The sequence below is a fragment of the Dendropsophus ebraccatus genome, chromosome 9 (assembly GCF_027789765.1).
Source record: "Dendropsophus ebraccatus isolate aDenEbr1 chromosome 9, aDenEbr1.pat, whole genome shotgun sequence".
NCBI classification, from domain to species: domain Eukaryota; kingdom Metazoa; phylum Chordata; class Amphibia; order Anura; family Hylidae; genus Dendropsophus; species Dendropsophus ebraccatus.
In genome coordinates this window covers 103188987-103261075 of record NC_091462.1, presented here as the reverse complement: position 1 = coordinate 103261075, position 72089 = coordinate 103188987, and the positions used below count along the sequence as shown (strand labels likewise).

Sequence of the window (72089 nt, the reverse complement as noted above, 5' to 3'; positions counted from 1 at the left end):
TGTCGGTAAGTTGTCTGAGTGCTTCGTCCATGTATAGACTCCTGTCCATGACCACAATTGATCCACCCTTGTCTGCGGGTTTAATGATCAAACTGTGGTCATGGATTAAGGAATCTAGTGCCTCTCTTTCTTCAGTGGTCATGTTAGGTACTACAATGTTGTGACAATGATGTATAACACACTGAGTGTATCATATGTAATCACATCTCATAATTTGTTCAGTATATAGAACCTTATTTATCACTATTTTATGCACCAGATTTGTATCACTCCTTATCACTTCTAATCACCTGTTAATCATGATTTGCTACACACTATAAAAGGATATGAGTTACTGTTTGTATTTGCTTGAGAAAGGTCTCGAGATGAGACTGAAACGTTGCACTTGCTTTTTGATGTACCAATAAATACCACAACTTTTTTTCACTATACGGATGTGCCGCAAAATTCTTGGATTTATTTAGTGGAGATTTTTATCCAATCTCCGTTGCTTGGCACTCCAGCACTGGAACTGGGAGTGCGCTCTATTGTGGACATTATATATATATATATATATATATATATACACTTCTCAAATGGGACCAGGGCCCAGGATATATAAACTTTACCTGTCACCAGTTCCCGGCAGCGGCGTGTCTCCTGTCATGTTTCCGGCGCAGGCAGCTTGATGCAGAGACACTGCCTGTAGCAAACCAACAAAGAAATAGGGAGACGGCACTCACCAGATCTTCATGCAATAAAGCATGAAAATTGTTATGCAGAGGCAACCTCATGGCAGGAAAGCAGGGACACCAGCACACACAAGAAAAAAGTTACAGCTGTTTCATACACCCATGTGTGCTTCTTCAGATCCACACGAGTGTGTGAAACGACTGCAACCATTTTCTTGTGGGTGCTGGTGTCCCCGCTTACCTGCCATGAAGTTGCCCGTGTGTAAGAATTAATAAAGCATGAAGATCTGGTGAGTGCCGCTCCCTATTCCTTTGTTGGTTTGCTTTTCTGTATGCTATACTATGTGTCACTATGTATAAGTTTTCTAGTTTTTATAGTGAAGTATAGAGCTCTACTATTAGTTCAGGTCCAGGCTGGTATCGCAGTTTCAAATATTGCCCTTGTATTATTTTTATTATTGTGTTTTGTTTCCTTTCGGCCCATTGTAAAGACTTTATGGTATGAGAATAATCTTTACTGTGAAGAATAGAATCTAGGTGGATCTCATTGAATTTCATGGTGTGAATATTTAATATACAGTGACACACAACACAAAATCTCCCTCTCCGATGGACTATAAATCTAGTAGTGTTAATACTTTTTATTGAGTGTCTTATAGAAGTATTTAAATGTGATTTATGGTAGTCAATTATCCAAAGGGAATGATACTGTGACGGTTCAATAGACTCTCACACTGGTTCATAAAAACACATTTGGATCAGACTCGGCTGCTCTGGGAACCGATAACAGAACTTGTGGTATCAAAGAAATCAATCAGTCCAAAAAAATTACCTGCCACCGTGACGGGGTGACATTTCACTAGGTATAATTTATATTGTTTAACACAATGGACTGTAATACTACTGTGTGAGTGTCGAAAAAAGTAAGTCCATAGAGGAATACTAATCATATCTGTGGAGCACTTGGTGTTTTCGATTGCCGTTTTGTCTTCTATTTACCACCCATGTTGTGTTCAACCTTAGCCAGGCTTCTAAAATGCCTTGAGGTTCACGTACGGAACCTCACATTACTATCATATTACCAAAAGAACCAGGCTGTCAGGATGGACAAAACACTGTGTCTCATGATATATTACAACCTTGCCGGAGGTCTTACATCTTCGTGATAGAAACACAGACAGTACTTTTGTCTCTTTTCTTATTGAGTCTCCAGGCTAATAAAATAATCTCTGACCCTGACCACAATACATTGAAATAAACATTGTTTTATCACTTCATCCTTTATCGAAAGGACACAGTTTGGATACCTGGACATCTTAATCTACTCACCGACAGAGCATCCTAAAAATGCTACCGATCTCACCCAGGTTGGTGGTTCATTCATTTCATAGGGTTGTCCTTCTTGAACACGAAGTTTCTCCCATAAGTAAGCTGATCGGCAAATGGTCAATTATTCTGCAGCGCCATCATAGGGGAAATAAAATATTACACAGTGTTCTTTAAAAAGAATGTGTTATCTTGCAGTGTACTCATTGAACTCCAAATGATGGGCCCTTCTCTTGTGAGAACCTGTGTATCTGTGTCCTCATATAGTAGATAAGCTTATTCTATGCCTTTAAATAAAACATAGGCAATCTCTGTGCCCCGTATAGTAAACAAACCCACTTAGTGCCTCCAAATAGTAGTTAAGTCCCCTCTGTGTTCCCCGTGTAGTAGTTATTCTCCTATGTGCTCCTCATATAGCCACTTTGTGCCTCCAAATAATAGTTAGGTCCCTCTGTGTTCCCTGTGTAGTAGTTATTCCCCCCTGTGCTCCTCATATAGCCACTTTGTGCCTCCAAATAATAGTTAGGTCCCTCTGTGTTCCCTGTGTAGTAGTTATTCCCCCCTGTGCTCCTCATATAGTCACTTTGTGCCTCCAAATAATAGTTAGGTCCCTCTGTGTTCCCCATATAGTAGTTATTTCCCTCTGTGCTCCTCATATAGCCACTTTGTGCCTCCAAATAGTAGTTAGGTCCCTCTGTGTTCCCCATGTAGTAGTTATTTCCCTTTGTGCTCCTCATATAGTCACTTTGTGCTTCCAAATAGTAGATAGATCCCTCTGTACTCCCCATAAAAGTAGTTATTCCCCTCTGTGCCCCTCATATAGTAGTTAGGCCGCACTGTGCCTCCATATAGTAGTTAGAGCTCACTGTGTGCCCAGCAAAAGGTAGTTAGGCCTCTCTATGCCTCCACATATTACAGGCACTCTCTGTGCTCCTGTATAGTAGTTAGGTCAACATTCTGCCCCCCCATAGTAGTTAGGTCCCTCTCTGTCCCTATATAGTCATTAGGACCCCTCTGTCTCCATATAGTTAGGCCTCTCTGTGCACCCATATAGTAGTCAGGTCCCCACAGTAGTCAGGTCCCCATATAGTCTACTATCTTTATAGTAGAAGTTTCTCCAATAATAAAGCTTGTCAAAAGGTGTCCCGATGGGCTGGCAGCAAGTGGTCAATTATCCTGCATCGCCACACACAGGATAAATGAAGTATTACACAGTGTTTTAAAAAATAAATGTACTGTCTTGTCATGTACTCATTTCATTGCAAACAATTGGCTCTCCTCTTTTCACATACTCTCTCCTATTCCGGTTAAAATTGATAGACATATGTTTTTTTTTCCAGCCCCACTAACTATATTATATGGAGTTTTAAAACAGGTTTTAAGTTCTGTGACTCTTTTTTTGCGAGTTTGATTGAATTACCCCATAAATCTTGGCATGACAAGAACCAAATGCATGGATAAGCAGAAGTTTTTTACCATCTGTTGGGAAGCAGGGCTGGATGGTAGTAAAGATAATCGCTTTTACATTTCGCTTTCAGTGGCCTTCTGGAGTGGAGCTAATTTACATACTTTTTTCCTAGGAAGCATTGTCTGGTCTATAAGGCTACCTACAACAGCTTGGTGGTCTTCCTATGGAGAATTATTCCCTCTTGGACTCAAATCGAATATTCTAACCCGTCAACCAGCACATTTCTCTGCACTGATGGGAGGGAGGAACCTCTGAAGCAGCTGTCTACAGATGGGCCCTCTTCATTTTGGAGGAGATTCTGGTTGAACGTATGACCCTTAGTCATAATTCTTTTCTGGTTGAGCAATGACTTACAGGGTGAAAAAGCAGAGTTAAAGGGGTACTCCAGCGGGGGGGGGGGCTATTTTAGGATCTGGCCGGGGAGGAGGTGGCTGAGAGAAAAGACGTCCACTCACCTCCCCGGATCCGGCTGCGGGTTCCTTATCGTGGCGCTCCGGTCCCCGGCCGCTTCCTGGTGTCTGACGCGGGCTCGAGACGTGACGTGACTTGAAACGGATCCCGCCTCTGTCACTGACTGGCTGAGCAGACTTGAGACGCCACATCTTGAGCTCGCGTCAGATACCAGGAAGCAGCCGCGAAACGGGGACTGGAGCGCCGCGATACGGGACCTGCCGCTGGATCTGGGGAGGTGAGTGGACGTCTTTTCTCTCAGCCACCTCCTCCCCGGCCAGATCCCAAAATAGCCCCCCCCGCTGGAGTACCCCTTTAACAAAGTCATGGCATGTTAGCTAGATGTGTTAACCCACCAAATCTAAATGCATAGACTTGCCTAATAGGTACAGATACAGCGCAGTAAAGATGCCTATAAACCTTCAATAACTGTCAGCCTCCCCATACACATGAACCTGCTACACGGCTGACCATTACTGTGTTACCTATGATAAGAGGAGGGGTAAGCTGAAGCCAGACTGTTCTGACACTCTCTTCACCAAAATCATCTGTTGTTGAAAACCCGGAGGTCCTCCCCATACACCCTATACTGTTGGCTGAACCTGACACCACTGGCATGTTTGGCAGACTTTAGTATATGGGCACCTTTAAAAGTCAGAGTCATGGCACATTAAATAGTTAACACGTCAAGCATGATTGTTGACTCTGTACTTTTGATCGGTAAAAGCATGGGTAGATAGAGACCCATATTTTTTTACATTAAAGACAGCCAGTTTAGAGATATTGAGCTAAATGGGCAATGTCATAAAAAAAAAAAAAAAAAACTTTAGCTATGTTCCATGTACAGGTCAAAAGTTTTGATCATTCAGGGTCTCAGATTGAGATGAATACAGGTCAGGAGAACAAGCCGTAGTAGTATACCTCACTCCCCGGCTCGCAATGATCTCCATCCAGGCAGCTCCATTATAAGTCTATGGGGCAATTGGACAGAGGTTACTAACAGCAGGGAGGTAAAGCACAAAACCGCAGCGCCACCTTGACAGCAGCGCCACCATAAAGCAGAACTGTCCCTGCCAAGGGGCCCCTAATGCGCCCGTCATAACCTTGGATGAAGGATTTCCGCCCTCACATAATAGTGACATAGTTAATGAGGTTGAGCTGAGACTTCCTGTTGTGTCTGTGGTGATAAGAAGAGGCTGCAGTAAAGTGATCTGTACAGCATTGCAACGCCATGTGACACCCGTAGATAGAGTAGACAATAGCAGCTTCCTGTGGAATGACCTCTTCACAAGTCACCAAGCACTCTCAGTAATGTTTCACATTCATCTCAAGGGGACAGAATCTGTCTATTGTCGTCTATGTCCATGAGGCTTGCTGTAAAGCATATCAAGCATTAAAACCAGCTCAGGCAAGATGGCAGCCCCCATAACAATATACAAAAGGGGAAATAAACATGACAGTTAGGAAATAAAACAGATTAGAGTAAAAAAACAAGTTTTAATATCTGACTCCAATAAATAAAAGAAAATGAAGCTGGTAGTGTATGATTCCGGGCTAATAAATAACATAGGGCTCCTATGTGAAGTGTGAAGCTGCATCTCCGTATTGAAGAGTTTGGCGAATCGGATGGTGCATAGTTTAGGATTGTACACAAGTAGTATGATATACTAAATATTCCGTGTTTGGTTTGGTCCTAAGCAGTTGCCTTCCTTGTACAAAGAACAAGATCATTTACGAGGCCGCATTTCCCAGCATGGGATCTCTTCGCAGATGGTGTTTGTACAGGCGTTTCTGAAAACTTCATATTCTATTCTTAAAGCACGCTGACCGATTCATCACCAAGAGTCCGTCCCGAGCAAGGTCAATGACGTCTTTTGTTCATGTATAAATAACAAGACTATTACATGGATTGAGCTTACTGCCAGCAGATGAATAGCAATTACTGACCTGTCCTGCCATAATAATCACCATCAGGCCTAAATTTATTAGACACACCATGTATTTAACTCTCACCGGATGCAGATCAAGGCGCTTTCTTCTTTTATTGGGATCTTTTCCGAAATTATTGGTTTCCCAAATACTTGATTAAAAAGTCTCAAAAATGCATGTGCTGTGAGATCATGGTCTGCACGTGTCCTACGGCCCATGCGCTGAGTGTCCCAACTGAGGGCATTGGCTTTAGTCCCTCAGTGTGCATGCACCGCTCCTCCGGTTTAAGGCACCTGAACAGGAAATTAAATTGTGCAACATCCCCATCCCTTCTCTAACTAGTGAGCTGCCACTTAAAGCGACTCTGTACCTTCAGATAGCTGCTTTTAATACAAGACCTGTCCTGGGGTCCGTTCGGCAGGTGATGCAGTTATTGTCATAAAAAACAACTTTTAAACTTGCAGCCCTGTGTCAAATTGGCGTGGTCCAGAGTGTGTATGCCCTAGGCTTGCAATGCCCCTCCATCCCTCCTCCCCACCCTCCTCATCATCAGGAAAGCCCCATGGCAGGATTTTTCTTATTCATCACCTGAACACTACACAGGTGCCTTAACAATCCAGCTCATGTGCAGTGTTCACACAGGTGATGAATAGTTGAATGATAAAGCGGGTGGGGAGGAGGGACGGAGAGGCAGTGCAAACCTAGGGCATAGACAATCTAGGCCACGCTAATTTGACACAGGGCTGCAATTTTAAAAGTTGTTGTTTTTTTTTTATGACAATAACTGCATCACCTGCTGAATGGACCCCAGGACAGATCTTGGATTAAAAGCAGCTATCCGAAGGTACAAGCAGTTTGTGTGTGTGTGTGGGGGGGGGGGGATAAGATTGTGGGTACAGGGATTATCCAGCATTAGAAAAACATCATAACTTTCTCCCAGAGATAGCACCACTTGTGTCTCCTGGTCAGGTGTGGTTTGCAATTAAGCTCCATTTTCATCAATGGAATTGAGTTGTAAAACCAACACCCAAACTGAAGACAAGAGCTGGTGCTGTCTCTGGGAAAGAGTTATCATGCTGGATAACCCCTTTAATGCACACTGTTGGCACTTTGGGTTGGGTCCAGGTGCTAGAATATTCCCTTTAAATATAGAGAAATAAAATGACAAGAAAAACAGTAGCAGTTGCAAAAGATATTAATGACTTATAGCAAGACTATACACAATAAGTAGAGGCTATGTGGCCCCTATACCTCTGCTTCGGGATCAACTGACAATGAAGAAATTGTGCCTGCTTCTCCAAGACATCAAAGATCACGCCCAACCTTTACCTCCATCATCTGACAGTGGAGATTTTTGAGGCCTCCATGTATCGTATACTATTGGTTAAATCCCCCAATAGCAGCAAGTTTGGCTGACTTTAGGACAAAGTATATGGGTACCTCAGGTCAACAATTTACCCACCTACCCCTTTTTTCGTAGGTGTGTGATAATGATCACTGTGCAGGTACACCAATACATCCATTTGTCTACAAAATGATTTAGGAACTGATAATTCTCTTCCTATTCAATAAATCTTACTTCAGATTTATGAAAAAATTAAATAGGTCAACCAGGCACCCTTCACTCCGAGCAGGGGGCACTTGGTAAAAGGTTGAGTCATGAACATGGTGGCATCCCGTGCTCTGGCCCGCTGGTGCTGCCGCACCCACTTTCCCCGCCAATCTAGGGGTAGCGACCTGGGGGGTCACCTGCAGCAGTAAGTCCAACCCACCTTGTGGTAGGCACGGGTGAAAACCAGCAGACCCTTAGACTCTGCTCCATCATGGACCTTAGCCATCTCTAGTGGCATTTCAGTGGATCCTCTTATGCCTGTTGTGGACACTCCCATTGATTTCAATGGGGCTTGTAACTCAAGTCAAAGAAGAGAATAATTCAGCTTTTGGCTGCAACCTTGGTAAGTAATCACTATGTACTGCCATTGACTATGGTCTTTATATCAGCCATGGTGCCTTGGGTAGTGGCCAGAAAACATCTGAAGGTAGCATACATACTTTTAAAGAGGAGCAGAGATGGTTTATAGTGTTGAGCGAACACTAGCAAGCCAAAGCATTCTGGTTTGGACAAGCATTGGTGAACCCAAATTTTCTTCATGTTCACTCAACACTAGTGGTTGACAGTAGTATTAAAACATTACTGTCACTTACATGTACATACATGTAAGAAGTTTTTCCTGATCGCTGGGGGGGTGAACTGCAGATGTGTCCATCCTAACCCTTCCCTTAGATTAGTTAAAGAGGTTATCAAGTTAGTTAAAATACATGCTGAATCATCCCTCCTTCTGGATACTAACAATTCCCTCCATACCTGTCAGTACCTTTTCTCCTTACCCCCAGTTCTCAGCTGCTGCTTTCTGCTGAAGACACAGAATACTGAGTTGCTCTCTCTGTCTCTCCTTTCTGAAATGGGGGGGGGCTCCAATCAATCAAAACTTGACAGGTACTCTTTATAGTAAACTATAGAAATAAAAAAGGATATTGCAGGACAGTTATTACCAAAACTTCAATGCACAACTAAGTAGATCTCTGGTTGCCACACAATGCATTCCTACATTATATTCTTCGCTCTGTCTTTTGCCAAGAGACAGATCTGTCTACAGCCTCCATGTTCACCAGTTTTATTCACAATATTTCAATGGAATTTTCCTTTATCCAGTAGAAATATTTGGTAAAGGTCTTTCATTAAATCTGGACAATTTCTCTAATATATCGCCATTATATGGTTGAGAAAACACCCTTAGTCCATCTGTAAATGCACTGCAGCAGAACCTGAATTATTTGCTTTACACCCTGCTGTATAACTGGATTTTGTCAGTCGAGTGAGTGAACATTTAGATTTATTTTGTGCTGTATTCAACAATTATGGCCAAATACCTCCCATACCCTGTGACTCTTAAAAGTATAATTCAGTTGCCTGTAGGAGCTGTCAGGGTTTTAAATGTAAGCTAACAATACTCGAATGAAGTGTTTTCTGTAGTTCTTCTCAATCCAAGTAAAATTAGATCTTTATATGGAACTTCACAGATATAAACAAAATACATATTTTATGGGATGAACTACATATGTGTCCATCCTTACCTTTCCCTTAGATAAAGTAAAGAGGTTATCTGGTTAGGTAAAATGCTGAATCATCTTCCCTCCTTTTCCCAGTTTTGAGCTGCTGCTTTCTGCTGAAGACATAGAACACTGTGTGTGAGCTGCTCTCTCTGCCCCCCCTCCCAATTCCAAGAAGTCTCATGTATACAGTGTCGATTAACCCTCCCAGTTTCACAGAGTGCAGAATCAGCCTTGCAGGAACATTGTTTACATGAGCCATCTCGGGAGGAAAGGGGGGAGGAGTGAACAGATCATATACAGTTTTCTGCATCTTTAGCAGAAACCAGCAGCTCAGTATTTGACCACAATCCTTTGAAATGTTATCACAACAGTCAAAAGGCTTCATCAGGTTAGCAATATCTATGTCTCCCCTCAAAGAGGGAGATTTATCAAAGTGCGCCCAAGCTTACGCCAGGAGCAGATTTTGTTGCACAAACAACCCAATTTGCACAAAAATCAGTGCCTTTTCCCTGGCATAAGCCTGATGGGTGGGCAGAGGGGATCGGCAAGCCACCCGATTCATCAGGATTTATGCAAACAGGTAAAACCCATGGCAGAAATCTATACCTGCTGCTGCCTTACCACAGATGCGGGTCCCTTTAGGTTTACTAGGTGGTGTGCGCCTCTTAGTAAATCTGGCAGAGTGTATGGGGACAGGCCTTTATTTAAGACCGGCGTACAATAGTCTTGATAAATCACCCCCCCCCCCCCCTCCATACACTTAGTGAGAGAAGGTTATTACCCAAAAGTTGGTGTGCAAAGCTGCTAAACTCACTTAGGCCTCATTCACAAGTTCAATTCCTCTATTTTTACTCTGTGAAAAGTGAAATATGGTCCATAATTGCATCTGTATTTGCATCCACATCAACAGAAATGTTGAACTTGCTCAGATTTGATCTTCATTTTTCACGGACGTCATAGAAATTACATCCAAAAACAACACAGATCCCATCGACTTCTACTAGTAATCCGTATCACAATGACAACCTGCATTTGGACATGTCCTATTCGCAATAGAACAGACTGTGTGAATAGCCCAACAGAAATCAATGGGCAATAGGTTGACAACTCTGCGGGACGTGTGAGTAAGGTCCTATTGCTTTCAGTTTAGAAATAAGATGACGGTGGACACATTCATACACTTCTCAAGCCAAGGACTTATTAGCTTGGATTTTTCATTGGTATTAGGCAATCTCTTGGGCTGCATTGATACGTCCCGTAAAATTATCTATGGTTGCGTCTCCACGACCACAGATAATTTTAGGAACCATTCAATTACAGCGGCCAATCACACGATCCATACCACGACCCCCATCGTCAAAAAAATAGGACATGTCCTAGTGTGGATTGTGGCTTGGATCCCTCCCGATGCCTGGCTGCAGAGAAGACAGGAGCGCAGAGAAGACAACTACTCGCCTACTCCCCCTGTGCCAGTGAACATGTGAGCCAGCCAGCACGGGAGGAGTAGGCGAGTATTTGTCTTCTGCGCTCCTGTTCTCTCTGCAATCTCTGCTGCCAGGCAGTGGCGGGGGGCTGCATTTTTACTGGGGGATCCGTGCCGTCATCGCGTCACGGATCATGACACGGATCATGGGAATAAGGTCTTAGAGCCATACCTGGACCTCAGTGCAAGTCTTTTACAGAGTCCCATGAGCCAAAAGCGCCGGAGCAAAGTTACGACTATTACTTCGGCACCTTCGATGGCTATACCATGAACTTTCTCTGTCTCTCTGCACAGTACTAGGAAGCTTGATTTAGTCAATACCAGATAATGTCTCATGTTACGGCCTTGCATAGCAAGTTATCGTTCTTAAATTTATGAAACATCCATGAAAGAGCTGATGGAGGTAACGCTGATCGTTGAAGCATTTCACACACCGAACCAAAGAGACTTTAATTAAATGTTACTCAAAGAATATCCCGATTTTCCAGCACTCAGCCCATAAACCTCCATTCCTTTTAGAGGAGCAGTTCAATAAAGCAGAGGGCTGATAGTATATCATGTTTAAGATTAAGATTAATGAGTCATAAGTAGGAGACGATAGCACAATGTCTTCAAAGTATTCCACAGGATATTATCTATAGAAGAGATGTGCCTGCATTTCTCATTCTGACACATAAAATGATAAGCAAAATGAAAATAATCCAAAATGGATTTAAAGGAACATTCCGGGCAATGCTTGTATGCTGCGTTATATCGAAAGCGGGGAATAAGGGGGAGGAGCTTGACACAAGAATTCGAAGAACAGGAAGGAGAGAGGCCCTGTGTTATGCTCCGCCCCTCAGGCCCTGCACTAAGGATAATGCAGATTAGAAGTTTTGTCTAGTAGGTTCCTTTATGGCAGGGATTGGGAACCTTCGGCCCTCTAGCTGTTGTAAAACTACAATTCTCACCATGCCTGGACAGCCAAAGCCAAGCTTTGGCTGTCCAGGCATGATGGGAATTGTAGCTGAAGGGCCAAAGGTTCCTTATCCGTGCTTTATGGGGTTATAGGTTAACAACATATGGTTACCCTGCTGCCGGACTCCATTGGTTCCCATCATTGTGATATTTAGTTCCTGGTGGTATGTAGATTTAAAATTAGAACTTTCTGGAGTTTTCAGATGTTTTGATAATCCATTTATCTAATTATTAATATTCTTCTAACAAAATCATTACAGTCATAGTTTAAATCAGTTGGGATGCTGATCCGACTGATTCACAAACAAAAAAAATCATTCAAATCAAATGGTATCAGAAAGAGATGTTTTCAATGGGGATTTGCTGCTGCTCTGGACAGTTCCTGACATGGAGAGAGGTGGCAGCAGAGAGCACTGTGTCACACTGGAAATAATATATCACTTCCTGCAGGATATACAACAGCTGATAAGTACTGGAAGACTTGAGAATTTTTAATACTTGCCACTTTGTGGCAACAGTTGATTTGAAAGAAATTTTTTTTGGGGGGTGAACCACCCTTTTAGCAGGCTCTTACAATCAGTCAGACTGAATACCAAGCCAGATAGTTAAAGAGGACCTGTCACCCCCCGTGCCGGGGTGACAGGCTCCCGACCCCCTGTTAGATCCCCCTATACTTACGTGATCCCGCCGGGTCCCGCTTCCTGATGCGGTTGGGTCACGAAGATTTCAGCGCCCGAAGCCCGGCGCGCGCGCTGAGAGATGAGTCCAATGCCCATAGAGAATGACGGAGCATCGGACTTCCCATTCATTCTCTATGGGAACCTGACTCTGCTGTCAGCGCGCGCGCTGGGCGCTGAAATCTTCGTGACCCGACCGGCTCGGGAAGCGGGACCCGGCGGGATCACGTAAGTATAGGGGGATCTAACAGGGGGTCGGGAGCCTGTCACCCCGTCACGGGGGGTAACAGGTGTCCTTTAAAGGGAAAACTATCACCATCTAAGAGGGATGAAGAATACAAAAATGTGCTTCCAGCACTCCAATAGAAGAATTTAAACTTAGTACGCGTAGGTTTGGAGTAGCAGCAAGTTTTTAGACTGGATTTCTAATAAAGTACTAAGGGGGAGATTTATCAAACATGGTGTAAAGTGAAACTAGCTCAGTTGCCCCTAGAAAACAATCAGATTCCACCTTTCATTTTCCAAAGAGTCTGTGAGGAATGAAAGGTGGAATCTGATTGGTTGCTAGGGGAAACTAAGCCAGTTTTACTTTACACCATGTTTTTTAAATCTCCCCCTAGTTTAAATTTTTCCATTGGAGTTCTGGAACCACATTTTTGTATTTTTCGTCCCTATGGAATGATGGATAGCCACCGTCGAGACAGTGCACCCTCCTTATCCAGATGACCTGCAACTAACCACAATTATAAGGTGAGCTGACTACCACAATATATAATTTTGTGTAATCACCATCTAACCTGCTATTATGTCCTTATAGCGCAAAGTATAGCAGCAGAATGTTCGTCTAGGGCCAGTCGTGCCAACAAGAATCCACAGCTCCAACAGCGCCGGCGGACAGCCAAGGAAATGCATAGAAACCGCAAGCGTTGTGTTCATGCGTATCAGCAGGCTTCAAATGTGCAAAGTAGCAGTAAAAATAATAAATAATTAATTCTCTGCAACGCGTTTCGTCTCAACACATAAAAGAGAGCGTTTCTCAAGCCTTCAAGTCATGGTAAAAACAATCCTTAAATAACATATGCATGACCAAGAGTAACTCCTCATATCCAGAAGGGCGCGTTCACAGTCCCGCGGCGTGGCATCGCAGCACAGCAGGATTTTTCACATGGAGGGGTAATGTCTCTATATTTGTGTATGTCTCCATTTAATATTCTTTTTAGGATGGATGGATTATATAGGTTTAGAACCTTGTCTCATCACGTGTTTGTTTACTTTGTGAACGCTAGTGATGAGCGAATAATGAAATATTCGAATATTCTATATTCATAGGAATATCTCCCAAATATTCGAATATTCGAACGAATATTCGATCCCATTAAAGTCAATGGGAACAAGTATTCGATTATTGAAAAACATCTATTTGACCACTTGTTGGTAAAAACCGGAAGCTGGGGGATTTGAATGGTTATCGAATATTTATCGAATATTCAGCGAACTATTCGATAATATTTGATAGATCGAAAACCTTACTATTCGATCGAATATCTATTCGATTGAACAGGATTCGCTCATCACTAGTGAACGCGTCCTTCTGGATATAGGGAGTTACTCTTGTTCATGAATATGTTAGTTAAGGATTGTTTTTACCATGACTTGTAAGCTCTCTTTTATTTTAGTCTTAGTGTTCTGCCTACTATTGCACAACCTAACTAGGTGAGTGCATTTATTTTGTCCACCCACCACACTTTTATACTGGAGATACTACACCAGGAGGCGCCCTCCCCTACCTCCATTATAGGATGAAGGTCATTTTGGGAAGGTTTTTGTGAACGTTGTAGTTTATCAGATATGTAAATGAGGCTGCTTGGTGCACTGGGGCAGGACCCCCCGCTCATTGCCCACCAATCCACTCCAGATGCCCTTCCTAAGAAATATCAGAGAGGCACTCTGCAGTGACATCAATCCAGCGGACATTGCAGAACGCTGGCTGAATATTCATTAGGCGGGGCGGCATGGTGGTAATCCCATCCCTAGTGCACCAAACTGCTTCATTTACATATCTAATAAACTACAAATCTCCAGAAAACAGCGCTGAGGATCAAGGTAAGAAAATCCTCTTCATCCTCTCTGCTCTTTGCTCTATAGGGACATATCAAAACATTAAATATTTTAATGGGCACCACCACAGCCAACCACACACAAACCCTACCTGTTATGTGCATAGGCACTAGAGTATAAAGGAATTGGGAACAGTTAGGCATTATACACACATCCCATAAAATTGTCCGTGGTCACAGATGGACAATTTTAGGGCCTATTAAATGCTATGTGTACATTCATACCATCCGTGCCATCATCTGATGCCTCTCCCCGGTCCTGTCGCCACCCCCACCCGTCACCCGCTCCCATCTCCCTCTCTCCTGTCACTCGCTCCCATCTCTCCCACTCCTGTCACCGCTTCTATCTCTCCTTGTTTCTGTCACCACTTCTGTCTCTTCCCGCTCCTGCCCCCCGCTCCTGTCTCCCCTGCTTTTTTCACCGCTCCCGTCATCAGTTCCCATCGCCCCCGCTCCTGTCTTTCACCGCTTTTTTGTCACCTACTCCCATCTCCCCTCACCCATCTCTTAGTGCTCCCATCTCTCACCGGTCCTATCTTCTCTGCTCCCATCACCCACTCCTTTTTCCCCCGCTTCCATCTCTCCCCGCTCCTGTCACCGCTCCCATCTCCCTCGCTCCTGTCTTTCACCGCTTTTGTCACCTGCTCCCATCTCCCCTGCTCCCGTCTCTCAGCGTTCCCATCTTTGACCGGTCCTATCTCCCCCTCTCCCGTCACCCACTCCCTTTTCCCCCGCTTCCATCTCTCCCCACTCCTGTCACCGCTCCCATCTCTCCTGTCTGTCCCCGCTCCTGTCCCCCACTCCCTTTTCCCCGACTCCTATCTCTCCCCGCTCCTGTCAGCGCTCCCGTCTCTCCTGTCTGTCCTAGCTCCTGTCACCCGCTCCCATCTCCCCAGCTTCTGTCTTTCACCGTTTTTGTGACCCGCTCCCATCTCCCCTGCTCCCGTCTCTCAGTGCTCCTGTCTCTCACCGGTCCTATCTCCCCCGCTCCTGTCACCCACTCCTTTTCCCCCCGCTCCCATCTCTCCCCGCTCCTGTCACCACTCCCGTCTCTCCTGTCTGTCCTAGCTCCTGTCACCCGCACCCATCTCCCCAGATCCCATCTCTCAGCGTTCCTGTCTCTCTCCAGTCATCAAGCTCCTTGAAAAACACTGGACATGCAAATGAGGCCTTAGTAAATCATACACTTAAATCAGATAGATGACCTCAATCACTGACCGCCTATCATCTCGCCAGCACCCGCACTTTGCAGTGAACGGGGCAGCAGCTGGCACCAACATGCTGCAAATGACAGCTACATGTGTAAACACGATGATCTAACACATCACCTTGTTATCCAATTGTAAGTAGAATGAAGTATTCCAGATAACAAGGAAGGACAGACCCCCCAGCGCTCGGCAGTACATCATAACATGTCCAGCACCGCTGGCGTCCAAGTCTAATTAATATCACGGCTGTAGATTTCCTCCGAGCAGAAGACCCTACACCCTGGACATGTGAGTGTCACCCAATCCTCCCTCTAACAAATGACCTTATCTTCTAACATATAGCCAAACAAGTGGAGCAGCCGCGCGTTCCCGGCCTTTACCGGAGCTGTCAGATCACATAACATCTAATTGACCAACGTGCTTCTAATTCGCGGCTCTTTTACACTGATAACAACTTGACATTAATTATCTTTGCATTGGGGCATGGAACAGACAACAAAACATTTGTCAGCGCGGGATCTCATTATTCTCCCGCTCATTACATCTCATTATTTCCATTTTAGGTTAAATATAACGCATCTGCTCTAATATCTTAAAGGTTTAAATGCTGGATATTGAAGGAGAACTAGCAGGAGATCTGGATTAAAGCTGCAGAAGTCTACAGGGATTTTCCCTCTTTAACAAAAGAAAAAAGTTGTCAGAATTAAAGGGGTACTCCGGCCAAAAAAAAATCAAATCAATTGGTGCCAGAATTCATTGACATAAAAAAAAATGTTATGGCTTTGAGAATTGGATAAAAGATGGACAAATTGGTCCACCCTTTAACTGTACCTATCATGTGTGTTGGTATCCATTGAGACCCGAATTTCCAGATAAACAGAGGAACTTGCTGCTAATCCGGTTGCGGGCCATCATGACAGGTACAATGAGCTATAATCTTAACGGGAATGTATAATTAGAAAGTGACCTATTGTGTAAATCAGATTTCTATGTTAAACATAAACTATTAACCCCTTCATGACCAAGGTCATTGATGCCTGGGTCAAATCAATTCAATGTTCCTGCACGCCTTCTAAGAACCATAACGCTTTTATTTTTCCACTGATATACTGATCCATGTTATGCCATTCCATAGCATAGGAGAAACAGATCGCTGATCTCTGGGACCAGCCAAACGATAACACTGCCAGCTGCCGGTTAAAGCTCTTAGTGCGTGCTTTAACCGGCAGCCAGCAGTGTTATCATTTGGCTGGTCCCAGAGATCAGTGATCTGTTTCTTTTATGGCTCTACTAGGCATTGCTCCCTCCTGCTCCACACTGATGAGGGACAACACCCTGAAACAGCTGTATGTGGATGGATACCTGGCTTTGGTTTTTCCCTTGTCATTACATTGACTTATAGGGCCACTTAATATGGTGGTTTTGGTGGTTTCCCTACAGGAGCCACCCCTTGGCTGGGTCCTTCCCGGAGGGATATCTGGCTAGTCCTGTGTTTTGAGACTCTTAAATGAGACTCCAGGGGCTCTTTTGCATATTCATGCCATAGCATAGATCAGCACTATCGGCGATCTGTACATCGCCTGAGAGCAGACTTTATCTACAGAATGCCGATGCAACACTATGGAGGTAATCTAAAGCCCCTCACTGTCAGGAACGTATCTATATGTGTTGCTGACGTGGAGGGGTTAAAAGTTTTTTGTGATTTTTATTCTGTCTAAATTTCCATTTTACTATATATTTTTTTTAATAATCCTAAAATCTTGTATTTTCAATTCTGGCCATTAGGCCTAAACGTAAGCTGAGACTTGCTGCTTTTTACAGATCTTTCCCCAGCCGTGTCCTCCCTATCATCACAGACAAGTACAGTAAGCAGTAAAATGACCTGTGTAAAGGTCACTGAGCATGCCCAGAAACCTTTCTCATCCATCTGAATGGGACAGGTCCTGTCTATTGTACCTATGGTCCATAAGGCTTGCTAAAAAGCAAGTCTCTAAATGCTGTTAAAATAGCTCAGGCACGATAGCAGCCCCAGTAAAGAAAGTTTTTAGTACATATAATTAAAAAAAGAAAGTGATACAATACAGTACCTCTAAGGGGTTAACCAAAACAAACACCCAGCATAATATACATTTCTAGAACATTACAATGAAATGCAATAATAAAAAAAAGTACTGTGCATGAAACCGCATGTAGATACAGTAAAATGAAAAAAGCCAAATTGGCTTTACATAAAAGAGAATAAAATATAACGCAAAGCGTGAGGAATGAATTGGATGGAATAAAACAACAGCGAGAGGTCCAATTAAACTCTTGCAAGTGGTAAAAGAAATAAAAAAAACCCCAGTAAGTGCGTGGCAGTAATCAGGCGTAACACTGTGATATGGGTAGTTATATGTCACCGCACAAGAAATGTGGAGGGAGCCAGGATCACTAATATATAAAGTAAAACAGGATACAGGAACCATAACCATTCTGAGCAATGGAGACCTGTAGGAAGAGGAGAATACACTGCGTATGCTTATTGTCTAAATGATATTGTAATTTACATGATTACTTACAAGCTGGAGCCATGAATATTTAAAGGGTATGTCCATCTTTCAACACTGCTTTCATAGACGTATCATTGAGGTAAAAAGTTGAATCGCTATGTAAATACATTGTATTACAGCATTCGCAGCTAGAGATTCAGATAAACAATGCCAGATAGAATAACACCGCACCGTTGGCAATACATACAGGATAATACTATAATATACGATACGATAATATTATACGGATAATACAGACATTCAGGCAATATGGCACAATGCTAAGAACAATGACAGGAAACCAATTGATCCCAATAAAGTCAATGGGGTCCTTGATATGCATTATACTCCAGAGCTGCACTAACTATTCTGCTGGTAGGGTCACTGTGTACATACATTACATTAGTTATCCTGTACTGGCCCTGAGTTACATCCTGTATTATACTGCAGAGCTGCACTCACTATTCTGCTGGTGGGGTAACTGTGTACACACATTACATTACTGATCCTGAGTTACATCCTGTATTATACTCCAGAGCTGCACTCACTATTCTGCTGGTGGGGTCACTGTGTACATACATTACATTAGTTATCCTGTACTGGCCCTGAGTTACATCCTGTATTATACCCCAGAGCTGCACTCACTATTCTGCTGGTGGGGTAACTGTGTACATACATTACATTACTGATCCTGAGTTACATCCTGTATTATACTCCAGAGCTGCACTCACTATTCTGCTGGTGGGGTCACTGTGTACATACATTACATTACTGATCCTGAGTTACATCCTGTATTATACTCCAGAGCTGCACTGACTATTCTGCTGGTGGGGTCACTGTGTACATACATTACATTAGTTATCCTGTACTGATCCTGAGTTACATCCTGTATTATACTCCAGAGCTGCACTCACTATTCTGCTGGTGAGGTCACTGTGTACATACATTACATTACTTATCCTTTACTGATCCTGAGTTACATCCTGTATTATACTCCAGAGCTGCACTCACTATTCTGCTGGTGAGGTCACTGTGTACATACATTACATTACTTATCCTGTACTGACCCTGAGTTACATCCTGTATTATACTCCAGAGCTGCACTCACTATTCTGCTGGTGAGGTCACTGTGTACATACCTTATATTACTTATCCTGTTCTGATCCTGAGTTACATCCTGTATTATACTCCAGAGCTGCACTCACTTTTTTGCTGGTGAGGTATCTGTGTACATACATTACATTACTTTTTATTATATTACTTTTCTGCTTCTCTCCTGGAACCCTGTGACCATTGGAAGATGGAAGCAAGTCAGCGCTGTGTACAGCAATGTTGGTTTACTTTGCATAATGCAATCTATAACAGTAAGCTGGGCATGTATACAACATCCCTAGCTTACTGTATATAGGCAGATGTAGCCAAAATGAACAGTTTGAGCTTTGTGTTATTGCTGATTCTAATTTTACTAATATTTGGACCATATTCGCTTGCTTCAGTTCACTTAAAGGGATTTTTTTTTCTTAGCTTTCTCTGTGTTTTTTTTTTTTTTTTTTTGGGAGGACCAAATTGGTGAGGGGAAAAAAAACCACAGAACCCCATAGTACTGTGCCCTCACAACAGGAAGCTGTTGATCCCTCTCCCTCTCCCTGCAAAGTGCCATCTACTCATGACACAGAGCATGCCCACTAAATCTATAAAACAGCTATTGCAGCAACTTACCAGGAAAGACATCTATAGAAAATAGAGAAAGGAAAAATTTAATTAGACGTGAAATCAGATTATTAAAAAATAGTATATTTCTGTAAATATTTTAATGAGTAAAATTAAGAAGGTCACTTTCCCTTGAAGAGAAATCTTCCCACCGTCTATTCTAGGCTCTCCATACATTAGCATTAATAGTTCTCAGCTACGTCTCTATTATAAGCCGCTATCATTATCGGTAAGTAATATCATTAGGGATGCGCGATAACAACTTTGCTGATATTTCTTTAATTGGTTATCAGGTGTATATATATATATATCCAACTGGCTACGGGGACACAAGTCCAAAGTCATCAATCCCTGGTGTTCAGACACTATTAATGGATTCAGGTCTGAACTGGAAAAACAGTGAGAAGGTGAGAAGAAGGAAAGATCAATATGCAAGGAACCAAGGGGCACAATCGACTGAAATAGAAGCTGCTTAGGGAACTTGTTGGTATCCTGTTAATTAATGTTAGAGGAGTAATTGTGGAAGGCCGTGTGATAAAAGTTCTCTTCAGAGGTTGTATCATTAACTTTTAAATTAAATAAAAGCAAAGAACATTGTCCGGGCCGCTTTATATCAGCAGCTTTGATGTCACCAGGAGAAGCAACGAGTCTCGGAATAAATAAAATTGGCTGCAAAAAATTAAGGCAGGACTCGGCTTTAACACCTTGAAGGAAATTGCTGGGAAAAAAAAAAAATTGTGCTTCAATTGATTCCTACAATTAGATTTGCAATTAATGTGCAAGTAATACATGCAATTACATCCCAAGATCCTTGTTTCCTATTTATTTATTTATTTGTTTATTTATTTATATATTCATTTTTTAGCTACATTTTTATCCAAGGTTATTTTAAAGGAAAACCTGATTAAAAAATAACTTTGTCGTTAAATGTTCTCCTTGGTCTTAGGAGGTATGGCTATGCTATGTGTGTGGGGGGGGGGGAGATAATTAATACAATTGTGGACTTAGAACTGTCTGAACGGCAGCAGTGGGGGTTGGGGCAGTATAATTTCTTTTATTTTTTCTAGTACACTGACTCACAAAACACAGCAATCACTGAGCTCAAGGATTATGCAAAAAACGGTCCGTGGAGACTCAGTCTCAAAACATGGCAATAGCCAGATTTCCCTTCAGAGAAGGAAAACCTGTTGCCAAGGGGGTGCCTCCCAGTGGGGAGCTCACCAAACCACACTGATACACCAGGATTCTGACTACGAGGGGCAATGAAAAATAGGCTATGTATCAGGGTGGTTTGGAAAGCTCCCCATTGGGAGGCATCGCTTGGCAACAGGCTTTCCTTCTCTGACGGGATATCTGGCTATTCCTGTGTTTTGAGACTCGTAACTGAGGCTCCACGGACCCTTTTTTTGCATATTTTCATTGCCCCTGGAGCCCCTGCTCCACACTGACGAGGGGCAAATACCCCGAAGGATTCTGACTACCAAAAAAGGGGTCCGTGGAGCCTCAGTTACGAGTTTCCAAACACAGGAATAGCCAGATATCCCTTCAGAGAAGGAAAGCCTGTTGCCAAGCGGTGCCTCCCAGTGGGGAGCTTTCCAAACCACCCTGAAACATAGCCTATTTTTCATTGCAAAAAATTAGAAAAAGAAAAATGATACAGCTCACCCGGATAGTAGATTCGCAGCAACAGTTGAATAGGATGGTGGGTGCACAAGCTCCTGGGCATTGGCCAGATGCCGTAGTGCAGGAGAAAGCAAAAAGTAGTAGAAGGTGGAGCCAGCACTCGGGGACGTGGATCTTTAAAACATTACTTTTATTTGTGCATTAAAAATAATATTGCTGAACAGGACCAAAATAATATTGCTCAACAGGACCTGTTCAGCAATATTATTTTTAATGCACAAATAAAAGTTATGTTTTAAAGATCCATGTCCCCGAGTGCCAGCTCCACCTTCTACTACTTTTTATTTTTCATTGCCCCTGGTAGCCAGAATCCTGCTCCACATTTACGAGGGACAAATACCCTGAAACAGCTGTCTGTGGATAGATGCCTAGCCTTGGTAACCCTTGTCATGTCGCAATACTCCCCACATAGTTAGACTTTAACGCAAAAGGGGCCACCCCGATATTTCTCTATTTACTTTCCAATACTCGCAACTAAGTGGGACTTAAGGGGCTATGTATTAGGGTGGTTTGGTGAGCTCCCCACTGGGAGGCACCCCTTGGCAACAGGTTTTTCTTCTCTGGAGAGATATCTGGCTATTCCCGTGTTTTGAGACTCGTAACTGAGGCTCCACAGACCCTTTTTTGCATAAACCTTGAGCTCAGTGATTGTTGTGTTTTGTTGGTCTATTTTTCATTGTGCCTGGTTGCCAGAATCCTGCTCCACACTGACGAGGGGCAAATACCCCGAAACAGCTGTCTGTGGATGGATGCCTAGCCTTGGTAACCCTTGTCATGTCGCAATACTCGCCACAGAGTTAGACTTTGATGCAAAAGGGGCAACCCCAGTATTTCCCTAGTTATGATCCAATACTCGCAACCGAGTGGGACTTAAGGGAGTATGTATAAAGGTGGTTTGGTGATCTCCCCACTAGGAGGCACCCCTTTGCAAAAGGCTTTTCTTCTCTGGAGGGATATTTGGCTAAACCCATGTTTTGGGACTCGTAACTAAGGCTCAATGGACTCTTTTTTGCATAGTACCCTGACTCACTTTGTGGGGCAGGTAGTGGGGAACAGAATTTATCTATAGCAAGAAACAGAACAGAAAGAGGGAGATGGGGCTATGTGCCTACTGTACAAGTTATGATCCACAATGTTCCATAAAGGTAAATCAAAGTTTTTTTTCCCTTAATTTCTGACCAACCATAAGAGTCAGGGCTTCTGCCTCTTGTGTAAATACCAGTGTATCTACTGCTGTTTGACCTTAGTGCTGCAGTGTAATCTCCCTCATTCATTTAGCTTCTTAGCAAAAGAAACAGCAGCTCAGTGCTTAGTGAAACCCCTTTATTTCTGCTTCTGTTCCTTTCCTTCCTTCTCGCATAACGGCATGCAAGCCCAGTGCATCAGTAACCCCTTCTCCCACTTGTCATCTATAGTAATGTACTCTGTAAGTTTTTCCATATCATGCCCAGTGAATTCTTACTATGTACTATATATGAAAATAACACTTTAAAATCTGGTTTGGTAGTATTTAGGATTCCCAAGACCCAATGTATAATTGTGAATTGAACCTTACTCTTGGTGAGTGGTAAACAAATTCACCACTCCCAAATGTGTCCACACCTAAATTAACACAGGCCCCAATTCATTGCTATCCTTTCCAGCTTCTGCCAGGGAAAATATCAAACAAAAAGAAGGAACATAACAGAGAGCATGCCAGTAAAAAACAACAATGAATGGCAGATCACAAGATGCTCGGGGGGGGGGGGGGGGGCAGCAGCACCACAAGTGCCAGCATCCCCGTCCTATGTGCCGTTGACGGGGCTGCTGGTACTTGTTATGCGGATAGGGTAGTTTAGGGGTCTTTAGGAGGGGGGTGTTTCAACGGGAGCTGCTGGCCTTGGGGGGTTGTGACCTGAAGGATGGAGCAGCTGCACCACAAGTGCCAGCAGCCCTGTACTGCGTGCACTGGACAGGGCTGCTGGCACTTGTGATGCGTTTGGGGTGGCCCAGGGGGGTGTTTGGGGGTCCTGGGGGTTAGGGGTTACACTACAGGGCGGGGGAAGGTAGGGGACTGCCACTATAGGGGTATTTCATTAATAAAAGCAGAGTAAATGGCCTAATTAGTTTTACAATGTAATTTCTCCATATAGTGCACCCCTGCTGGACACTTCATATGAATTACACCTGATTCGTGACATCACAGTTTGAATTGAAGACTAACTGATCTACTGAATTGAGGAAAAGAGCACTATATGTGCATATCCCATAATAGGTGTACATACGGAATTTCTCTAACTTTCCTTGTGTAATAACATATTTAAAAATAAGTTTTGGCCAGAGTTCTCCTTTAAGGGTTAAGGGGTACTTCGTCACAGAACCCTTTTCCGGCAACGGTGTTGATAAAAACAATAATATCCACTTACTTCTTCAGCTCTGCCACCTGCATTCCCCTGCTCAGATCCCTCGGTGTTCGGCTGCTCTCCTGGTCTTGAGACGTGACATGGCAGGCCTGCTCAGCCATTCAGCGGCAGCGATGGGACGCCTCCTCTTAGCCATGGCTAAGTGGTCCTGCCACATCATATCTCAGTAGTAAGCGGATGTTATTGTTCTCACTCACCCCCTCCTGGAATTTTTTTTTATATGACAGTTACACGTTAAGTTTTTGTCCAGACCACAAACACCTGTTCATATAGCCGACTGCCAAAAGTGACCATGATTGTTTGTAAGATTAGGTTTAAAGGAACCTTGGATGCCCAATGGATCATGGAGAAAGTCTTTAAATCTGATCCCAGCTCGAAAACTTCTGCTAGAATATCGAAACGAAGGAGTCAAGACATTGAAAGGACTGATTTATTTCCGCCATCCAGTCCTACGTCTCTCTCCCAGGCGACGCTTGGAGATTCCGAGCATGTTTCAGGCATAATTTGGCATAATTGTAGACCTGCCCAGAGAGTGATTCACACCACTTCTCCAGCCTGAGCCGTAACACCTTATGTGATATTTTTGCTGAAATTCCTCTAGCCCAAAATGTGGATGAAATGAAATGCGTCAGGGTCACTGGCTACAAGATGGAGCCGCTTTGAAGTTCACACCTTTGTCTAAAGTTTTGCAGCAGTGACCTTCTAAAGTGTAATTGCAACAATCTTTCAATTTTTATTCTCTAGTAGTAGAAATATTTCAAATGTTAAATGAACGCGGGTCATTAAACTTTGTAAAAGAGTAGCTGCATGCATCAATCAGGTTAGCCAGAATGGAGGCTTTAAGCCCTCTGCGAAACACATTTCACAATCTAATCCAGACAAGCGATTCATAGAACACATGGATCTTCTTATTTGGAGTTCAATTAAAGGGGACTTACACCGCTGCCGAGGAGAAAGAACAATCAGTATGAGGTAACAAAAAGCCGACTCAACTAAAGTCCTTCAACATGGAGCTCCAAAGACCTAAAGAAATTTTTTCAAAGTTATGGAAAAGTTTTTAAATCAGTTCTAAGTCTATCATCTCGTGTCTCGTCCAAGAAGTGAACATGTGACCTACTGTATACACGAGGAACCTACACCTCCCATGTGAATGATGGATTTAGTGAAGAAACTACCTCAATAATGTAATAGGAACATCTTATTTTTTAACTCCCTTCATGACCGGGTTGTTATCAGCCTTCAGGACCAGAACAAAATCTCACCTTCTGGAATGCTGCTTTCAAACCATGTACAGTTGTGTGTGGAAGGGTTGAGTTTTTTTTTTCTTTTTGTTTTTTATTTTAAATTTACTATGTCATCTTTTTTTTCACCCTCTTATAGTGTCTGGTGCAGAGGGCATGTTAAAGAGCATGTTAAATCAATGAAGAGCCCTGTAGAACACTGCAGTTAAACTGTGCAGATTTTCATTAACTTAAATAGGGACTGTCATTAGCCATAAATAATGTTACATCAGCAGGGCAGGTGATATACTACATCTTTACAATTTACTTTATTTAATCAATCAAATTTTTTTGCCTGTTTTCTATTTGAAATACAATGCTATACATCTGGCCACTAGGTGTCTCACTTACTAGAAAACTGCAGTCCAGGCCCCGTCACTAAGGACATTTGGTCTTTAGTAACAGCAAAAAAAAAAAAAGAACAAACGCAGGATGTCAGTAGTCTTGGTGAAGATAAATTTTGAATGGGCAGCCTCCCTGCACTGCTGCAGGTAAGCAATAACTCATCTTAGGGCCTGCCCACCTTCTCAGACTATGAAAAGAGATCAGAGCGGCACTCCGTGACTATGCAGGTGGTGCACAAGGAAAGGAACACCATTCCAACGAAACAACTGAGCAGAAAATCCCGGCACTCAACGGCAGTTGATAAAGGCAAGTAGCCGAAACGCGTTCTGCAGTTCACACTTATGTGGTTTATGGAAACCGAATAAATTTGCACGATGATAAAATTGGTGAGTGCCGAGATTTTCTGCTGAACACCTTCTCTGAATGACATGCAGAAGACTGAGCAGCACAATGGGGCACTAAATGCACTATTTATTTTATTTTTTATATATCATGACAGGTACACTTTAACTACTCAAGGTTCAGCCTTTCCCCTCTCTGCACAGGTTACAGAGCGGGCCTAGAAAACTCTCCCATAGGTGTGAATAGGGACCAGTCTATTATGGCTATGTTGTTGGAAAATGCTGTAAAGCATAGCTCTGAATGCTGTTAATGCAGCATAAGCAAGATGGCTACCCTATAATAATATACTAAAAATGAATTAAAAAAATGACAATCAGAAAATTAGAAAAAGAAGCATGTTTCAGGATGTGTCTCTAATCAGTTAAAAATAATGTAGGCGATACATTACCTAGAAAGATATCACGTAGGTGATGACACTAGTAAGTTTTTTTTGTCTTCGCAACTAACATATTCTTGTCACACACTTTTCTCCTTTTACAAGAATTGAATAGTTCTTTACCTAACTGAATGTATAATTGCAGCGAGGAATATAAAAGAACAAATCATTAATTGCAGAGAGGAATTACCGAATCACTGCAGACAAAAAAGCTAAATATATGCAAACCGGCAACAATGGGAAAGTGTAAGCAACACAGCCATACTTAATGCCGTTTAATGGGATCATAAAAATAAAAGATAATTTACCTTTCAAGTTTTTCGATGGAGAAGAAATTAAAAATGCTCGAGAAAAAAAAAAGAAAATGTTATATTGTAGCTAACCGTACATTGTATATCAGTGTAAAAATGAACAGAATTACATTATAGCGCAGGGCTCTTCAGGAGGGCCCTTTCTGCATGGAAAACAATATTACCATAGACATATATAGATGGGTGTTCATAGGAGGATGGATGTCCATTGGGTGCTGGGTACCAAAGGGCCTAGAAGCCATTCTGCTTTGGACAAGCTATCTGGTATAGACACATAAGGGAGAGATGGTATAAAGTAGAATTGGCTCAGTTGCCCCTAGCAACCAAGAGGTAGCAAGGAAGGGAGCAGGCCCAAGGACAGAAGGGTGGTAGTCCTCATGAGGTCATGTTAATGTTTGTCCTCAATATGCTTAAACCCAGAGCGGGCAAGGACTGCACAATAGGGAGGAGGCTAAAGGACAGAAGGGTGGTAGTCCTCATGAGTAGGCTTGATCGAACAGCGGAAATTCTTAGGTTCTATTGAACTCGAACCTTGCCTTCCGCATTTGATTCCTGATGCCTTCCTGGTCCGTTGGGAAGGAGGAGACAGCCTGGGTACTGCCTGGAATTCTGGGATACAGCCTATTACCTAGGCTGAATCCCGGAATTCCAGGCGATAACTGAGCCAAAAGTGACGCTAAATAGTGATGAGCGAGCATGCTCATCCGAGCTTGGTACTCGATCGAGAATTAGGGTACTCAATGGTACTTGTTACTCGGACGAGCATCTCGCGATACTCGAGAAAATCTCATCATCCGTTTCATGTAAGTTTGGGCGCTATTTCTCAGCCAATAAACATGCAGAAGACTCTTTGGTACATCCTGCGATCACGTGGGACCCATACATGTCAATAGCAGCGATTGGTTGGCCAGATCAGATGACCCTGCCATATAAAACTCGGCGCCGGCAGTGCTCGCTTCAGACGTGTGCTGGAAGAGATCAGGGAGAGAGCTGCTGCTGGTCAGGGAGAGTGTCAGTGTAGGATTTAGCGTTCCAGTAGGCAGAGAATATTAGCAAAACAAACAAACAGCCCTTTTAAGGGCTTCAAATCGTTTTTTAATAGTATTACTACATACTGCTGGCTGGGAGTTGCAGTGCTGCTACCACGATTTCAGCAGCACACTGTGGTGACCGGCTGCTGGCAGAAAGGGGACATTAGGTGTTGCATACACACCCCTAAGAAGTGCTCAGTGTACTCTTTTTTTGGGGCTGGTGGTGCTGCTGTACTACATTGGATTGCTGGGATTTGTAGTACACCTGCATAGAACTTCACTGGTCATTGGACAGGGGTGTAAGAGAGTGTGTATCTAGGTCCAGCCACTACCAGTTTGTACCGTACAACCCCCCCTAAACTAGTGGGTACTACACTGCATTGCTGGGATTTGTAGTACACCTGCATAAAACTTCACTGCTCATTGTAAGGGGGTATCACAGAGTGTGTATCTAGGTCCAGCCACTACCAGTTTGTACCATACAGCCCCCCTAAACTAGTGGGTACTACACTGTATTGCTGGGATTTGTAGTACACCTGCATAAAACTTCACTGCTCATTGTAAGGAGGTATCACAGCGTGTGTCTAGGTCCAGCCACTACCACATTGACTCGTACAGCCCCCCCCCCCCTAAACTAGTGGGTATTACACTATATTGCCAGGATTTGTAGTACACCTGCATAAAACTTCACTGTTCATTGTAAGGGGGTATCACAGCGTGTGTCTAGGTCCAGCCACTACCACATTGTACTGTACAGCCCCCCCTAAACTAGTGGGTACTACACTGTATTGCTGGGATTTGTAGTACACCTGCATAGAACTTCAATAAAATGTTACCCCAACTGCTACAGTCAAATTGAAAATCGAAAGGGTGCTGGGGGTAGAAGGCTACTTGTTGGCTACTGCTGGGCCTTAAGTGGCATCAAAGTTGACTACTGTCGTCCTATGCTATTCGATGACATTCTTTCACCAGTACCTTCTACCTTTTTTCAATGTTGTAGCCGTTTTTTAGGCAGGATTGACCAGAGCAGTAATGGACATCCATGTTGACTACTGCTGTGCCTGCCCTTGCCTCCATGTTGGCTATTGCTAAGCCTTAACTGGCAATCATGTTGACTACAGGTGTGCCTGCCCTTGCCTCCATGTTGGCTACTGCTGGGCCTTAACTGGCATCCATGTTGACTACTGCTGGGCCTTCACTGGCATCCATGTTGACTACTGCTGTGCCTGCCCTTGTTTTTTTTTTATTATTATTTGTATAGCGCACACAGATTCCGCAGCCATTCACCTATCTGTATGTTTTTGGGTGTGGGAGGAAACCAGAGTACCCGGAGGAAAACTATGCAAACACGGAAAGAACATACAAACTATTTGTTTGTTGTATTTGAACCCAGGACTTCAGCGCTGCAAGGCTACAGTGCTAACCATTGAGACACCATGCTGCCCTTGCCTCCATGTTGGCTACTGCTGGGCCTTTACTGGCATCCATGTTGACTACTGTTGTGCCTGCCCTTGCCTCCATGTTGGCTACTGCTTGGCCTTAACTGGCATCCATGTTGATTACTGCTGGGCCTTCACTGGCATACATGTTGACTACTGGTGTGCCTGCCCTTGCCTCCATGTTGGCTACTGCTGGGCTTTAACTGGCATCCATGTTGACTACTGCTGGGCCTTAACTGGCACCCATGTTGACTACTGCTGGGCCTTCACTGGCATCCATGTTGACTACTGGTGTCCAATAGAAAGGAAAAACGATCCAGCTCAATTCAGTAAAACCAGTACTTGCGCTTTATTGGAATTCTTGGCTTTATTGGAAGTCAGGACATAATACACCATCGTGCTACACACTTCTAGACAGCAGAGTCTAGAAGTGTGTAGCACGATGGTGTATTATGTCCAGACTTTTAAAGAATTCCAATAAAGCGCAAGTACTGGTTTTACTGAATTGAGCTGGATCGTTTTTCCTTTCTATTGGATGTCCCAGCACATAGCCGAAGGTGGATCCGAGCGAATCAGTGAAGGAGTGGGTGAGCTGACACTTTTGAACTTGACTACTGGTGTGCCTGCTTCCATGTTGGCTACTGCTGGGCCTTCACTGGCATCCATGTTGACTACAGCTGTGTCTTCCCTTGTTTTGTTTTTTTTCTTATTAGTATAGCGCACACAGATTCCGCAGCGATTCACTTATCTGTATGTTTTTGGGTGTGGGAGGAAACTGCCCTCCCTTGTTTTCTTTATTTTTTTTGTATTTTTTTATTTGTATAGCCACACAGATTCTGCAGCGCTTCACCTGCACCCGAGCATTTTAGTACTCGCTCATCACTAACGCTAAACAGTGACATAACACAAACTAAGCAAAACGCTGCAAAAATGTTGGCACCTGGCAAACACCTCGTCCCTTGAGGCTACCCCCTTTCTCCATTACTAATTGTTTACTTTGTTTAAGAGACTGTGCCTCCAAAATTTTACACTGTTCAAGACATTTAAGTTACCATGACGTTTAGCCTTCTGTTTTGTACTTCATCATCATGGGCACCATCAGCCCAGACACTATACAGTGTGTGCCACTGGGGGAACTTCAACTGTTTCAGTATGGGCAGGGCTGTATTTACCATTAGGCACCCGTGGTCCGGTGCCTAGGGCAGCACCTTGCAGGGGGGCAGCACCAGGGAGCAGGGGGACAGAAACAACTAATTTTTTAGTTTTTATTTTTTTAGTTTCCCTCCTCCTGTTCAGACCTGCCAGTAAATCTGGTGTCTTTTCCAGGAGGGTGGGGGGTATGGTGGTATTGGTCAGGTCTGGTATCGCCAATAGGTGCGTGAAGATGGGGCGTCTTCAGGTTTAGTGCCTAGGGCAGCAGCAGCTGTTAATACAGCCCTGAGTATGGGATGACCCTTTAAAAGCCCCTGAGCCGTTGTGACCAGCCTGACACAGACCGTCTTTTACCCCTGTGGTACCATCAGCGCTCCCCTGGGGCTGCCACACATACATGTATATTTAGTCCTCAACTGCCGAACACAAACCCTGTGCACATTTAGACATTAAAGTATTCAGAGAACGCCTTTAAAGTTGTTGTGCCACATTGGATATTTGTAAATATACTACTGCTGGTGCCTATAAACTATAAACATTACACATCCTATGCTAGCCTCTTCATGCTCCTCCAGCATCCTCTTCTGGTGTCACCGGTGTCCCCCGCTGACTCCACTTCCGCAATGAACTCGTCTTGGGAATGACAGTCCACTCAGCCAATCACTGACTTAGTTTTTCTGGGTGGTGGAGGCTCTGTGGGACACTGGCAACACCAAAAGAAGGGACTGGGGGAGCATGGAGAGGTAAGGATGTAAGAGGTAGGATGTTTATTGTTTTATATGCACCAGCAGCACTATATTTAAAAAATACTTAATGCCGGACAACCCCTTTAAGTTGGTGCTCTTGGATGAGCTACAGGAGAGCAATATGGAGATCATATGGATGGTGCTGTATCCTCATTTCTGAACCAGCAGTTATAATGGGGCACAAAAAAAAGCAAACTCTGGTACATCTTGCCTAGGGATGACGGGAAATGGAGCTGTCTACCAGCATGGGGTTGACCTCCGTTGTTATTCTTCTTTTTATTAGGCATTTGAAACTAAATTGAAACAATTTCATACTAGTCATACTAGCTCGTTGGCTACAAGGGTTAATGATGTGCTACACTGATACATATTTATGTCATACAAGGTAAGAACTTAATATGATAATTTGAAGCTAAAATACCAAACAAGATATTTCGTCTTCACACCATGGAGGATGTGTATAATTCTGCCCATAATTGTGCAGTGATACAATGACACGTTGCAAAAATTCTTCTCTTCATCTCTTTGCAATGGCATCAAACTTGCTAATCATGTTTCACATATTTAACACCCAAGCCCAGAGGGTGAATCTGCTGCCGAGCTGACAAACCCACTCGGCTGAGCTTAATGGGAAAACAGTAGGAATAAGAGACAAACTTTGATTTATCTTGATCTTTATGAAACGGAAGGCTCATTAACTATCAAACAAAATTCTTCTAAAAAAAAGTCTTTGGAAGTGACTGTTTTCAGTGACAAATTCACAACTTGGATCTATTGTCAATTTACTGACGTCTCTCTAATTGAAGGATGCCTCCCGTGGAGTCTTCTGTGAAGTCATTTTGTTGGCTGAAGTTACATACACAATACTACAACCTGTCAATTTACTTGAAGACTTAATGGTGTTTCTCTTTTCTCGGGAATTGTGCCATTGCCATATCAGTACCATATAATAACTAGAGGATTTGGATTAATGGACCTTGAAGTGACCCACTTTCCTTTTGCCGTTCAGATTAATTTCTCAGTTCAGCTGTCATGCCTATGATTGTTTGAACCTCGGTGGGGTCCTTGGCTCGTGGTATTCATCTGAGACTGTGCTCTTAGTCATGATTTGGTATTTGAATTCTAAGTTTTATTTGCACCATTCTGAACACTGTCTTAATTCCTTCTGCTCTGGTTGTTGATTCTACGTCACACCCATCTCTTCTCTGCTAGGTTCGCTCTGGTTGACAGTTAACCTTTGTTTTGCTTGAGATTAATATTCTTCCTTTCCAGTCATCCTTTGCTTTGTCAGTCTGTGTGCCTGATAAAATCACATGCTGGACTGGCTCCCTGGCTCCCTAGAAAGGGTTTGTTTGTCCAGTAGTCTTTGCTAGCTATTAGTCTCACCTGAGTGTGCTAAGCATACCCTGTATCTTATCTCTGGATCTCTATATCTGGTTATTCTGATCTCGGCTCTTGTAACTCTGACTACTCTTTGGAATTTAACTTTGTACCACATTGTTCATTAGGTTTGACCGCAGCCTGTATGACATTTCCTTGGCGTTTTATCTCATTTGTCTCTATTTCGTGTATTACACCTTAGGCGCAAACTAGGGGACGTCACCCAGTTGTCCACAGATGCCTAGGGCTGTCTTGTGACAAATAGGTAGGGACATCTGGGTGGAGAAAGACCAGGGTTCACTGTCCGTGTCCTCCCCACACCCCTCCTGGTCCTCTTGTGGTAGCCTTGCTGACATCAGCCATGATTGTTATGGTCTACAGGGTTCGAAAACAGAGACTCTCTCCAATCACTAAGCCACTCATCACTTTGTGGCTTTTCTTTGCTCTATTTGGCTTTCTAGCTGTGTTTGTTTTGGTCTAGATAAACTAATTCGAAAGAGAAATAGGAATAAAGCACTCAGCACATTCCCAGTTCCTCTTTGTTCTAGCAGTCTTGGAGGTCTTGTTAATTGACTTGTCTTGTCCATGAACTACATGACAATGAGTTTAGAATAATAGGCCTTCGGGCATCATAAAAAGCAGCTCCATCTTGTTGTTACATGGTTGGATACTCACATAAAATACTATCATGTAAACAAGACTGTCCTTGCTGCATCAGTGCAGAGGAAATATATAGCTAGAAGTAGCTTTTCCCGGTGGCAACAGCTCATGGCCGGACATGAGAAGACAAGGTAGTCTAATTCTATAACCAATGTTTAGTAAATGTTTCAAAATAAGCTTTAGGTCCAAATTGATTGAATTAGCTCTTTTTGGATTCTGAGTCACAGCTCTATGTTGGCAAAGACTTGAGAAAAGTAGGATTTAGCGTTAGTGATTTCTGACTTACTATCAGTCACCAGTGCAACCAGTTGAGTTGATCTACTCATCTCTATCCATGAAACATGATGGATACTTTTATAATTAATAGTTGTTTCATACCAGGGACAGCTCATCTAGATTCTGGTTGTGCAGACTCCAGTATCATACACACACAAACACACACACACACACACACACGTTGTCACTCTGCAACATTGATATATATATATATATATATATATATATATATATACACACACACACAATCCTACAAAGCTCAAACTGTCCTGTATGGGTAAATTCTAAAGCCATGCTGGATTTTTCTGGAGAACGTATTCTCTACAAATCTTTAGAAGTCTTTGGTTCAGATTTCATGCTGTGGATATCCCTGCAGATTTTCTAAGAAGAAGGGGGGGGGGGGGGGGGGGGTCTGTTAGTAATTCAGAGCAATGGGGTTGCTCAGAGAGGTCATTGCAGATTTTGACTTCCCTATGAAAGTCAGTGGGGTAAATCTACGATAAATCTGTGAACGCTACATGACAGATAGTGACATGCTGCAGACTTACAAATCTGTAAAGCAGGTTTAATGCAGGCCAGACAATGTTTGCACTGTGTGCATTCACCCTGTGTGTCTCCTGCACATGTCCACATTGTATTTGCAGTAGGTAAGTCAGGAAATATGTACTCAATAAAAACTATAGGAGCAAAGGCACCGACTGTGGAAGCCAAAGTTATGTGTATTATGGTTCATACAATAGAATTGGTCCTATAGGTCCTATTGGTCTTATACTATATGCAGTTTTGCATAGTACACAGACTGCTTTCTAACCTTGTATGCAATGAGCCTTAAAGGGGGACTCTCTAGAAAAAAAAATCAGATCCACTGGTGGCAGAAAGTTATACAGATTTGTAAATTACTTCTACTTAAAGGAGGAGTCTGGCGAAAATTTTTATCAAAGTACTGTATTGCCCTCCAAAAGTTATACAAATCCCCAATATACACTTATTACAGGAAATGCTTATAAAGTGCTTTTTTTCCCTGCACTTACTTCTGCATCAAGGCTTCACTTCCTGTATAATATGGTGATGTCACTTCCTGCATAACATGGTGATGTCACTTCCTTAATAACATGGTGATGTCACTTCCTGGATAACATAGTGATGTCACTTCCTGGATAAAATGATGATGTCACCACCTGACTCCCAGAGCTGTGCGGGCTGTGGCTGCTGGAGAGGATGATGGCAGAGGGATGCTTGGTGTCCCCTTAGTGCCCTGTGTCCCTCAGTGTCCCCCTGCCATCATCCCCTCCAGCAGCCACAGCCCGCACAAATCTGGGAGTCGGGTCGTGACATCACCATGTTATCCAAGAAGTGACATCAACATTTTATCCAGGAAGTGACATCATCATGTTATCCAGGAAGTGACATCATCATGTTATCCAGGAAGTGAAGCCTTGATGCAGTAGTAAGTGCAGGGAAAAAAGCACTTTATGTGCATTTCCCGTAATAAGTGTATATTGGTGATTTGTATAACTTTTTGGGGGGCAACACAATACTTTAATAAAAATTTTCGCCAGACTTCTCCTTTAATAAACTCAATCCTTCCCCTGTAGTCCCTCGCAAAGATTCATTCACTTTAGAGAGGACGCAAAGTGCTTGCAATGGCGAGAGATAGGTGCAGATCTGACCCATATGGTATGGGATTGTCCAGAGATAGTGGTATTCTGGGTAAAAGTGAAGGACCATATTAAATGAGTAAATAAGATTAAAATTCATAATAATTTTTTATAAATTAAAATTAAAATATTTTTTTATTATTAAATATATTTTTTTTCTGAAATAATTTGGGGGGGCTTGGTAGAAGAAGGTGCTGCTGATAATACCCTTATTAATAAAATAGTGGGTTGTGCTGAAGTCCTGATTGTGAGAAAATGGGAGGAAGCCAATACCCCCTCGGTTGTACATTAGGAATTTGTCTAACTTTCCTTATGTAATAACATATTAAAAAATACTTTTAGACAGACTTCTCCTTTAAGGCACATACAATATGCTTTTAAAAAAGACATGTGGGTTTGGTTTCCCTGGAGTAGGAGTGGCCTCTTAAGCCAGAAATCAGTGACAATTCTAGAGAAAATTGTCTATACCAGGCATTGATCTCAATTTCTGACCTTTAGGCCGTGATTTTCCTGGTGTAATAAATGTCAGGCTGAATAAATGTGAGCCATTGTGTTCCGGCAAAAAGAATATCTGTATCTAGGCTGACATCTGTATATAGTTAGCAGTAAGTTATAGTTGTCCTATTGTCTTTATAGTGCCTGCGGAGTGCTGCATGCCAGGCCTAACAGATGGCGCTGTATATCTCCCAATCCGCGCCCATCCTATCAGCACGACCACTCGCTTACAACTCTCCTCTCTTCTCTTTCCGAGAAATTCCCCTTTAAAATGAATTGTTGACCTACAAGGTAACGGGGAGTATAATTCAGCCGCAGTATCCCATCATACTGTAACCATATTAACAATAAAGTAACCGGGATCACTTTGTGGGATTGATGAATCACTCACCATTTCAGTAATATAGTGCGTGAACATTTTTTTGGCAGGTGAGATGACTCCAATTTAGCGGTGTTTGATGAGCATAGTGCACACATTCTGTTCATGCCCTTGAACACAAATAGCAGACGGCAGCATCCACCTCCTAAACAAGCCGGCACTATGTGATAACAGGACGGGATCTCCGCATTCACACTCCAGGACTTATGTGATGGCCAGACGGCAGGATATTTCTCAGGGCCCAAATTTTCTAGGTGCCCCCCTCCCCCACACAGCAAACTGAATTCACTATTGACTGCTCACAGAGGAATGTAAAATTAACTCTCACTAATCTGAATTGCCAGGGATGGTGAGCAGGGGGTGCTCAAACTACTGATAGGTATGGATATTCATCATCAATATCATGCTTTCATTGCTGTATGTCCTGCAGGAAGTGGTGTATTCTCTCCAGTCTGACACAGTGCTCTCTACTGCCACCTCTGTCCATGTCAGGAACTGTCCAGAGCAGGAGCAAATCCCCATAGAAAACCCTTCCTGCTCTGAACAGTTCCTGACATGGACAGAGGTGGCAACAGAGAGCACTGGGTCACACTAGAAAGAATACACCACTTACTGCAAGACATACAGCAGCTGGTAAGTACTGGAGATTTTTAAATGGAAGTAGATAACAAATCTGTATAACGTTCTGACGCTAGGTCATTTTTTTTTTTGCTGAAGAACTCTTTAACCCCTTAAGGACACAGTGGATTTTAGCCTTAAAGGACAACACCTGTGAAAAGCTTTTTCCCAGTAACTGAAACACGTTACAAAGTTATATAACTTTGTAATATGCTTCAATCACCTATCTGCCCCCCTTCCCTATCTTTTCCCCCCTCAACCCTCAACCAGGAAGTGAAGTAAATTCATTCATATCTGATGACTGTTGTCACCAGGCTGTTCTGTGGCAGACATTTTGTGACAATGATGTCATCAAGAGGGAGGCTGGTATAAGCTCTGTTAGGCCAGCCTCCCTTGTCAGATGACTAAGCTTGCTTAGCTCTTATTGGCTGAGCAAGCTGTAAGTCATCTAACAGTTCTACAGAGTCAGTGAATGAATCTGCTTCTCTTTCCCCAGCAGTTACAGGGACCCCCTCCTCCCCCTCTCTCCCAGTGCCCAGTACAGTCAGTGAGTAAATGACTCCTGTTATCTCCTCTTTCCTCCGTGCAGATTAGCACTTCTCTCTCCCGGAGCTCAGGCAGTGAATGAGTCATTACCTCTTTCCTCTGTCACTGCTGCCTGTCTCCCCCTCCTCTCTCCCTCAGCCCTGCAGACCTGAGCTAATAGCTGTCAGGTTTCACTGTATGTGTGTGTTTGTTGGGGAAGGGGTGGGGTGGTTGGGCACAGACATCCCAGTAGACAAAGTGCATCATGGGAAAGCCCTAACCAGGAAGTAAAGAAGAAATGAATACAGCAACTGGAGTTTCAGGGACCTGCAAACAGCGGGAAATTCAAACGGAGACAGACTCAGGAGGGATGGTAAGTGTGAAAACTACGTTTACGATTGATTTAGTTTTTTTTAATTAGCGCAGGATTTGTCCTTTAAAGGGGTATTCCCCCCAAGAGCTTAAAAATAAAATGCCCCTAAACCTTGATGGTCTCACTCACCAAGTCCCCCTGAGTATTTTGAGCCATGTACGGTCTTTCTAGCTGCCGCTGTTCCTGAGTTTTTCTAAAGGCCCAGAGCGCTGGCAGGGAAACTACATTTCCCATCATGCATTGCTTCTCTGAGGGGAGGGTTGCAGCAGAGCCCATGATGTTGTAGCAGAGCTGATGATGATGCAGCAGAGCCAATGTTGTAGTAGCAGAGCCTATGATGTTGTAGCAGAGCTGATGATGATGATGATGCAGCAGAGCCGATGATGTTGTAGCAGAGCTGATGATGATGATGCAGCAGAGCCGATTATGTTGTAGCAGAGCTGATGATGATGATGCAGCAGAGCTGATAATGTTGTAGCAGAGCTGATGATGATGCAGCAGAGCTGATGATGTTGTAGCAGAGCTGATAATGAAGATGATGATGATGATGCAGAAGAGCTGATGATGTTTTAGCAGATCTAATGATGATGATGATCATGATGATGATGCAGCAGAGCCGAATGCTGGTAGACTGTGATGGTGAGGTGTGAGGGGGGAGATGGGGGGGGTGGTGGCAAATGGGGGTGTCAGGGACGTTACTGATGAGCCCTGGGGTGGGGGTGGGGCATTGGTGGGGGCCGTGGCTGAGGCACTGAGGAGGGTGTCGGGATGCCGGAGCCGCAGCTGAGGTGCTCCAGGGGTGGGGTGGGGGGGATGGGTTGATGCGCTTCGGGGAGGGGGGGTGTCGGGATGCCAGGGCCGTGGCTGATGCTGTCTGGGGAGGAGGGTGCAGGTGTTGGATGCCAGTACCTGATGCAGGTACAGGGGTTTGGGGGTGTAGGGGTACTAGGAGCCAGTGCGTGCTGACGAGATGGGGGTGGCAGCTGGTGGCATCAAGCACTTTATTTGGTCCAGGTCATGTGACTTCTGGGTTAGCTGTCATTGGTTAGCTAAAGCAGCCACAGATCAAGTGACCCCATCTCTGACGGAAGGGGAATCTGCGTGGCAAGCTGAGGAACCGAGCAAAAATGAAAATAGAAGCATATTACAGAATACAGGTAAATATGCTTCTACATTTTATTAAATAATAAAAGTTTTGAGGGGAATACCCCTTTAAGGACCAGACCATTTCGCATTTTTGCGTTTTCGCTTTTTCCTCCTCACCTTTTCCAAGAGCCATATTGCTTTGTTTTTTTTTATCACTAACAGGGCTGGTAAGGGTATCATTTTTGTGCCACAATCTCTCGTTTTTATTAAAACCATAGTTTTTAATTTTTTTAAATGTTTTTAATTATTTTTTTCCTGATAAATATTGTGATAAAAAATTCCACAATCCTTTTTTCCCCTCTTTCTCTTTACACTGTTCCCCATACAGTGGTACCATGGTTTAAGAGTAACTTGGTTTAAGAGCGTTTTGCAAGGAGAGCTCACAGTTTTTCGAAATTGTAACATTGTATAAAAGCAATGCTTTGGTTTAATGGGGTACTCCACCGGGGGGGGGGGGGGGGGGCTTTTTTCGATCTGGCCGGGGAGGAGGTGGCTGGGGGCAGCAACATCCACTCACCTCCTCAGTTCCAGTGGCTGGTCCCTTATTGCGGCGCTGGAACCGGGGAGGTGAATGGACGGCACTGCCCTCAGCCACCTCCTCCCTGGCCAGATCGAAAAAAAGCCCCCCCGCCGGGGTACCTCTTTAAGAGCTCCCTGTACTGGGTAGGAGCGGGAGTGGGGGATGGTCTGCATAGCACGGTCTACAGCACTGTACTTTGACCCAGAAAGTCTCCCTCACCTTCCAAATCATAGCAGATCCATCCCAGGCTGGGACTTACATCAGGGGACAGGACTGTGGAAGTAATCTCGTCATAGCTGTAACCCCTCTCTCCCCAGACACAGATCACTGCATTTATGTGCCCAAATGTCCTGCTCATTCCTTCGTGCCTCCTGCAGCCTGTCAGCCCTTGTGAATCCCATCCTCCCGGTTCCTGCTATAATGTGCCTGCACTTACACTCAGCTATATACACTGCTGTATAGAAGAGTTTCTATCGATGTCCTCCTGCACAGAGCTGTGATTCTCACTTCCTCATTGGTCCATGCTGAACACACCCCCTTCCCCATTGAAGTCATGTAACCACACAAACTTCTGACAGCCTCCCTGCTTCTCTATTCTAGCCTGTTGTACTATGCTACTGCATTATGGGGATCTTCAGCTCCATCCTGTATCTACAAACTGCGTCTGTTTTTTTAGGTTTATGCACTTACTATACAGTACGGACAAGTAAGTATAAGGAGCTGCCTTCAAGAACCGCCTTAAAACAGCTAAAAACCTGCAGTTGTTTATCTATTTTAATGCGGTTCGTTAAAGTTCAGTTCGGCACAAACTTATAATTAGGCTGGGTTCACACACAGTATATTTGAGGCAGTATTTGGTCCTCATGTCAGGTCCTCATGGCAACCAAAACCAGGAGTGGATTGAAAACACAGAAAGGATCTGTTCACATAATGTTGTAATTAAGTAGATGGCCGCCATTTAATGGCAAATATTTGCTGTTATTTTAAAACAATGGCCGTTGTATTGAAATAATGGCAGTTATTTACTGTTATATGGCGGCCATCCACTCAATTTCAACATTGTGTGAACAGATCCTTTCTGTGTTTCAATCCACTCCTGGTTTTGGTTGCCATGAGGACCTGACATGAGGACCAAATACTGCCTCAAATATACTGTGTGTGAACCCAGCCTAAAACTTTACATAAAAGTTTGGTGAGCCTGCTGAACCAAACTTTTTAAAAAATTGCTCATCATTATCGAGCATGCTAGATGCACCCATAGGTCATTGGCCCTATGGCTACATCCTACTTCTTCAGCCTCCGGTTATCAAATGGCCAACTTTTTTTATGTGTATTGGGGCCCTTATTGTAGAGATGCTGTCTCTCATTGTAACCCTTCCCTCTGATAATGGATATCCCCATTGTACACATCACAAGCTGGGCTAAGTGGCCAGTTTCCGATATAGAATATTTCAGGGTTATTTTTATACTATAAAGTATTGGCATGACATTACAATCCCGTCCATTTGTCGCCTCTGCTAACCACAATGGTCAATGAGCTTTTGAGCCCAGTACCAGTAAAAGGTTAAACTCCTCATCTCCTTCTCCAGCCTGAAAATCCCCTATGTGCCTTTTTTTTTTTTTTTTTTTTACTAAATACAAAAAGCCCTAATCTATTATTTTCTCATTAGCGCAGGCCATGCAAATACCTGATTACGATTCCCAGCATGAAACAGGAGACGGTAATTGCGTGAAATGTTAGCGGGGATTATTTATTTCTTTTCCTTATCCCTAATGTCTCCCAACTGAGACCCGATCAATTAATCCTATTGTACAATCAGAGACGGAGATACCAAAGGATATTCCAATCGGGGGCAACCAGGGAGTGGTTAATATTAGTGGTGTCAGACCGCACGAGCGTCTGCTATCATAAAGGAGTCTCGAGGCTCCAACATAAAACACCTCCTTTAATTGGAAAATAAAAAGTCTCCGGCCTCTCCTGGCTTACTAACGCTGACAGCGGTGATATCCAATGCACCACCGGGGTAATACTTTGCATAACTTCCCCGGTATATATGGAGAGCCATACTTGTGTGAATTAATTCCCACTCCGTATAGATTAATGGCCTTTTTGTTATTTGTAGCATTAACATAATAGCATCTACACCACTCAGGACTTTGATGGAATTCTTATCAATTATGAATCGCTGCTACCGGCCCAGACTGCCGCTTCTGGTAAAGTCTTGCTTCCTTCTCAAGGCCGTCGCTCTCTCTCTCTCTCTCTCCTTACAGCTTCCTTTGTATCGAGCAATCTATCATATTTCAAACCTATATTCACTAATGGCTTAATGGTATGTAATAATTGCGTAAATTTAAGTGGCGCATATGGTACGTGCGGTTACCCAATATGCTAGGAATAAAAGTCTCCCCCCCCCCCTATGCAGCATGTATGATGGATGATAGTTGGGTTGTCCATGGGGAGAGATTTATCATGGTGTAAAGTGAAACTGGCTCAGTTGCCCCTAGCAACCAATCAGATTTCACCTTTCCTTCCTCACAGACTCTTTGGAAAATAAAAAAGGTGGAATCTGATTGGTTGGGATTGGGGGCAACTGAGCCAGTTTCACTTTACACCATGGGTGAGATTTATCACACATGGTGTAAAGTGAAACTGGCTCAGTTGCCCCTAGCAACCAATCAGATTCCACCTTTCATTCCTCACAGACTCTTTAGAAAATGAAAGGTGGAATCTGATTGGTTGCTAGGGGCGACTGAGCCAGTGTCACTTTACACCATGTTTGATAAATCTCCCCCACAGCGTTCCAGATGCATTAGTGTAGCCAGACACATGTTTAATATAAGAAATGAACAATTCCCTACTGGGATGAACTTTTTTTTTTACAAGGTTTGTTCACAGTCGAGCAATGGTGCGTATGAGGGTGGAGGTACTACCTTGTAACCATTGTCCTCTCTGACTCCTCCATACTCCTTCACGGAGGGAGAAATAATCCCTTTAGATGAGATTAGAAGATTCTTAGGGAATGAATACTTTGCAGGAGTCTGAGTGACAACTTAAAGTATTCAGTTTCCTTTAAAGGGGTAGTCTGGCGATTTTTTTTTTCCTTCAGATCAACTGGTGTCAAAAAATTATATAGATTTGTAATTTACTTTTATTTAGAAGTTTACACTATGTAAAACTATGGCCGTAGTTTTGAGGGGTGGAACAATGCCTTAATTTAAATGGGATCCTGGCTGGAGCGTACACACATCGTATGCGCTCCGGTCGGGTATTCCATGCAGCGCCGGAAAGAACTGACATGTCAGTTTTCTGCGGCCGTAATTCAGTAAATTCCGGCCGCAGAAAGACCTGTCAGCTCACACAGTGAAGCAAGCGGCTCCGGCCGCTCGCTTCATTGTGTGCTATGGGAAGCTCTGATGCGGGTGCGCTCTGATGCGCCCGCATCAGAGCTCTGCGGACAGAAAGATCACCCTGCCGGTACTTAAGTCGTCACGGAACGGCCGGATGTTCACGTAGTGTGAACATAGCCTTAAAAATGTCCGGTCTTCCAGTACTTATCAGCTGCTGTATGCCCTGCATGAAGTGGTGTATTCTTTCCAGTCTGACACAGTGCTCTCTGCTGCCCCTTCTGTCCATGTCAGGAACTGTCCAGAACAGGAGAGGTTTTCTATGGGGATTTGCTACTGTTCTGGACAGTTCCTGACGTGGACAGAGGTGGCAGCAGAGATCACTATGTCAGACTGGAAAGAATACACCACTTCCTGCAGGGCAAACAGCAGCTGCTCATTATATAGTCATCTTCAATACAGAGAAGCAAAGGGAAGATAGGTTTGCTGAGTCCATTATAACCTATGGAGGGGGGAGGGGCCAAGGGGGTGAGTAATCAGGGAGAGGACAGAGCCAGCTCCTGCAGTTTGCAGACTATGTGGGCAAATAAAATGCAGGTCAGAAAGGGTAGTGCTAATCTGGGAGTTGTTTTGTACAGCGCTAGTTTTCTTCTTTCCATGCTCACTCACTCCCTTCGACCCCTCCCCTCTCCATAGAGCATAATGGACACAGAAATCCTTATTCTTCTGAAGTGAGGGGGGAGACAGGAAAACAGCTTCTTGACTGCAGAAGGAAATGCTTTTGCTTAATAAAAACCTATTACAGAGTTTCTTAAAATCTCTATTGATAGTTATTGATTTCTGGAAAATGACAGTCAGTTACGCTTTAACAGCTAAAGTGACAGCCAGGTTTTTTGAAAGATATTCCTCATCTTGCTGTCAGATCTGTACTTACAGTGGATGCTGCCTTAAAGTGACTGTACTACCAGGCCCAGGCTGAAGCACTGGAGGCGGGCCAACCCACCCCCAGTGGGAAGAAACTCCAGCACCTCCATGACGTGACTCCATTAGAATCAATGGAACCCTATCATAGAGGGGCAGGGGTTTCCTCCCACTAAGGGTGGGTCGGTCCACCTCCAGTGCTTCAGCCTGGGCCTGGTGGTACAGTCACTTTAAGCAACCAGTCTGAATTTCAGCAAAACAACAGCTGAGGTGCACTTAGTTATATATATATATATATATATATATATATATATATATATATATATATGACTTTACCCTTTAAGAGGCTGCAGTAATGCAGTATGCATAAATCCCAGTAAAGGGTAATATACTGTATTAACAGATCTAAAAATCTGTTTTCACAACTCCATTCAGATGTATACAATTTTCACATATATTCCTGCAACAAATTTGTGTGATACCCTCAGGGCGCATTCACGTGCGCCTTTATTCTTCAAAGCCAAAGTAAGAAGTGGACTTGTAAAGGGAAAGAAGCTCCATAAGATAAATTTAACTTCTCACTTTTTTGTAATCCATTCCTATTAAAAATTTGCATCAAAATGGCAGGTATGAAAGTAGCCGAAGGGTGAGCTCACACACAGCAAACCCCTACCTGGACTGTGGTATCCTAATCCAACCAGTGAACCCCACACCTATCAGGAGGATCCAGCCAGTAAACACCACCTATCAGGAGAATCCAGTCAGTAAATCCCACCTATCAGGAGGATCCAGCCAGTAAACCCTAGCTTGCGTCCTTCCTCTACAGAATCCAAAGGCAAAAGACCCTACACTTCCTCTACCCATGTGACTTCCTTCCTACAGCATGTGTAAACTGTGCTGTGAGTGGGTGAGGAGTGCGTGTGTAAAAGTAAAGAGAGAGATGATAGGTGAGAAGAAGAAAGAACTCTCATTGGTGTACAGACCCATGTGGTACATAAACAACACATACACTAATTCGTGAGCTTTCCGCCACCTACTGGATCTGTATCTCTTTAAATTTATAGATTTTGGTGTCTTTCTTCCACCACCCGAGACAAACTATTGCACCTGTCCTGGCAAACAGAGCCGTTTGTGTTATGAAATTGCTGCATCAGCGATCGAACATTTTATGAGCTCTGGGCTGCAGCGTAGCAGAAAATAAGATCCCATTTCAATACTCCTGTGGTCTCCGTCACAATGTCGGCGGCTTGATAGAGATTAAATGACACATTTTTTATGCCGGTAACATAGTCAGCTAATGGTCCTGATCACAATTTGTGCTGATCAATAAATCTATAAATCCATCGCAGGGTCAAGAAAATTAAGTGCTCAGCTCTTCAGTTAATAAACAGGCCTTGAAAGGGACAGGTGTATGCAAGTCAGCACGGCAGCAAGCACGGACGTATCGCTGATATACAGCTGATCAGTTCCTCTTCCTATTTTGATTTTGTTTGAATACTTAAAATTTTAACCACTATAAAAAGGCAGCTCATTTTGGCCTCGAAGAGGTTATCATAGAGTCAACCCCCATTGGGTCACATGCACATAATAAAGGGGACCTCCTTCTTATGACCCCACCATGATCCAAAACAGAGCTACAAGCTAACAAGAGTCTCTCATGCGGTGCATTTGGCCTGACTGTATAGTACATGGTCAACCATTATTAGAAAACCAACATGTAATACTACTTGTTTCCTGTAGTGGGCATCGCATGGAAATCCAGAAAAAAGGCGGTGCATCCGGTAAAGATGAAAGCGTTATTTCAATTCGTAAGAACATGTGCATGAACACCGTAATGCAGGGACCCCACGGACAATCAGACGCATTTCGAGTGCATGCACTCAAAATGCGTCTGTTTGTTTTTTGGGGTCCCTGCACTATGGTTGATCTTTGCAAGTGACGGATCCACTGCCTTCTTTCTGGATTATACGAGCGCACTAGCCGGTTGCACCAAAGGATTGCATAGTACAGATGAGCCGGCATTTCTTATTTCTCTGTTAATTGCATGGAAATATATTGTATTTTTGGGCACCGTTTTGGGGGTACACATAATGTAGCATTTATACAGGTATTCCAATCTAAGACTGTTGTGCCACATCCCAAATATATTTCATTAGTCTGATTAATAGGGGTTGGACCTCTGGAACCCAAGAAAATCCCAAAAATAAAGCGACATGTTTAGGGTCCTGGGAAAAATATGAATGTGACATGCACAGCCCTACAGTAATTCAGATGTCTTGCTAAATGGGTGCTTAAAGCTAGCATGTTAATAAATAACCTAAAGGAAGAACAAGAGACAGACACATGATATATACGCAAATGGCACATCAGGGTAGTAATAAAGATAAAAGTACTCTATTCTAACAGGTATGGAAAAAAATATCTACTAGTCAAATCAGGGCCGGTCCCAGGTTTTTGTGGGCCCTCGGGCGACAGAGCCTCGGCGGGCCCCTTATCCACATACTATGCACAATAACTTGAGACACCACTAACACACACACAAAACATGTTATTGACACAGACACTGACTGACTGACACACTCAGACACAGACGCTCCGTCTTCTCCCTCTTCCTCTCTGCCTGACTGCTCTCCACACTGTAAGGTTAAGAACCTTCAGGTCACGTGATCAGGTCCTTCACCCTTTTTTCCTTCTCTGTGCAGGTCCTGCTCCATCTCCTGTGTCTTCTGATGTTCAGGCCAATCACCCTGCACTACAGTGAGGCGGCTGAACATTAGAACATCAGGCCCCTTTACAGTAAAGGACTATAGATGGCATGTGGAGGATGAAGGTCTTACTGATGCACTGGGTTTGCAAAGTGCTCTGTAAACAGAAATGAAAGAAACTGCAGAACCACATAAGAAGTTAGGGAGGCAGACAGATACTTAGCCCAGGGTTTTTTTTTTCACTATCCTGCACATAGCAATAACTAAGTTCTCTCCCTACTTCCTGTTTTCTGTCTTGCTAGAGACAGATTTCCCCTAACAACAGACAGTGAACAGCAGATTGTAGAGAAGGAAGAAAATCCAGTCACTTTTGTTTAATGGAAGTCATATACAGAAATGTTACAGATCACATAAGCTATCAAATGAAGGGAAAGTTGTTTGAAATGACAGTAACAATTAAAGGGTTGGTATGAGATTACAAAGAAGCATCTGCCACTCTTGTGAATGGCCGTATCAGCTATTGTAGAACATCCCATTAAAAAAAAGTGGGGTGTTGTTTCCGAACTAAAATATATTTCATGCTGACTGGAATTTCACCTTTTGAAACCTTTAATATATTTGCACCCAGGTCCTATACAGTTTTATTAGAAGAGGTTGGTATAGTTTTCTCATCTTTTTTTCCTGCCCTTGAAACATTGACACCAGCAATCTAACAGTTAACACGAGAAGCTGGTGTACAGCATAACTACCATGAAATGCCCGAGTTAAAAAATTAATGGAACTTCTTTTCTGTGTTAATTGAACAGCTCGGAGAGTTGTGTTGATCATAGAGTATACAAGGAGAGGTACAGACATACATATTCCAGTGTGAAATTCATTAGGAGATGGCTCCTTTCTCCGAGGTTGTCGGCCCCCTTTCTGCACAATATCACCACTACTTAACCCTTTATTAGCATGAGATCGGACAGTAGAGAGGAAGTGACTGTGTACAAAATATTCAATTAGTACATGTAAGGAAAAAAGAACAAAAAAAAAAAAACATTGTCCGGGCAGGGAGGGTTTTTAGATACGTTGTTGGGGCTGCAAAACGCAACTATCATTGAGCTTAAGGAGATTAGCAAAAAAATCCAATGGAGCACCCAATCAAGAGTCTCCATTGATACATTGCCCCCTAAAAAATTTGAATATTGCAAAAACAGGGTTCGTGGAGCCTAAAGAATGAGTCTCAAAACACGGGAATATCCAGATATCCCTCCAGGGAAGGAAATCTGTCGCTAGGGGGTGCCTCCAAGTGGGGAAGTCACCAAACCACCCTGATACATAGCCCCTTAAGTCCCACCTGTTAGGGCCGCTGCGGCGTCCCATCGTCCGGGACACCGCCACACAGGCTATCCCTCCTGGCATCTTTTTGCAGACGTCGGAGCCCATGTGCAGGAGCTTCGGCCCGTGGGGGCACTTTATTACTCCACGGTCCTGCTTCCCACTGTCCCAGCCGGCACAAGTGCGCCAGCTGTCACAGATTTAAAGGGACAGTCCGTCCCTAATCGGTTGAGAGCACCAATCACCTGCTCTATAAATAAAGCATCTGTCCTGACATTCCCTATTGGAGCCTCTGCATGCTTCCCTTAGCGTGTGGTCCCAGCTGCCCCTGGTTCCTGCCGTCTGCGTCTCTGGCCGCTAGTCCTGCTGTGTCCTTGCTGCTTACAGTTTCAACCATGAGTCCTGCTGTCTGCGGGGCACACATGTCTTCAGTTGCACCTCGCCCGCCACCGTTAGCAAGCCTAGCCAGGGGTAGAAACCTAGGGCTTATCTGTCGCAGTAAGTCCGTCCCGCCTTGTGGTGGGCACTGGTGAAGACCAGAGGCCCCTTAGACTCCGCTCCCTAGTACAGTTTACGCCATTGCTAGCCATGATACAGCGAATTTAAGACTCCAGTCGTTACACCACCCAGTTGCTAGTGTTAGGACACAAATAGGGAAATGTCGCAATACTTGCAACTGAGTTAGACTTTGATGCTATAGGGGCCACCCTGTTTTTTTCCTATTTGTGTCCTAATTCTACACCACCCCCTACCGTGAAACATTTTTTAAAAAATTACCTGGCCATCCCCTTTAATATTAGTACTAGTTTTCTTATTAGTGTTGTTATCATTATTATCAATTTTTACATGAAACATTTGAAAAATAAGAAGTCTAATTTAAGGGGTTTAGATCAATGAGAACTTTCTCTACAGAATTGTTCTTTCAAGTGATTTAATGGCCTGTAATAAGTTCTGTAAGATATTCCGCTTCACATTCTATCAAACTTTCCTTCCAAAAATTTCTAATCATTTCCAATTTGCTGTCATCTTCAGATGGTTTTACATTAAAAAATGGGATATCACAGAACAGCCCCGTAGGTGTTTCTACCGTAATTATCACCTCTATACAGTCACAGTATTTATAGAAGGTAGAATAGATGCTCAAGAGGTACCGCCACCACCTGACTCTTAGCACTGGAGGCGTCTTCACCTGTGTCACACAATTGGAGTAAGGTTATCGCTATAAATAATGCACGCTGTTATAACTTATAACACATTGCTTAATTTTACTAAAGGGGTTTAAATATATAAGCAGGAAGCTAACGTATTCTGTCATTGTATGTGATAAAAGTGATATGTGATAAATATCGGCAGATAGAAATTCAATGTCTTACCACGTATCTCAATGCTCATGGCTCTTCCATTATATAGTTGAAAAATGGGAGGAAACAGTGCCACTGCTATTCATAGGAAAAATTCATACTTACCCAGCCCTGATCCCCCACTGTTCCCCCACACCTCCTATTCAGCTACGTTCAATTCCCCAGTCTTCTATTTCCTGTTCCCGAGCTCTTGTCTCAGAAGAAGGCAGAAGTGAGAAGATCAGACATTACCAAACAGGAGCTACGGAAAGCAGTGATGAACCAGGGCTGGGTAAGTATTATTTAAAAAAAAAAAAAAAGATTTTTGTAAGGGGCTCAGCACAATATAATTTTTTTTAGTAGGGTTGGAATACCCCTAAAAGTATGAAGAAGTGGTAACTTATTCTTAGTCTAAAGGTTCCATATTCCCACTAGGGAGACAGGTATATAAGATATAGGCTATGTTCAAACAATTTTAAAAAAATGTTATATTTTTAAAAATGTCAGTTTTTGCAGCAATTCACTTGACTTCAATGCATTAAAGTCAATGAGATGACAGACGTCCAATGCACACGGAGTATTAATTGACGGACGTTGTGTGTGCAGATTTCAAAATAACGATCATGTCAATTATTTTCTGACGTATTTTGCAAACAGCAGACAGTACTTTTATTTGTTCACACACAGTTTTTCTTTTTTTCACCATTCTTTTAACGTTTTTACTATTACAGTCAATGGACTTTTTAGCCTAAACTAGAATAATATACGGCACACACCAATATATTGTATGCAGAACTCCACCATACAGAAGAAAAACGTAGCTAATACTGTAATGGGGGTTGGGTATTGTAGTGAAAAAACAGGTTCTAGTTGCCAAAACAGAACACTTAACCTCTGAGTAATTACAAAAATGAATCCACTTTATTGTTAAAAGCGCATAAATCCATTGAAGTTTATAAAACATACAAAACAAAAAACAATGGACCACAGCAGACAAAATAGCAGACAAAAAGGGGGGCCGCTGCAGATGGACCTTAAGTAATACTGCAAAGTTAGGTGTGAAGTAGATTGCTGTCAGAAGGTAAGTATAAGCTAAGACACATGTGCAACCTAACTATATGTAAGAGAATTCATAAACAAAAAACAAACAAACAAAAAATAAATAAATATATATATATATATATATATATATATATCCTTGTGAGAAAGGTACAATTACCTGTATAGAGACCTCAGTGACGTCCACTGGCTGTCCCCACCCCGTCGCACGTTTTGGCGATGCCTTTATCGAGGGGTGATAAAGGCATCGCCAAAACGAAAACGTGTGTCGGGGCGGGGACCGCCAGTGGACGTCACTGAGGTCTCTATACAGGTAATGGTAGTTAGACAAGGAGATTCAACTATCTGATTGCAGATCAGTTTCTGTAGGCAGTTTATGACTGAAATAAACCCTCAGAGACACTGGCTAACAGCATGAGCGAACAGGAGGACGGGCATAATAGACTATTCTTGAAGAATGCAGAGTTGTATCTCAGAAGAGATCACAGGAACCAAGGAGGAACCCATAGGAGGGTCAGCGCAGGTCAACGTCCAGGAGACCAGCAAAATCACAGTAGGAGCAACACAGAGAGATGTGGCTCGATTGTTCTGTTTAATAGCGCAACAAGTTTCGGTCTGTCTATTGAATCACAAACCTCAAGCATCTTGATAAAGGTCTGTGATTCAATAGACAGAGCGAAACGTGTTGCGCTATTAAACAGAACAATTGAGTCACATCTCTCTGTGATGCTCCTACTGTGATTTTGCTGGTCTCCTGGACGTTGACCTGCGCTGACCCTCCTACGGGTTCCTTCTTGGTTCTTGGGATCTCTTCTGAGATACAACTCTGCATGTTTCTACCCACTTTCGGTGGCTGCAACCCGAGGGATAGCTGCGGTCCCTGTCTGAGTGACATCATATACCTACAGTAGAGTTGTGCCTTTCATTTGCACAACTCCAAAAGGTGAGTGCGTCCATCTTCCACTGGAATAGACACACTAGCCCACCACGTTATTGCCCCAGGAAGCGCCCCTCTCTCCTTTTGTTTCCTTATTCATGAAGAACAAGGAGGAGGAAGAAGTTGTGAGGCATGCCAGAGTGCAGCACAAACGCTTAGCCACAACTCCTCTTTGACTCTTCTCTACATGCTCACAAAAGGACTGCCAGATACAACACACTGTCAGCACCTCGGGTAGGGCCTGGGTACTTACAGATTAAATGACAAGGACACTTAGGGCCCTATTCCACCGGACGATTATCGTTTGCATAATCGTTAACGATTAACGATCTCAAACGACCGCTATTGCGAAAGACCTGAAAACGTTCACTCATTTCCATGGAACGATAATCGTTACTTATGATCATATTTGCGATCGTTTTTTCTTTGCTATTTCTTTGCTGTTGCGTTCGTATCTACTGTGAGCAACCGAACGATGTCTTATTCAATGCGAACGATTTGCGAACGTTTTGCGAACGAGCAACGATAAAAATAGGTCCAGGTCTTATCAAGCGATCAACAATTTCTCGTTCGGTCGTTAATCGTTAACTGCATTTCAACTGAACGATTATAGTTTAGATTCGAACGATTTAACGATAATCTGAACGATAATCGTCCGGTGGAATAGGGCCCTTAAGCACTGATCCAATGCCAGTCAACATATCGTTGTGGTAGGACAATAGTTTGTATTTCAGCACTTTCCGACTCTTTTATTGTTCTTCAGGGGTATTGGAATGATCCGTCTTCTTCCACTCCATGCTGAATTGATTCCTATCCCACTTGAGGTCGCTCATTTACATTTTTGGCTATGATTTAGAAGCCAAAAGCAAACACAGCTAAAGCTGTCCATCTTGTCCTGACGTATTGTCTACTTTAAGGTTTATTTATAGGTCTCCTCATTGATTATCATTGGGGATGTGAACTGCAGACACAAACAAGGCAGGTCAAGCCTTCTGATGTCTGCAGTGAAAGCCGGGTGATTACCAATAATATACAGGGTTGATGTATACTACTCCATTGCTTCCTCCTCTAACCACTTACAGCTGCACAAGGATGTCAATATTAACTCCTCATTATTCATCCCGTTGGCTTGATTGATGGGCCGCAATAATAATTTAAATGTAAGTGCAAATGCTTCATGTGGGAATCTATCATAGGGGGTTAGGACGGCATTGCATCTGGATCTGCAGCAGAAGCTGTTTCATATGGTTACCAGCAGCATAAGAACAAGAGGTCAAGGCCTAATTCCGCTCATGTATTGACTAATGCATTAGCTATTTTATCATTGAATCATGTATTCAGATGGATATTTCATCTTTTGTCAGGCACCGAGCAGGTCACATTGGTTGTTTAATGTGGCCGTGTGATGATATTGGGGCATGTGTAAGAAAAGGTAAAGCTCTAGCTATATGGGGTGAGAGAAAGAGGGCTTAAAAGTTTGTGAACCCCTCAAAATATTCTATATTTCTGCATGTATTTGACATTAAAGTAGATGAGGAGAATTAAGGCAAATGAGTCGAAAATATTAAACATTTATTGAATAATGCATCTGTGAGTGGTAAAGGTACATGCCCCATTCTGCTGCATTCTCCCAACAATTTCCACTCTGTTTGACCAATTTAAAGAAACTCCGTCCTGCAATCTGTTCCTAAGCAATAAGCTTGAATAATTATAGTGATCTGCACAGGTGTGCTAGTATCTGCTTCTGTTTGCTTTTTAATCATTCTTTTGTCCGTTGCCTGCTCTGCCCTGTGCCTATAATTGTGAGTGTACTTTGCCTGCCCTGTGCCTATAACTATGAGTGTACTCTGCCTGCCCTGCCCTAATGCTAACATGTATTATATAGATATAAGATGAGGCTACTGAACTAGTGACACAGACAGCTTCCCTTTGTGTAACGTCTATTTTAATGCTAACATGTATTATATAGACATCAGGAAAGCTATAGCACTAGTGACACAAACAGCTTCCCCAAGTGTAATATCTATTCTAATGCTAACATGTATTATATAGACATCAGGAAAGCTATAGCACTAGTGACACAAACAGCTTCCCCAAGTGTAATATCTATTCTAATGCTAACATGTATTATATAGACATCAGGAAAGCTATAGCACTAGTGACACAGACAGCTTCCCTATGTATAATATCTATTCTAATGCTAACATGTATTATATAGACATCAGGAAAGCTATAGCACTAGTGACACAGACAGCTTCCCCAAGTGTAATATCTATTCTAATGCTAACATGTATTATATAGATATCAGGAAAGCTATAGCACTAGTGACACAGACAGCTTCCCCAAGTGTAATATCTATTCTAATGCTAACATGTATTATATAGACATCAGGGAAGCCTACAGCACTAGTGACACAGACAGCTTCCCTATATGTAATGTCTAATCTAATGCTAACATGTACTAAATAGACATCAGGAGAGGCTCAGTACCTGCATTCAGTGGTGCAAAAATATGTAACTGTGCTAGGACCAGAGCTTGAGCAACCCTGCAGTTCCTGATACAACCATTGGTGGCAGCAGAGGACCATGTCTTAGACTCCTTTGAATGTTTCCACACCACACCAAAGCAGCACAGATGATACACACAAGAACAAGTAGACCGGTTACCTCTGCATTGGAGCTGTATGCACAAAATGATGAACCATTTTCAAAGTGAGACCGCATGAATAGTTTCATTTTTTTTTTATTGGTTTCAAAGGTGGACTTTGGTTTTTAATATCTAAATGGCCGTCTCCAATATGTTTCCCTAGGGATAAGGCTGGAATGAAAAGAATAATAACGGAATGACGAAAACCTGTGTAACCATTAAGTGACATGATTTCTGTAATTAATATTCATAGAATTATTTAGTCCTTTATATAGTTACACCATTTCCATAACTATTACTCAAGTTTAGTTTAAGAAATATAATAAGAGAATAAATTAAGTTCAATCTCGAGATTATGATTTCTTGTAGTGTTTAGCATATTATTTTCTCCTGGATCTGGCTGGGGAAAAAAAAGTCTATTATTAGTTTCAATAACTAATTCAATTATAAGAATCAAATGAGAAATGAATCTTTTGATGAATCTGGATTTTTCGGTGGCATAGATAACCTGCCACAATGATGGTTAGACCATCCGAACTGGAATATCTGGCATCATGTTTTAAAGGATCCTAAATGAGCTTGGGTTTTCTCGCTGTGCCTTCTGTGAGAAAAAAAAAATCCTTAAAAAAAAAATCCTTATGTAATAAAATGCTTTACATTCGGCCACTAGGTGTCTCACTTACTGGAAAACTGCAGTTGAGGCTCCATCACTAAGGCAATTTTGTCTTTAGTAACAGAAAAACAGAGACCAAATGCAGGAAGTGATGTCAGTTGGCCCTCTGCTCTGCACAGACTAGCTCAGTGAAGATGAATGCTGATTGGCCAGTAGCTTGGAACACCTCTGTATATTGCTGCATATGAGTAAACTAACTGATCTAAGGCCCGCCTACCAGCTCAGAGTGACATGCAGAAGCATGAGCAGCGCAATGAGGTACTAAATGGACGGCTAGAGCTGCGAAATTAAAATTGATAGCATACATAAGACACTTACACGTTAAAGGGGAACTATTAGTAGGATAGACAAATCTAATCTGCTGATAGCCCCCTATAGCGCCAGGGACAATGAGGAGAAAGGTATGTCTCTTACCTTCTTTCTCGGCGCTGATCCCGCGCTGTTAGTCGGGGTAAATTCCGCTCTGGAGCACCCTTAGGAGCACTGCCGCATCATCCCCATCCATTGATTATTATTAGAAGGGCTGGGCTGAATGACGTGGCAGTGCTCCTAAGGGTGCTCCGGAGATGAATTTACCCCGACTAACAGCGCAGGTCCGGCACAGAGGAGGAAGGTAAGCCACATACATTTCTCCTTAGTTTTCTCAGCGCTATAGGGGGTCATCAGCAGGTTACATTCGGCTAAACTGCTGATAGTTCCCCTTTAAGGCTATGTTCACACAGTGTAATACATTGGCCGTTGGTTCGAGTATCAAACAATGGTTATTGTATTACATGTTCCTCCAGGCCCATATTGCATTATCCGCCTTAGGAACATTACTTTCCACCCATAGAATCTGCTAGCCATATGGGTGTGAATGAAAATCAATTAACCATTGACTTTCATTTTCACTACGGCCGGCAGAACGGCCACACAGTATGTGAACAGTCTATTTTCTATGCCCGTTGTTCACGTACTATTGGCCTTAGACATGATCATTATATTGTACGGCAGCAGTGAATAACGGCCATAGTTGATGCACTGTAATATCAATAGAAATCAATGAATTGTGTTTAATGACCACTATGGCCGTAGGTTTCTGAATTCATTACAATGCGTGAACATAGCCTAAGGCCGTATTAGACAGTCCGAGTCAAGCTGTAAATGAGCACTGATCTCCTAGTTACATACAGAGCTTAGCTTTGTTGCCATCCATTAAGAGGAAACCCTTCCTTCCCAGTATTACTGTAGGACAGAAACCATATCCAGCACAATACAGAACTGGAGACAGAAAGACCCTGACGACGAGCAGTGGCTGAACAGATCCGCAGAGATAAGATCTAAAGGGGTTAGAACAGGAGATGTACAAAAAGAACAGTGGGTTGAAGGTAAATGAATTAATAGGGAAAGTTGGAAAGGATGACAAGAGCTATTGATGGGGTAGAAGAAAGATATCATTGGGGTCCACTTTAAAACCTTACACACCGGCTCTCTAATAACAGTTCTATTACACTCTTCTCAGCATGTATAGCCCTCAAAGTCTTACCATTGGGAGTCCTGGGGCTCTTTGTTCCCTCTGCAATGAAACAAAGGGAAAGTTTTTTGTTGATCAGCAGGAATCATCTCTATGGGGAATTGGTTGAGATGAGTAAATGGAATGATGCAGGAATGTAATTAAACGCACTGGGGTTTATACGATATAATTTCCAGGAAAGCAGCATTTGTGTTAAGATTTGTTCAATTATTTGCTTTTCTAACTGTTATTTTTCCAGAATAAATATAAAAAAAATATAAAAAAACTGACCAGGTCAAGGAACACAACCATGTCTCCACAAAGGATCAAGACTGTCTACATGGTGGTATTAGAAATATCTACATGGTGGTATCAGAAATATCTACATGGCGGCACTAGAAATATCTACTTGGTGGTATCAGAAATATCTACATGGTGGGATCAGAAATATCTACATGGTGGTATCAGAAATATCTACATGGTGGTATCAGAAATATCTACATGGTGGTATCAGAAATATCTACATGGTGGTATCAGAAATATCTACATGGCGGCACTAGAAATATCTACATGGTGGTATCAGAAACATCTACAGTACATGGTGGTATCAGAAACATCTACAGTACATGGTGGTATCAGAAACATCTACAGTACATGGTGGTATCAGAAACATCTACAGTACATGGTGGTATCAGAAACATCTACAGTACATGGTGGTATCAGAAACATCTACAGTACATGGTGGTATCAGAAACATCTACATGGTGGCATCAGAAACATCTACATGGTGGTATCAGAAATATCTACATGGTGGCATCAGAAACATCTACAGTATATGGTGGTATCAGAAACATCTACAGTACATGGTGGTATCAGAAACATCTACATGGTGGTATCAGAAATATCTACATGGTCGCATCAGAAACATCTACAGTACATGGTGGTATCAGAAACATCTACAGTATATGGTGGTATCAGAAACATCTACAGTACATGGTGGTATCAGAAACATCTACAGTACATGGTGGTATCAGAAACATCTACAGTACATAGTGGTATCAGAAACATCTACAGTACATGGTGGTATCAGAAACATCTACAGTACATGGTGGTATCAGAAACATCTACATGGTGGTATCAGAAATATCTACATGGTGGTATGAGAAATATCTACATGGTGGTATCAGAAATATCTACATGGTGGTATGAGAAGTATCTACATGGTGGGATCAGAAATATCTACAGTACATGGTGGTATCAGAAATATCTACATGGTGGTATCAGAAACATCTACAGTACATGGTGGTATCAGAAACATCTACATGGTGGCATCAGAAACATCTACATGGTGGTATCAGAAACATCTACAGTACATGGTGGTATCAGAAATATCTACATGGTGGTATCAGAAATATCTACATGCTCGTATCAGAAACATTTACAAGGTGGCATTAGAAACATCTACAGTACATGGTGGTATCAGAAACATCTACAGTACATGGTGGTATCAGAAATATCTACATGGGGGAAACGAGAGTACAGTACCTGAATGGTAGTCTTAGAAGTATTAAAGCGACTCTGTACCCACAATCTGACCCCGCCCCCCCCCCCCCCCCCCCCCCCCCCAAAACCACTTGTACCTTCGAATAGCTGCTTTTAATCCAAGATCTGTCCTGGGGTCCGTTTGGCAGGTGATGCAGTTATTGTCCTAAAAAACAACTTTTAAACTTGCAGCCCGTGCCAAACGGGAGTATCTGTGCCCTAACTTTGCACCACCCCTCCGTCCCTCCTCCCCACCCTCCTCATCATTAGGAATGCCACTAGAACATTTTCTTCATGCTGAACATTGCACATTGCCTTAACGATCCAGCCCATGTGCCGGGCTGCCACAGGCGGGGAATAGGATACAATCTGCCTGGAGCATTCTTAATGATGAAGAGGGTGGGGAGGAAGGACGGAGGGGTGGTGCAAAGTTAAGGCACAGATATGCATAGTGGACGGTACGGGGGGCGGTGAACTGGGCCGGCTGGGTGCCACAGGAGGGGGTGGGCCAGGCGGCACACAGTGGTGCTGGGGGCAAATGGGACACGCCCCAAATGCTCTAAAGCACATGATTTAAATAAGGGCAATTAGGCTATTACTCGGCAATGGGGGGGAGTTGGACAAATTTCAGAACGGTGATGTGCAGCTTAGGTAATCAGCTTATGGGGCATATCAGCGGGTTCTCTGGTCAGCTTTAAAGCCGTACTGTTATTTGTTTAAACTCTTGACATGTTCAGACATGTCAAAAGTTAAAGGGGTTAGGGGGTTATCCAGTGCTACAAAAACATGGCCACTTTCTTCCAGCAACAGTACCACTCTTTTCCCCAGTTTAGGCAACTTGGAGCCTAATTGCAAACCACACCTGACCTGGAGACAAGAGTGGTGCTGTCTCTGGAAGAAAGTTGTCATGTTTTTCCAACTCTGCATAATCCCTAATCCCTTTAAGAAACATGTTAAAACATGCAATCTTCAAAGACCCCCACCTGATCACTGTGCCCCTTGGTTTCGGCCTCTTTCCTCATAAAGCTCGGGGTGTACAGACACAGTGAAAGTTATAAGACTTTTACTTGGTCTGTAATCAGTTTACTCAACTTTCCAAGACTAGAACGTATCAGAAGTTCTCGGAGAGTTTAGGTACACTTGAATGGTCACATGGATTTGCAGGTAAACAGCACAGAAATTAACATTTATTTGGAAAACCTTGCTGCACGCTGGTGTAATTTTTGGCTGCTCCTACCTTTAACCCTTTGAGGATGTAAGCAATTTTTTTTCTCATTTTTTCCTCTGCCTTTAACTGATAGAAATTTTTTTTTCCTTTCGGAAAATGCTGTAAGATTTTTTGTTTGTTTGTTTTTGTGTGCATTTTTATAGTCGATTTTTTTTTTGTGTGCATTTTTATAGTCGATTTTTTCATCTGTTTTATGCAAAAGAATAGATAAAAAAAACTAATGAACAACAGATGCATTTGTTGTTTGCATCCATTTTTCCATTGGCATCCATTATGTATATATATATATATATATATATATATATATATATAAGAACAGAGCAAAGATCAAAACAAATCAATTTTTTAGCGTACATAAAAACATGGTCAGCCATTTTTTTGTGTTTGCTAAAAAAAAAAAAAATGCTGCATTTTAATCCTTTTTTTCTTTCTTTAAGGCTATGTTCACACTACGTAAAACAATGGCTGTTGTTTTCACGAGTCGGAATTTTGCGGTCGTTTAATTTTGCGGTTGTTTAATATTGCCTCCTAGCATGTTTTTAATCGGGCTGAAACATGTCATTTAATTGAAATACTGTTTAATTGAAATAATACTAGCTCAATAAACCACTCAGTAATTTTTTTGCATTAAAATCAAGTTTAATTTGGCCGAAATAAATTTTACGTGTGCGGCCGCATTGAAATTCACGGCCGTAGTTGTAGCATTACTGACGTGTTCATTTTTCACGGGTCCATATGAACTATGGCTGTAGTCTTATATGCTGTGTGCATTGTACGACCGTAGTTCGAAGTACGAATTGCTATATCGTATCTTCCTCAAAACAACGGCCGTAGTTTTGCGGTGGAAACTACGGCCGTTGTTTTACGTAGTATGAACATAGCCTTACACTGGAAGGCACACAAAGGCATCCATTTTTTCATTCGTCTTTTTGCATAAATGGATTAAAAAACGGATTGCAAAAATGCAGTGTGAACCCAGACTTACTCTTTATTTTAACATAAAATATCAAGCAAAAAACAAATTACAGGACTGTGATGAAGTGCTGAGGGAAAGCAATGCATTCTGGGAATTATAACAATGAGCAACTTCGGTGGTTCCAGAACTGAGGCAGACAGGTAAGCAAAGCTATATGCTTCTACAGCATGTTTAGGCTATGTTCCCATGTTTTCTTTTTTGGCGGCTTCAGGTAAAAAAAAAAAAAGACGTTGCAGGAATGTAGCCTTATTATTTTACCTGATGTCAGGGTCAGTGTACCCCATTAGGCTATGTTCACGCAACGTCAAAATGATGGGTGTTTTTATTAAAAGGAACCTGTCACCCGGGACGCGGGCTCAGAGAACACCCGACCACCCCAGTGCAGCCTCGGATACTTATCCTTTCCTGCAAGTCCCGCTCCTGGACCCAGTCATGGCGCCGAAGCTGAGCGTGCGCTGTACGCTAATTACCAGAGATGAGTCTGATGCCCATAGAGAATGAATGGAGCCGTCATTCTCTATAGGCATCGGACTCATCTCTGCAGCGCGCGCGCACCTCTTCCGACAAGGGTATCTTCGGCCCAGGACCGTGTCCAGGAGCCGGACTTGCCGGAAAGGGTAAGTATCCGGGGCTGCACCGGAAGGTCGGGCGGGCTCTGCGCCCGCTTCCCGGGTGACAGGTTCCCTTTAAGTAGCCACCATTTAAAGGAAGATAACGGCTGTTGTTCAATGATACTGGCCTTCCTCATTTTGACAGTGTGTGAACATAGCCTTAACGTGGACCTGTAACAAAACTCCCAAAAAGTTAATGTTAATATAGTAAAATAGCTTAGGATGCCCTGATTACACACCTTTTAAAAAAAAAAAAATTTAAAACACTCTTTCATTTAATTTACTTAAAAGTCAGAGGGGAGTGAACTAAATTCTGATAACAAAAGTGAATATCAGGTGATGGGCGAGATTATACAGTAGGGGGTAGGAATGTTTTACAATTAAAGTGATTTACACCTGATACATACGCCTTTGACTGTATAATCACACCAATCACCTGATATTCATCTTCTTTATTAAAAAAAAACAAAAAAAAAAAGAAAGAAACAAGTTTACGCCCATCTGTCTATTAACTAAATTGTCAGGAATATAAACCCACATATCCCAGGAGTAGAGGGGCATATCAAGAAACTGTGAGAAGGTGCATGATCAGGGCACCCTACGCTATTTATTAAACGTATTATCTCATTTTTGTGGTTGACTACAGGTCCACTTTAAGCTTGCTGACAACTCCTATGACAGCCGTAGCAGTAGAGGATGAGATGAATTTCATTTGACTTGTGATTTAGTGATTTGATTTATATTTTTTATGATACCTCTTTACCTGTATATAAATTATATTTTTATACCACCCCCCCCCCCTAAGAAAAAAAAAATTATGTGTTTTTTTTGTGAAGTTTTTGAACTATTTAACACATTTAATAACAAGGGGGAAAAAACTGTAACCTATTTAACTTTTGCTTTCTCACCGCACAAACATTTAGAGAGCAGACAGTGCCAAAACACTTCCAAACACCGGGCTAAATTTATAGCAGACGAACTGCCAGGCGCTTTGCCTCCACGTCATGCCGATTCAACGATAAAATATGGAAGTTGGCAGATGAAAGCCGTCAATACCGTTCGCTAAGGATCTGCCGGTTTTAAGTTCAGACTCAAATTAAAAGATGGGCAATTTTTTTGTAATTTTTTTTTTTTTTGTAATGTTAAAAATGGGATAAATGGATGTGTGCGCTCTCCGGCGCCGGGGTGCTGGCAACATTATTTGCATAAACAGACATTTTTACAGTAAACAACATTTCAGTCAGTAAAGTGCATTACCATAGAAAACAGCTCTGTCAGAGCTTATTATACCCCCCTGGTGAGTTTCAGTGTCAAAACATTTAAAAAGCCTTCAAATCACTCTCCCTATTAACATTTTCTAAATTGGAATTCTAAACTTGGGCTTTATTTGGCATCTTTTTTTTTCGGCGTTCGTGGCGGGATGACATGAGCTTGTATGTAATTCAGACAGATCCTCTCCTTACATCCTGGCTGATCACAAGCACTTTTACTTATCTGCACTCCCATTCTGCCAAAGTCACATTATCTTCTGATTTCGCTGCCTCTCCCTGTCCGCTTTCATCTACCATTTTCGTGTGGCTTTCATATCTTTTACTGTTAACTCATCTTTATCAATTACATTTCCACTCTCTCTGGTATCACAAGTGATTAACGTCACTCCTTTTTCTGTCATTTTTTTCTTTTTTTCCCGGGTTGTTGATGTGCCGGAGCAGATGGGTACAGTACATCGGCCTTCAGTATGGCTTGTTTGTTAGGTTTTATGTTAACTTGTAGATTTTTTTTAGGGGGGGGGGGGGGCTGAAAAACAAAGAGACGTGTTGGAAGCGATATCACGTAATGATGGGACTTCTAGGCGCCTGTATATCCGAGGAAGTAATGGAAAAGTTGCGCAGTAGTTGCAGGACTATGTGTGACTACATGATGTGCTGCCAGATCTACAGAACTCCAGTATCACAGGGACATCTTTCTTCACTGCCGCCAGAGTAGTTGTGAGGAATCTTCCACCTTTATTTACCCCCAAGGTTCATCTACCTATATATTATCTCCTATCTATCTATCTCCTATCTATCTATCTATCCATCTATCTATCTATCTATCTATCTATCTATCTCCTATCTATCTATCTATCTATCTATCTATCTATCTATCTCCTATCTATCTCCTATCTATCTATCTCCTATCTATCTATCTATCTATCTATCTATCTATCTATCTATCTATCTATCTATCTATCTCCTATCTATCTATCTATCTATCTATCTCCTATCTATCTATCTATCTATCTATCTCCTATCTATCTATCTCCTATCTATCTATCTATCTATCTATCTATCTATCTATCTATCTATCTCCTATCTATCTATCTATCTATCTCCTATCTATCTATCTATCTATCTATCTATCTATCTATCTATCTCCTATCTATCTATCTATCTATCTATCTATCTCCTATCTATCTATCTCCTATCTATCTATCTATCTATCTATCTATCTATCTCCTATCTATCTATCTCCTATCTATCTATCTATCTATCTATCTATCTATCTATCTATCTATCTCCTATCTATCTATCTATCTATCTATCTATCTCCTATCTATCTATCTATCTATCTATCTATCTCCTATCTATCTATCTATCTATCTATCTAATCTATCTATCTCCTATCTATCTATCTCCTATCTATCTATCTATCTATCTATCTATCTATCTATCTATCTCCTATCTATCTATCTATCTATCTCCTATCTATCTATCTATCTATCTATCTATCTATCTATCTATCTATCTCCTATCTATCTATCTAGCCAGCTATCTAATGCTACGTTTACATGGGACAATAATTGGCCCGATCGCACGATTAACAATGTCGGAGTGACATTTTTTTTTTTTTTAAATAACGATCAGCGTTTAGACAGTACGATATATAGTACGGAAAAATCGTTTTAAGATCGTTTTAAGATCGCCCGCCCGCAGCCCGGCCCGCCTGCAGCCTGGCCCCCCGCCCCCGCAGCCCAGCCCCTGCTCATCCGCAGCCCGGCCAAGCATCCTACAGCCCCCCCCCGCCGGCTCGATCGCCAACGCCGTTGGCCCGATCACAACCCCGCCGCCCCGATCGCCACCCCCGCCGCTCCGATCGCCACCCCCGCCGCTCCGGTCGCCCCCGCCGCCCCGGCCACGAGCATACCTTACCTGCTCGGCGTAGCGGGTGTTCGAAATTCCCGGCTCCCCTCTTTTGTGCATTGATTGGCTGAAGAGGGGAGCCGGGAATTTCAAACAGCTCCTCTCCAGCCAATCAGTGCTCCTCTTCAGCCAATCGATGCACTGAAGAGGGGAGCCGGGAATTTCGAACACTGCTACGCTGAGCAGGTAAGTTGTGGCCATGGCGGCGGGGGCTATCGGAGCGGCGGGGGTGGCGATTGGAGCGACGGGGGTGGCGATCGGGGCGGCGAGGGGTGCTGATCGGCCGGGGTTGCGATCGAGCCGGCACAGGGGGCTGCAGATGAGCGGGGGGCCGGGCTGCGGGCGGCCGGACTTTTGTGACGACTGTTTACACGGAGCGATCTTCGAATTTTTTCCGAACGATCAACAACGATTTGAGAACATGTTGAAAGATCAAAATTAACGATTTCTCGTTCGGCGTTTGATTGTTCGCTGCGTTTACACGTACGATTATCGTTCAAATTCGATCGTTATCGCGCAAATTCGCACGATAATCTTTACGTGTAAACGCACCATTACTCCTATTTATCTATCTATCTATTATCTATCTATCATCTATCTATCTATCTATCTATCTCCTATCTATCTATCTATCTATCTATCTATCTCCTATCTATCTATCTATCTATCTCCTATCTATCTATCTATATATCTCCTATCTATCTATCTATCTATCTATCTATCTCCTATCTATCTATCTATCTATCTATCTATCTATCTCCTATCTACCTATCAATTATCTATCTATCTATCTATCTATCTATCTATCTATCTATCTATCTATCATCTCTCTATCTATTGATCTATCTATCTATCTATCATCTAACTATCTCCTATCTCCTATCTATCTATCTATCTATCTATCTATCTATCTATCTATCTATCTCCTATCTATCTATCTATCTATCTATCTATCTATCTATCTATCTCCTATCTATCTATCTATCTATCTATCTATCTATCTATCTATCTCCTATCTATCTATCTATCTATCTATCTATCTACCTATCAATTATCTATCTATATATCTGTCTATATATTTTATGTCTCCTTCCTTCCTTCCCTCCATCCATCTCTCCTTCTTTTCTTACCTCCCTTTTCTCCCTTTCCCTTCCTTCTCTTCTCTCTCTTTTCCTTCTTAAAGGGGTACTCCGGAGACTGAAAAAAAAATCATATTGCTAATACATTGCATTAATAACTAAATATAATTATATTACTTTGTAAAATAACTTTATTAAAATAAATATATAGTTTTTTTATGAGTATATTCACATCTGTTGATCTCCAGCCCCCCTCTGCTGCTGTTTGTGTCAGTAACTGCAGAGCTGTCTGAGCCCAGCAGTACCTGATCCCCTGGTCAAGTGATGCCGCACAACCCTATACTGAGCAGGGTGCCATTCCCTCCCCCCAGTACTGTATATTCGTATGTAGATTACCCAGTGGGGAGACCTTATAGCGAGCGGTGCCCTTCCCCACCTCCTTTCACCATCACTTTAGTGGTCATGCCTCTTTGACTCTTCACACAGAGGTAACACCTAGTCAGCGCAGGATGGCTCTATAGGAGGGTACCTGACCCCGGTCATAGAATATATTGTGTTCTGCCATAAAGCATATTGTGCCACTGATAATAAATTTATTAGTCAATCAAAAAAATTGTATATCATATAGAGAATAATTCTATATCCAGAAGGAGAGCGCCCCCTTCTGGGCTCATCAGGAAGTGCATAGAGAGCTGAGCCCTATGAATGATTATAATGCACAGATAGATAATGTGCAATGTACAGAACCTTCTAGAACACTATGTGAGTGGTATAAGCTACTGACTTCTGGGGGGTAATTGTGACTCCCGGGTCAGGATGCTACACACTTGGCCTGTCTGTTCCTATGTGTTATCTATGTTGCACACCTTTCCAACCCCAGCTAATAGAATAGCTACAGAGAAAGCAGAAGGTCAGAGTTTACTGTTACTGCTAAGAGAGGACGGACGTGCAACACATTCTATTACACGTCCTCCAGGCTTCACAAAGCCCAGGACTCCGGCCGCCCACGGTGGGATTACAGATACATTACATCACTGGCCAAATTCTGGAGAGAGATATTGGTATGACTGTATGTGAAAATATACTTTTACTGATCCAGCATGGTAAACACTATAGATAATATAAAAAGGTTCAATTTCTCTTAATAGTTGTAAAAAAATAATATAAACTATAAAACTAAGACATCTCTGCTATCTTATTGACCTGCAGAATGAAGATAACAAGTCAGTAATGGGAACAAAGTAAAAAAAAATAAAATAATAATAACAACAACAACAATTATATATATATATATATATATATATATATATATATATATATATATATATATAGTCCTCCAGTACTTTTCAGCTGCTGTATGTCCTGCAGGAAGTGGTGTATTCTTTCCAGTCTGACACAGTGCTCTCTGCTGCCTCCTAAAAACCTCTCCTGCTCTGGACCTTTAGCTTTTCATCACAGTACTCCCACCCTGTATACTAGCAGGCCCTCCTCACCTCCACCCCCAGCAAAACCATGCTGAGGCCAGTACTATTGACGATAACACTATATTATTAAGTTATATAGTTGATTGATAGGTTTTTTTTAATCATTTGTTTCTGACACCTATAATAACAGTTTAATTTCTCCTCTCTAAATAGCGCTCAGAGCTGCAGACATGGACAGATATGTGATAGGGAGATAAAACTAATTATATCTGCTTCTAAGCTGATGACTGCATAAAAGTTATGAAATCATGTATTACTTCTAAGATAGAGTGTCATAGATGTCATAGGCTAAGCTGCAGCATGCATGCTTCCCCTCCCCCCCCCTTCCAGCCCTAAATTATTTAAGTACAATGCGGGAATCCATACCTTGTATGTCAATCATACAAATCAGGGAAGAGAAGGAAGAAAAGAGACAAGAAGACAAGCTCCAGCTCTAATGATTGAGCTTAGAAGGAAAACATGATTTTATAACTCTGCAAAAATCTATCATCTAAGAGGCGGATATCAGTTTTATTCCTGCTCTTGTCTGCAGCCCCTAGCATGATATACAGCTGACAGATCCATCCACACAGGTGTACAAGGCCGTGGTGGGAATGGAGGGAAATTATAGATTTTGTGAATACTTTATTTCTGCATTTCCATAGCAATCCTCTGTAATAGACCTATGTGAACGCGTCCTCATCCTTCTAGAAGATTCTTGTATTCTTCTCTTTCCTGAACTCATTAGTGCTTGTTTTTTTCCCTAATTACTTCTAATGTTTTATTTACCCATGGAGTCTAATGACATCGCTTTATACATAGATTTTTGGGACATTTTTTGCAGACACTATAGGCATGTTCCCAATGTGACTCCTTATACTGTATATTTCTGATTATATCCTAATTTAGCAGATTAGGAGAAGCTATTGGGTTTAAATCACTTAATTTCTTCCCTCCACCCCTCCCCCACGTTCACTACCTGATTGTATTTTCTAATGAGCTGCTTATATGGCGACTTAATAGGCTCTAAACAGCTCCAATATTTTTATACATAACGATATTGAACACCGGCAGCACCATGTTAACACATCATTAATGAAGATGAATAGACATTATTGGAAAATCATAGCTATAACTCTGAGAGTAAAATCACACCGAGCTCCTGTTAACCTGCGCAATTCTCCCCAATCAATAGAACTACTTAGAACCGGGCTCCAGCCTGACGTTATAATATTAGTATTCGGAGGCTGTTAGATAGAGATGTTTATGGCCCCAGCAATGCTCTGGTCTACCTGTAGGCTATTTCTAGGTAGCAAAAAAAATTTAAAGGGGTTTCCTATTTAGTTATGATAAGGCTGGGTTTACACTGTGTTTTTTGCAGTCCGTTTTTTTATAAAATAAAAAAAATAAAAAAACAGATGTATTTGCGTGTAGGGCTATGTTCACACAACGTAAAAAATATTGAAAAGGCGTCCGATTTTCATATTTTAAAAAACTTCGTTTTTTGCCGCGACTTAATTGACTGCAATGGCAATGCAATGAAGATGGACGTTCAATGCGCACTGTGTATTGAATAACGGACGTTTTTGCCGCGGACGGCAAAATAATGAACATGATCATTATTTTCGGACGTCTTGTGCAAACAGCGGACGTTTTTTATTAGTTGGTCACAAACAGTTTTTCTTTTCTCACCGTTCTTTCTCCGTTTTTTCGATTAAATTCAATGGACTTTACAATTAAGCCGCCTCCAAAGGCCAATTAGTAATCCCAAACTAGAATAATGTACAATCACCAGGCATTGCACTAAGGGGAGGCCAGGCTGCTAAATGACGTCTGTTATTCTAGACTCAAAATAACGGACGTCATTTTAAACGGAGCTGAAAAAAACGTTGTGTGAACATAGCCTTTGTGTGCATCCGTTTCTCCATTGACTTCCATTATAAAAAAATAAAAAAAAAGGTTAAAAAAATGGATCAAAATACAAAAACATCCATTTTTCATGGGATTTTTGCAACAAAAAAAAAAGGATGAAAAAACTAACTGCAATAAATGTAGTGTGCACTCAGTCTAAGCTGAGAGTAGAAATTTTGCTATTGAGATCCCCAATGATCACTTGTAATCTGCAGGATGTACCATTAGCACTAACTCAGTCAAGCAGAAGATTATTATTATTATTATTATTATTATTATTATTATTATTAATAATAATAATAATAATAATAATAATAATAATAATAATAATAATAATAATAATATAAGTGATGTGTACAGTCCTCCAAAGGGACAGACACTCTTTGTAGTCACTGTTTTTTCTGATCAATAGCCTTCTCTGATTAGATTGCATTGTTCCAGCCCTCTGGGAAGAGATGGTTGGAGCCCTGTTACATTGAGCGGTAATCTGCAATAATCACTCCATGTAACAAAGACAACAATTATTGGCTGATCGTGTCTTTAGGTCCGGACCTAAAATCATCGGCTACTGGGCGCACATCGGTGCGTGTAATAGCAATGCATTGCCGACGGCTGATGACTGTTGGAAAAAAAAGTTATACATACCTGTCTGCGCTCCCTGATGTCCGATCACTGGTCACAGCACTGCCCCTGTGATTAGCTGAGAGGCCTATCACCTCAGACACTGCTGGTCACTAGCAGGACATATAGGAGCGGGGACAGGTATGTATAACTTTATAATTTTACAAGGGCTGCACGGACATCGCTAACTATACAGCCCTTGCTGCACGATTATCTTGCTGTATATGGGAGCCAATGTAGCAGATTGGCGCTCGCTCACATCAACTCATCAAGTAGTCTTACACGGCCCTTAAACTTGGGTCTTCTTCCTGTGAACTTTCTAGGGACTGTGGGGGAGGGTCATGTGACCTACTTCTCATACATAGTTTCCCCCCAGCAGCACAGAGAATATTAATCCCTGCACAATCATGTACCTTAGTTTATGTGTGTCTCATACAGCACATGTTAGACATGCCTAGACTCACAGTATCCAAACAATATTAGACTATCAAAATGACAGACGTTTTTATTGGACGATCATCATTTAAAGACAAATAACAACCGGTATTTTATAATATTGTCCAATAAAAACTGCCGTCATTTTAACGGTGTGTCAACCTATCCTTCCACAACCGCTGCACTACAACCAGTATTCTTTAGCAGCAAGTACAATGGGTACCCGGGCTCATACAGATCTACCTGATGCATGAATAGCATGAATACCCGGAAGATGATGTAAATAATACTTCTCCATTTCTTATAAACCGAACAGACATCTTTTAGTAGGCAAAGTATTTACATAGGAGTAAGTGATATCATGCAGTTTTTAGTGTGGGAGTAGAGTTGTCGATTCATATGATATTTGAAAACATTCTCTGTTTGCCATATGTCATTTCTAAAATAATAAAAGTTGATCATCAATTATTTTTACCAAGTCTAAGTACAGGATGACGACTTTACTTCTATACTATGTTCAGTAGAGATGAGCAAACCAAACTTGATAAACCAAGATCATCCTCCTCTCTGGCCTTCCATCTAAGACCTTTGCTCCCCTTCAGAATATCCTTAAAGGGAACCTGTCACCCCCGTGCCAGGGTGAAGGCCGTCCGACCCCCCGCTAGAGCCCCGGATACTTACCCCATTTCGCCAAGTCCCATTCCTGGAGCCGGTCCCGGGGCGGAGAGTTATCCCCGTCTGAAGCCCGGCACGCGCGCTGCTGAGATGAGTCCGATGCCCATTGAGAATGACGGCTCCATTCATTCTCTATGGGCGTCGGACTCATCTCAGCAGCGCACGTGCCGGGCTTCAGACAGGGATATCTCCGTCCCAGGACCAGCTCCAGGAACAGGACTTGGGGTAAGTATCCGGGGCTCTAGCGGGGGTCGGACGGCCTTCACCCCGGCACATAGGGGGGACAGGTTCCCTTTTACTCTGCTGCCCAACTAATCCACCTATTCTTTCACTTTGCCTCTGCTTCTTCCCTCTTCCAATCCCTCCACTGGCTCCCCATTGCACAATGTATTCATTTTATATTGCTGACCATGACGTACAAGGCCATCCACAACCTGCCCCTCCGATTATCTCTGACCTGATATCCCGCTCACGCATCCTACGATCCTCCAACGACCTCCTTTTATGCTCCCCCCTTGTTCGTATCTCCCACAACCGCCTCCAAGACTTTGCCCGAGCCTCCCCCATACTCTGGAACTCACTACCCCGACACATCTGGCTCTCATCCACCATCAAGTCATTCAAAAGTAACCTGAAAACCCAACTCTTCAAACTAGGCTACAACCTACAATAATTCTGCACCACACTTTGACCAGCAGCACTTTACCTTCTGTCTCTCTCCCCGTACCTCTTAGATGGTAAGCCCTCTTTCCTTTGCAAGGTCCTCTTTCCTTTGCAAAAAGTTCTGAACTTTTTGCAAAGTTCGTAACAAACCCAGTTCAAGATGGCAGAAAATTTTATACTAATAGAAAAAAAAAAAAGAGCCTATGCTCACCTGTCCATGCTCCCCTGTTATCCTCCTATGGATCTCCGGCATCCCCCACCGGTTTTGTATTACTTTAAAGTGAATGGCTTCATGTAATTCTACATTCCTCCTGTAGTGGCCGCTGCAGGCAAAGTCTCAGGAACTAGATTCGTAGCGATCATTTGATTACAGTGGGGACAATCAGATTAAAGGGGTTGTCTAATCCTTTTCATCATGTATTCTGTGGGGAGAAAACAAGAATATAGAGCCATGTTATTAGGAACGTCGGAGAGTGACATTTTAATACATTTGTAATAAATGTGCAGATGCTCTAGTAACAGATTACCGGTGATGTTATCGCTGGGGTTTATATTGTTTCAGTATCACTTGTATTTCATTACATAGATTTATGGAGCGGGTGCGAGTTTAGCCTTGTCAGGTACCACTTATCGGTTTTATGACTCACTCCTGATGACAAAAATATGAGAATCGCACAAATTCATAAAAGTCTCGACAATTGCCACATTATTATCTGCCTGCGCTACCATCACTGTGGGACCATTTATCAGACACTTAAAGGGCACGATGATGATTTGACTCATAGGGCATTCCATGCATTTTGCGTAATTTCTATATATGGTTTTTCCTATAATGTCTATCCACCCTAATATGTTAAAGGAAAATTCTAGGTAAAAAAAAATTTCCATTAGGCAGACCAAAAACACTACTATGGCACAACTGCACTATATAAGAGGGGTCAAAGCCATGTGGTGGTCTTGTAGATAACTGGTCTATTATGGGATGATGACCTTTCCGCTCTGGTGATAGTGATGCCTCACATAGTCATTCTGTCAGCACAGTAATCCTCTTATCTGATCTATGGGCTACAGGAAAATCAGTCTGAACGTTCTGATATCCAGAAGGAAAGACGGTTGTAGCATGGTAGTCAGTACGAATACGCAAATTCACTCTCCTCAAAAAGCAAAGAAACTATTTTATACTAGTGGAACCACAAAGGTCTTCCTAAAGGATATCAATACTGGGTAAGTATATACAGTGAGGACACACAATGGGGTCCGTTTACTAATAAACAGTGTTGAGTAAACTTCATGGAAGTGTCCGAGTTCGGCAACGTCTCCGAACCTAAACTCACCACATTTGATTAACGGTGGCTAAAGAAGGTTGGATGCAGCAATAAGAAGTCCTGGGAAAACATAGATGCAACCATAAGCCATAGGCTGTATCCATGTTTTCCAGGACTCCCAGGTTACTATATACAGGAAATAAGTGACTGCAGCAGTACTGGTGGATTATATGTTGTCCTGGAGCTGCTGAACATCGAGGCCTATCTCCTGCGTCTGTGGCGACTCTGTACCAACAATCTGACCCCCCCCCCCCCCCCCCAAACCACTTGTACGTTAGGATAGCTGCTTTTAATCCAATATCTGTCCTTGGGTCCGTTCGGCAGATAATGCAGTTATTGTCCTGAAAAACAACTTTTAAACTTGCAGCCCCGTGCCCAACGGCCGGGGCTTAGAGTATCTGTGCCCTAACTTTGCATCACCCCTCCGTCCCTCCTCCCCACCCTCCTCATCATTAGGAATGCCACTGGAACATTTTCTCCAGTCTTAACACTGCACAGGTGTATTAATGATCCAGCCCATGTGTCCCGTGCTGACACAGGTGGGGAACAGGAGACAATATGCCTGGGGCATTCCTAATGATGAAGAGGGCGGGGAGGAGGGACAGAGAGGTTGTGCCAGCCTAATGCATACACAATGTAAGCCCCAGCCGTTGGGCACAGGGCTGCCAGTTTAAAAGTAGTTTTTTAGGACAATAACTGCATCACCTGCTGAACGGACCCCAGGACAGATCTTGGATTAAAAGCAGATATCCGAAGGTACAAGCGGTTTGGGGGGGGGGGGGGGGGTAAGATTGTGGTTACAGAGTTGCTTTAGCCCCCCCCCACACACACACACACACACCCACACCAGAGTAAAGCACCTTTTACAAGCACAACTTCTTTTATATGGACACCCGTTCATTGGAATAGCTACAGCACATACCACGACTAGCAGGCACCCCTTTAGTTCATGGTCTGCCTATGGTATTGCACCTCAGTCCCATTCAAGTGGAAACTACAATATCAAACAACAGACAGGCGCCCTTTCTAGAAAATAGGCCGACCCCCTTTCTTTTCTAATCTCCTTCAGTTTTTTGTTCCGACAATACAAATGTTCCCCACTAAT

General features: G+C 42.7%; 1 long non-coding RNA gene across 1 annotated transcript; it reads right to left on the bottom strand.

Annotated features, from left to right (window-relative positions):
• Positions 1–53206: 53206 nt before the first annotated feature.
• Positions 53207–70077, bottom strand: LOC138800599 (uncharacterized). Its single transcript, XR_011364483.1, has 3 exons — positions 69871–70077; positions 55307–55336; positions 53207–53279 (listed from the first exon to the last, which is right to left on the bottom strand). It is a non-coding gene; the product is annotated as an uncharacterized lncRNA (long non-coding RNA).
• Between the last annotated feature and the right edge of the window lie 2012 nt (positions 70078–72089).